Consider the following 60,948-nt stretch of genomic DNA (forward strand, 5'->3'; position numbering starts at 1 on the left):
AAAATATAAAAGCCAAGAGTGAAAGTAGCTGGCTACATTTTAAGATCCAAGACTCAGAATATGCCATCTGTTGTATGTTGATTTTTAATAAATTTCTGTACAGTTCAGTTCTTATCCCTCTTTGAAGATCTATAATTTACCTGGTAGAGTAAAAAAGCTCATTCAAGGCAGTTGTTTTCCATCAACAATTCATGGTCAAGAGTTGACCACATCCACTGAAGCTGCTCAGAGAGTGAGCCTATAACTGAGAAATGGCCAATTTTGTATGCTTGAGGGCCCACTTCATTTCTAGCCCCATATTCACTTGCCAGTTCACATAACCCAATCACCCCTGCCCAGCCCTGCAGCAGGCAATATTCTTAGGGGCCAAATTAAAATCCACAGCTTTTCTGTTTCAGATCTAGCTCCTTCTCCTAAACCATAACTACATGATTGATTAGAATGGGGGATTTTTTGTAATTGGGGTTGTGCACTGCAGACTCGGTCTAGGAGTGTGATGTAATCAGCCCACGATAAGCACAGCAGGCACAACTGCAGTGCCACTCCTGACAGTGCCTGGGTGGAGGTCATTTAATCAGTAAATGTTTTCAGCATAAAAGTGAACATTTTCAGCTTGACATTGAGGGATTCTAAATTGAATATGCAGCCCAGGTAATGCTGGCTGCCCTGTCCTGTTTTTTCTCTGTTATTTTTAATCCTTTGTTGCTATGGGAGGTCTTGCTGGGATGTTTCTGATTTGGAGAGCAGTGTTTTGCATCATTTCCCCTCTAAACCAGACTTGCTTTCTCTGTTGTGGTAAGCAGTGAGACATTATAGTAGTTCACATTTGTTTAGGTTTGTGGATTTTTTTTTTTTTTTTGATGGTAACTACTTACACATCCCCTTTTGGTAGCAGCTGTTTTTCTGTAACTTGCATCTGTGGCATATTTTTGAGGCCAGGAGATAACAGATTTGTTGCTGAATGCAGACATAATGTATGTTGTCAAGGCTCATGCACAGTGAAAATCTGCATTGCTTCAGAATGCACCAGGGTTTATTTGTTTTCTCAGTTCAAGCCTCCCTCAGTGATCACTTGCTGGCTGGAGTTTGGCATAAATTCTGTGGCAGGATTAAGGGAGATAATAGCTCAGGAAAATCTGAACCACTAACTCTGGGGTATTGAGTGTGGGGTTGGGGGCACTTATATTTCTACATCTGTGGGGTTTTAAGGCAATGAAGTACAGGATTGTAGTGGGATATTATTTGGTTTCTGATGACATTTAAAACATTCACAAGAGGACACAGGAGCAAACCTTGGTTTGTAGCTGCAGAGAAAGGGCTGTTTGGGCTGTGTGGGGCTGTGATTTGCTTTAGAGGATGTCCACAGTATTTAGAGGATGTCCACAGGATGTCCATGGAGAGCAGAATGCAAGAGACACAAAAGACATTCCCATGTCACTTTCAGCAGGCTGGCAAAATGGGCTGAGCTCTCCAAGTGCCACATTGAACCCAACATGGTTCCTGGGGCTTTGAATCTGAATCTCTCCCATCTCTTTGGCACAAGGCAGCTCTGAGCAGTGATGGGCAGATCACATCCCTTCCACCCCCAGAGGCTCATCAGACATGGGCAGAGGCTCCTGCTGCTTATTTTGCTGCTCTGAAGTGAGAGCATTCATGTTTTCCATTGCAGCAGTCCTCCTTGCTCTCCACCAGCTGGCACCAAACCCCTCAGCTTGGCAGTTCACTAGAGAGGAGAAGGAAATGTGACCAGAAAGTATGAGAAAGGCAGAAATAATGGAGTTTAGGAAAGGGTCTTCTTTCTGATCTACAGTTTCATACACCTTGTCAAGACTCACATGTCATGACATGTGTCATACTTCAAAAGAAAACCCAAAAGAAACATAGATTTTTATTTTTGCTTACAACCCAACAGAATGGAGGGTTTTCTTAAATTTAACAATGAAAGCATTTTCATTTTGCTCCAAACCTCATTTCCTGATGCTTTATCTTCCTTCTGAGAGATGCCCACATCTATCTCCTTCAAATTTCTCCCTTTAATGACCGCATTCTGTACATGGAATAACCATTATAGCACCTGAATGTGCTGGAAGTCTCATTTCACATTCAGATGAAGAAAAACAGGATAACTTCTATTGCAAGTTATCAAAGGAAACACCAATTACACTCTCAGCATCTTTCCTTGATATCTCATTTCCTAAAGAACAGGAATGTGGTAGATCTCACTAAGATTTCAGTAAAGGCTTCGGTTAGGTATCACCAGGAAAATCAAACTGGGGGAAAGGGGCATTAATAAGGAACTGTTGATAAAATAATTTCCCCAGCTAAAGAGAAAATATTTATTTTTCATGGAAAAGGGAAACACCAAATCAGCAGCAGAAAAAGGAGCTATTGACTGCCCATGTCACTTAGGGGGTTCCTCAAAGACAGATTTGGAGAACTGACATCCTCAGTCTACACAAGTGAGAATGGACATTGATTGCTTTCTATAAATACTTGGAAAGATAATGCCTGTGAGAGAGAAGAGCTATTTAAGAGCAATTTTTGCAGGGGAATAGATGAGGTTAAGTGACAACAGACCAGTCCAGGCTTGGAATCAGGCACCATCTGAGCTGTGGGGTTCTGGAACAGCCTCCAATGGGCGAAGAATCCAACTCCCTGCACCACAAATTGCGTCATTCCCCAGGAAGGGGCTTTATGAATTTTTTATTCTAAGGTTTATGCTAGTGCAAACCCCTTCAGGATGTGCCGCAGAGGTGGCAGGTCTTCTTTAGCCTTGCAGGTATCAAAGACTGAGCTGTAGCAGGTGATGCTCCAGCTCCTCTCCCAGTGTCCCGTTGTACACTCTGGCCTCTGGGTATTGCCACTGAATCCAGGCTCTGGCTCCTGCCTTCTGCAGCTTGGACATGTCAAGTTACAACCGCAGAGAAAAAATTCTCTCTAAAATAAACCAAGACTGAGCTCAGCAATGCCAAATAGGTAAAAATTCTCATTCTGGAGGCACAGGAGGGCTGGTATAGTCTCTGGGATAAACTGAGGGTCCCTGAGCCCTTCATGGGGATCAGCACAATGCAGCCCACACCCACCCCTTCTACCACTTTCCTCCCTCTGCTCTCCATCCTTCCCCCTGGTGTGCATTCCCCTTAGGGAACAAGAAGGCAGACAGCACAGGGATGATGCCTAGCACAGAGGTAAACATGAGATTCTAGAGAGGTCGTTTCCACCTCCTCTGTGGTCTGTTAACCTCCAAGTGAGTGGTGTAAATAGGTGAAATGAGGCTGGACATCCTTCCCAGGCAGTGTGGAGCTGTGGCCAGCGCTCTCCAAGACTGGCTTTTGTGGGAATGCTGCTCCTGGGAACTGTGGGTGCTGTTTGAGAGGGCAGGAGGAAGATTTCTCTGGCGAGGGTCACAATTTGACCCTTAAAACCAAAGAACGTGAAGTCAACTTGTGAGGATTAGAGATGCTGGGATTCAGATTTCTTTTGAGTTTTTCTCTGCGCTTTAAAAATCCCACAAGCACGGAGGAAAAATATGCGCCCATGCAGTCTGAAATTCTTCTGGCTTGCAGCTCAGCTCAGGATGACTGTGGCACAATGGATTCCAGATGCTGAATTTCCGGCAGTGGCTCTCACACACACACACACACACACACACACACACACACACACACACACACACACACAGCTCCTCAGCTCCACAGGCTCAGACATAATCCCAGACTCCTACAGACGGCAGAGGCTGGCAGCATGAGAAACAGACATTACAGACTCCCAGACTCATCCCCCCGGATCTGACTAGTGCACAGGCCAGTCAATACTTGGGATATTTTTGGGAATGTGTTGGTGGGATGACGTCCCGTGCCCGTGGCAGCCACGGAGGAGCCCAGCACAGAGCACCAGGAGCACCAGTTCACAGAGTTTGGAGCAGCATCATTTCCAGTCCCATGGGATTGCAAACAGCAGCAGGATCAGGAATCCAGAGGTGTAGCTCAGTAATACTGGTTAACCTGTTGGTGCTTGTAGGCAGAAAATTAACGAACTGATTCCAATTATAAATATTCCAGAGAAGGCTAATGATGATTAATCTGTTGTTACTGAGCTAGTCTTTTATGACTTGTTATTTATTGCTCATATGACTGTACTCACTCGTGACACCTGTTCCTCATGGAAAAATCTATCACCTATTAAATCTTTGTAAGTAATTTAGTAGGGTAACTATCATGTATAAATAATACTTATGTCACTTCTTAATATGGTGAATGACACTAGAGATAAATTGGAGATAAATGCATAACCTAAGTTTACAGGATCAAAACCACCAGATGATTTTGTGAGGCTGCTGCCCAGTATCAGTAACAAGAAGCACTTAAACTGCAGCATCTCTTGGTGTGATGATGGAGACCATCCCTACTTGTCCTGTGCAACACAAATCAGTCCTTGCTGCAGACAGGAGACTCCATGAATACCCACAGGCAAAGGCCCTTGCTGGGACTCAGCACAAGGTCAGAGGAAAGCTAATTTTATGAAGAACTTCTGCTATGAAGATATAAACTTGCAATAAAATGTTGGAAACAGCTTTAGACTGGAATTTTCCAGAAACTTAAGGGGCAATAAGTCCCCAAATCCCACCAAACTGGTACCCTACTCTTAGAAGTTTCCCTGAACAGCCCAGCCTTTGCTCTGACTCATTATCCACACCACTGCTATTATTTCTTCATAAGCTTTTGTTTAAGTTATTGTGCTCTTCATTTCCTGTTTCACAATCCTATACTGATGCCAGCAAAATATATTAATTCAGGTTTCTGGATTTGCATTTGAGCATTTAAAGGATTAAAATTAATCACAGCTTCTCATTGGCTCAAGGTGATCAAAGGTTCGGTACACATATTTCAGATTAATATTTCTCCTGACTGTGATTTGTCAAAGCTCAAGTGAAGAAAAAAAAAAAAAAAGCAAATGGATCTTTACCAGCCATGTAAACACTGGGGCAAACCCAAGTCTAGCAGGAGTAGGTGAACCTCCACTCATTGCAGTGCAGATATGCTGGCTCATATCCAGCTTGTTCAGTGAGGAAGGGATGGACAGAATCAGGCTGTGCTCACGGTGAGTAACCCACCCCCACAGCTCTCTGACTCAGGGCTGCTTCCCCAGCACCCTCATTATTTCATCACACCTTAATCTTCTTTTTTTTTTTCTTCAGCAAGAAGCCCTTTCTCCCTGTAGCTGGACAAAAACGGGTTAAATGAATGTAAAACTGGGCATCAGAAAAGATCTGTCAGCAGAAGTATCAGGTTTGTAGGAAAGGCTTGGAGACACCCCAACATCAGGATTTACTTCTGACTTGTGCCTCCAAGAGCCTCTGTTATGCAAGATTTCTCTGTGAAGTGCCCAGAAGTGTGAAGTGAAAAAAATCCAATAGCTGTGAAGCATCTGGACTGCCAGGAATATCTAACTGTGAAATCATTCAAGTGCCTCCAATAAGCCACACAAAACAAAGGCACTTGCCCAGATCATCCAGTGGGCTCATGGCCAAGCTGGAGTGAAGATCCCAAGCCCCAAATGGCTGAGCAGATCTCCAGCTAAAAGATTTTTGTGGACAAGATAAATTTACCTAGAGTTCTTCAAACAGATTTTTCCCCTGATATTTGGCCCAGTCCTCCCTCACCAGTTCAGCAATGGAATCTGGCCCTTCGAGTCTCATTTCCATTGCAGATTCACAAACATCTTAGTAAAGGATCTGGTGTCAAGATGTTTGTTGGTTTTGGTGGTCTGGTCAGATAGGAATAAGGGAAGTTAATTCTCTAGGGGGATCTGTGCACAGTCCTAATTCTTTCTTCTAGCCATGTGTCAGGCCAGACAAATCCACAAACATGTGAGTTGGTAACAACTGCAGCCAACTGCATTTTTCTAATTATTTTTCTGTGCACAAGATCTAGTGTGTCTGAAGCTCAGGTTCCATTCCAAGTGTGTTCCAGTTGCTGGAAAGACTTCTTTTGGCTGCAGTGGCCTCTGGGTCAGGGCCCTGGGACAAGAGGCAGAGCAGTGGCTGCATTTGCTTTAGAAATTCCAGCAGTGCAACACTTGTTGAGGGAGCACCATTCCCTCAGCATGAGACAGCTCTCAGTGCTCTGGCCTGTTGTTCCAGCCACTGCTCCAGCAAGTGACATTCTGGTTACATAAATAATTACCCTTTGCACTCAGGAGGCATCACTTTTCCTGCCAGGCATCTCCTGCCCCTTCCCTCATGTCTAGCACTGATCTACAGACCTTCTGTGAGCCTCAGGTGTGAAAAACAGGCCACTTCCAAGGCCTAAATGGAAACTAGAAAACAAACCAAACAAAATAAAATATCCAAGCCAGGCATTTTGTGCACATGTAGCAACATGTGCTGCTGTCCAGAAAGTCTGAAGGCTCTCCTAAATTTCAGGCAATTAGCATCTTTACTGAGGTAAGAGTCTTTGGGGCTATTTTCTCTTGCTGTACCCAGCACTGAAGAAGGGGTATCAAACACCAAGAACCACTCATTTTCCAACCTGATCAATATTTATAATTTCTGTTTTCTTAGTTACGGAACACGTCATTTTAGGCTATACCCTGGAAGGTGTTGATTGTTGAGTCCTGAACAGGGAAATTAACTGATTTTTTAAAAATTCTTTTAAATTTATATTTATTTTAGCAGATAAAGCCAGCATTGCTGGAAGCCATGCATAAATCCAAGAATAGTTAATATCCATCAAGGTTTTACTATGCAGCATCCAAGAAGCTCAGGGTGAGTCAGCTCTTGTATTGGAACCAGTTGGCTGCAGGGGAAAAGGATGGAAGGGATGGAGCAAGGGAAGGAGGGAAGGAGAGGTGGGGACCATAATTTTGCCTAAGTATGGGGGAACACATCCTGCACCAAGTACAGCTTGAAATCCTCCTGGATACCTCAGGAAATCGGTGGCTGTGTTACTGCCAAATTCCTGATTTATGGTGCTGAGACCAGAGTGCCATTGCTGATCTCTGCAGTGTGGCCTCGGACCTGGGACGTGCCTGCATTTAATCAGGCTGCATCCCAGGCAGGTGGCCTGGAGACAACTTTGGGTTCCACTTGCTTTCAGCAAAGTAGCAGGGAGGAAAGAGGGGGGTGGTGCAGGTTGGGTGAAGCTGATAAACCTGTGGGTGGAAAGGAAGGGGTGGCCTGGCCAGCCTGGCCTAAATCCATGTGGCAGCAAGGGACAGGTATTATCCCCATGCTTGGAGAAAGGAATGAAAGTGAACAGAAGGGAAAAGCTGACGCCAGCAAAATTAATGGCAAAGCTTCCAGTGGCTGCACTTCATTTCATAAAAATTTCACTGCATTTCATAAAGATTTCTCTTCCACGACTTACACCGATAGTTATTAAAAGTCAGGTGTACTGCTCATTTTTGTGGATGTTTAAATTGATACAATTTATTGCATTTATAGTATTAATAAAGGTAAAGCCTATAAAAAGGAGTTATTTGGGGAAAAAAAAAAAATCCTTAAAATTTAGCTAACACAGGACAGATGTTTCTTCTCCTACTGACAGTCAACACTTCATAATAATAGAATTTGCTCCCTTTTTAATTAAAAAGGCCAATGTTCACTGAAAGGTGAATAAGAATAGTTGTTTGGCAAAGGATCTTACAGTATATTTTGAAAGAGGTCTGTTTTATTTCCAAACTTGCTGCTGCTCATAAGTCTAAATCTCAGAACTGACTCTGTTGCTTTCCTAATTAAATGCGATATATCCCCTTATCTTCTCACTTTAAAAATCAGCCAGCATTAAACGCTCCATTGTGCAACTTCATCTGCTCCCGCATGGGTGGTTTGGGGTTGGATTCATTTCTCTTGCTGGAAAGCAACTGGAAACAATTTTGCATCAGAGTGCCACGATTTGTCATTGGACATGGGGCAGATCCAGGCGACTTTCCCCTGGATGCCTCCTGGCCCTGGGCTCACTTTGGTCTCTGCCTGCTCCCCTGGCAAATCCTCCTCCATGGGAAGGAGCCACGGCAACCTGGATTTCCACGTGTGGGCTCACGTTTCTCCTGCACTGCAGCAGAAGGAGCATCTCAGAGCTCTGACAAAGGAGAGGCCGAGCCAGGCTTGGTGAGTGCTGGGGAGAGGAGGGGAGGGGAGGAGGGAGAAGAGGAAGAGGAGAGGCCAGTGAGGAGAAATGCAGGAGAGGATAAAATTCCCAAGCTGGAGTGCAGAGGCCAGCTAACAACCAGGGGAGCCAGTTCCTTGACACTGAGGATGGGGCCACAGGACTTGTCAGAGGACAGACACTTGGCTGGGCACTGAGAGCCTGAGTTATTGGCTGGATAAAGGGAAGTGATCCAGGGCTGATGGGCTTCCCATCAAGATTTCCTGGAGAGAAAAAATCTCTCCAGAAATCCTGCCCTGACCTTTCTCCACGCTCCTGCGCCTGCCCAGAGCTCACTGGTCTCTTACCCAAGCCAGAAAGGATTTACCTTGGCACCCAAGACTGGACCATGTTAGTTATTGTTTGGGCTTTTTAGACTTAGGGTTGGCTAGAAAACAGCATTATATTTAAGAATAATAAAACAAAAATAAATGGAAGCTTCAATATTTATTTCCTTATTTCTTAGAAATGAAATTGAAACTTTCCAAGAAAATTAGCTTCCCCCAACTCACCCTCATAAATCTTCCAGTCAGCTTGACTTCAGGCGAGGTGTTTGCTTGCTTGTTTTTGTTTTTTTAGTAAAAAACATAATCAAAATTTCCCAGTCTTTTTGTCTACTATGGAAGTAGGCAGAGAAAGAGACTGAATGGGTGTTTTCAAACATTTTAAACCACCCCTAAATAATTTGGAAGTCTGGAAGTTACCACATTTCTTTGGTGAGGGTCAGCTTTCACCCCAGCTGGAACCAGCTGCAGCTGCAGTTAGAGACAACAGAGTGTGACAGAAAAGCCCATGACAGATGGCATATATATATATATATATATATACACATATATATTTGTGTATACATGCCAATCCATACAGTCATCCACCTTTGCAAAATGTTTTGTGACCCCCCCAAATGAACACTGGCCTTTTCAGAGCGAATTATTAATATTGCTTCATTGTGGCAGGAAAGCAGCTTTCCACCTCAAGAGCTTTATTAGCAAATGGGGAACAAAAAAATTTAACTGCTTGCTGGAAATGCAGAAATTAATTGCACACAATTTCATTGAATTCCTATGAAAAAAATATTTAGTATTTTAACAGCTTTTAAATAAATGGACTGCCAACTGCAAACAGCTGAGCTCCAGAGAGAGGGCTTGGCTCACAGTGGGAACCAGCCCAGGGCTAACTGCTAACGTGGCTTTTATTCAGTGCTTTTTTCCAGGTATGGCTGTCATCCAAGACAATGATAAACTACAACACCTTATAATTATTCCAGCAAAAACAACTTGGAACAATGCATTTGAAATTAAAGGGTGCCTTGAAGATAGAAATTGTGGTGAATATACTTTCAGTACCTCTTTGTATTATTCTTCAAGGACAAAATTCTGTCTTCTCTACAATTTATATGAAGTGAGAGAAAATCTGACAACTCAGAAAACTACTGGACACCCCATGTACCAGCAGTGACTTTGGCTGGGTTGTTCTCAACTATCTTCCCTCAGGCTTATCAGTGGAATATGGCTAGCCCAAAAATATTCTATTTGCACTTTAATCTTCCAGCACTTCGGAGAGCCTCTCAGCAGATCTGTGGTGCTCCAGCAACTGCAGTCCATCAAATGCATTGAAGAATGCAAAAAAATTGATAAGAAAAGCTGTGGATGAGATGCTGGGCTGGGAGTCAGGAGGGTTTGGTGCTGCTCCAGCACAGCCCCAGACCTGCCAGGCAGGGTGGGGAGCTCTCCCCACCACCCCACGCTCCCCTCCCACTCTGTGCTTCATCCATTTAGGGCATGAAGCCTTTAGGGAAAGCAGCAGGCGTGTGAGGCCAAAGGCAGCACAGAGCATGAGGCAGCTACGCTCTCATATTGGGCTTTTAGGCATCAGTGAAATATCAACAAGAATATATTGACTTAGACAGCAGCACTCCCTCCTCTCCATCGCCACTCATGCATAGCAAACACAACCCAAAACCTCAGCAGCACCTCCCCACACCCAAAAGTCCCCCCAGGCTGCCCTGACCCCCCCAGGAGCTGCCTCTGGAAAAAGGGCTCTGTATCTGTGCCAGGAAGGTCAACAGCTTCTGACACTTGTTCAAATAAAGGCTCAAATTCATTTGACTGCTGTGGTCTCTTAGGGCTTCCTGAAATTGTGTGGGGGGTGTTGTGTGTGTGTGCCCATGGAAACACGATGGGGAAAGGTAGCAGGCAGGAGGATGTTCATCAGGGTGTTCTCCCTGGAGGGGCTGCTGTGCTGCTGCAGCCTTTGGAGAGCAGGAGATTGAGCCCGAGGAATTTAGGAGATACCTCTATTCATTTCTGAAAGAGGAAATTAGGATATGAAATGAAAGCTGAAGAAAGGATTAGGGCAGAGGGAACTAAAGGGTAGACATGTTGAGTCAAGTGCCCTATTCCTAAAATTTTATCCAATATTTTTTAAACAAAGTTAATGAATTTTTTTCCAGCCATAATTCTTTGCAGAATTGTATTTTCTTCTCCCACGACCTTGTTATTTATGAGAAATGTGAAGGCAAAGGGATATATGTGCATTAGGAGCACTGAAACTCAGACCTTTACAGGACTTTTCTCAAAGAACCTCAGAACATCTGTTTATTTTATCACATCCAATTACCATGGAGATGTGAACACCCTGTGTTATTCACAGGAAGATGACATAGCTATTCTTCTGCAAAACAGAAATTGCTTTTTAAGTATTTCCAATCATAAATCAGGAAAACACCCAAAAATCCACGTTCCACCCATGGCCCAAAATACCACACCCTATTCTGTCAATTTAAAATAAATGAGTGTGATAACATTCAGCTCAATGTGATCATGAACTATTGATTTGTCCTTCTGGGAATAGACAAGGAAAATTGTCTAGAGAGTGCAAGCTTTCCTACAGGAACCTCATTTTTCTGGTTTTCTTGCAAACCCCACTTTCCATTACCTCAGAGTGAGTTATGTCCTATTTGCATTACCTAAATAAGGGATGTCCCATCTTTATTTAAAACTAAGAAAACCCAGCATCCCTCAGGATGCCACTGAGGTAAGGGATGATGCTGACTGACTGACCCGTGGTGGCTGCACATCCCCAGCATCTCAGGGAACCCCAGCAGTGCTTTGGGGTGGCTCTGGGAGATTTGTGGGGGATGTGCTGCTCCTGGTCCCTGGATCTATTTGGATAATTAGAACTCAACTGTATTGGGAATTAATTCAGTGCCTCCGGCTCTTCCAACATTACAAGGACAATTGCCAGGCACAAGGTTTTCCTTTATAAAATGCAGCTTTAGTCTCATAATCCCAGCCTGATATTTCACCCTCCAGCTATTTCCCACATTTTTTTAATGATTAAAGTAGGCTTTCAATTAACATGTCCTATGGATCAGATACCACCTGCAGATACAAATATCAACATTAAAAAAAATAAAGGTTTCTCAAAGGCTAGAGAAAAATCCCATACTTTGTCACTTCTTTAAATCCAACCAGCCTGAAAGAGATCAGATGCTCTTGCTGGTGCCTCTGGACGAGGTGAGGTTCAGTTTTCTGTTTGTTCACCATTCAGCACAACTTCCATAAACACCAGCACTGCTGAGTTCTGTGGTGCTGTGGGATACAAAAGGGATCATCCTATAGATTAGTGACTTGTTTAATGCAAAAAGAATACAAGCATGCATGATTATCCATTTAAAAATATTTTAATAAATAGTTTCACGTCTCAGGTTATTTTTCTGCAGGATTTTACACATTGCTGAGTGAGAAGGAATTCCACTCTCTTACACCTTTGCACCATTAGAAAAACAGCCCTCAAAATCTGAAATGACCAGCTAACATTATCAGAATAAAACTACACATTGCAGGAACTCCAGCTGATATGAAATGAAGATGACTTATCTGGCTGCAGTTTCCACTGGGGAAACCACAGGTTTGCACAGCTTTAGTTCTGGCAGCCCCGGCCAGGGGCACAGCCAGCTGAGCTCATCAGGGCCCTCAGCAGTGGTGCAAAACAAGACTTGTGTAAGTCTGTGAGATAACTTGTCTGCTCTCCTGGGACAGAGAGCAGCAAGGCTTCAGAGGGCTTCCAACCTGCAATGTAATATTTTCTTGTGGAGTTCAATCACAGGCTCACAATGTTTAACGTTATATAGGCTGTTAAGTGGTCTGGAATACACAATTGTAAATGTTTGTGTATCCTTTTGCAATCTTTTACGGATTAAAAAAATGTATAATGGGCTATGTTTACACTTGAAAAAGTGTAGGTGGTCACTAAGTTAAAAGAGCTTTGCTTGGCTTAGTCCTGAGTTTAGCTCACCAAAACTTTGCCTTCTCAGCTCTCAAAGTTTTATACCCACGTGGGCTTGGTGTCTGTGTGCCCCTGGCCTCCCTTGGCAGGAAAGTCAGGGTCTGGCAGGGCACGGGGCAGGGAGGGGACAGCTGGCACATAATCTGGTCACACATCTCAGGCTCCCAACACCCGCTGTGTGCACAGGGCAGTTTGCTGACTAACAGCCTATTCAGGCCCAGCAGTCACAATTAGGATCAAATCAGGATCCTGCTGTGCTGAGGAGTGTGTTCTTCTGGAGAGCTGCAAATTTATAAATGATGAGAGCCAGGAGGATGGAGAGCACAAAACATATTAATGTTTTTAAAACACGTAACATTAATAGAGTGTTCTTTTCCCAGATTAACACAAACTCTCCTTCTTTTGACTTTTTGCTATGTGAGTCATAGCTAGTCAGTTAGGTGATGCAGAAGCAAAAATAAAAATCAGAGGGAGATCTGAGGGTGAGGAGTCCTAGTCTTTGGAATGAAGTAGGGCAGGGTATCAAGACACTAAAGCCAGGAGAGAGGCAGTGGAAGGAGCTGCCACATCAAGGCGAAAGAGCCTTATCACTTTAGAAAATGACAGTGCAGGGCAGGAGCACAAGGGGATGGTGACAGAAGAGAGAGGAGCTGGTTTACAGAAACCCTGGTATATGGGTTCACAGGTGCATGAATCAAAACACTTCTAACGGTTTACTAAGAACCAAAGTAAAGACTGTTGGTTGAAAATAGGTATTTATCCCCAAATCATCTTACCTTCAAAATAAGAATTTAGGAATTAAGTAATAATATGCTTGTAACCTGGTCATAAAATCCACCCAGTTCCCTGCAAAGGCAGCTGTGATAACAGAGCTGATTTTCCTTCTCATTTCTTAGAAGCAAATGAACGACTGTGGAAAATCCAGTGATCTGTGTAAGCTCTGCTTTGTGGCTGGTCCAGCTGAGCTGGACTTTTTATGGAGCATAATGTCCTGTGCAGGGAAGCTCTGCAGTGCCTCACTGCAGGCACAGCCAAACCACAGGGCACACCAGCCTTGTTCCTGCTGCTGCTGGTTTTGGAATTGGGACCCCAGAGCCCCCAGGACCCTCCTAAAATAACCCAGTGGGCAACAATCCTGGGGCCCTTCACCAAAGGCAAAAGTGGCCTGGTTTGTAGAAAGCAAACTGCAAATATTTTATACCATTTCTTTTTAAATGTATTGTTCACCAGTTCAGCTTCTCTGCTGTTTTCCAGAGGTGAACATCCAGGATACTTCCTTTGAAATGCTTGGAAGTGAGTAACTGTCCCTTGGAGTTGTGATTAGTCCCTCTGGGAAGGATACCAAAGGGAAGCAGCACATCACAGCCCCCTTTCTAATATTGTTAAGTGCACATGGATCATCTGTAACACAGTCTGATGCTGTGAGGCCAGCTATTGATTAGAGAGAAGAAACAGATCTAAATGAGCAAAGGAAGAACTGTGAAGCCTTTGAGCAGGCATTCAGTGCTGGTCTTTCTTCAAACCAGACCTCTGCCACCCCAGGAAGCAACCAACCCTCCTCCTGCTTTCTGGGGCCAGTTACACCTACTGAAGCTCAAATATCTTTATCTCCCAGCTGATAGCTTGACCACACAACCTGAGTGGATACAGAAAACTCCTGACAATTCTGTAGTTTGGATTATAAAGCAGGAAAAAATGACAATTGCTCAGTCCCCTGTAACATTTTGAAACCTACGTTTTATATATTACTGAGCTATGTATGAGGCAATGATCACTTCTGACTGAGAAAAGCTGGAATTTGTGTGTTCAGCTGTTACTTGTGATATAGGAGGGAAAACATCTGCATCAATTCAGTCACCTCTGTGAGCAACAGTGTAGATCAGACACTACAGAGCAGACACAACTTGCATTAAAAAATCTGATTATTAGGACATAAATATGCAGCATTTTTAAACCTTTTAGTACATTTTAAAATATGACAACTCACAAACAAAAAGCAAGTATTTTACATCTGCCTACAGTGATAAACAGTTAGGGCTAAACCCAGAAATATCTGGGGTTTTTTTACAACTTGGTTATATAGAACATCACTTTTCCTGTACATAGCAGTGCAGAAGTTCAAAAACAAAGGTCTTTTATGGACAAGCTACAGGGCCTTCAAAATACTGCCCAACAGCTCTCCTGCCAAATGAGAAGGATTTTACACCATATAACATAGTGTAATACACCCAACACACCCTGTGACGAACCAAGTAACTCTGTGTCACTAACAAAGTTACTGGAAGTGATGCTAACAGAGGTAGTTTTCTTTAAAAAGTATTTTTTTTCACCCTGAATTATGTGGGTTGGCTTTTTTATCAGAGCTGAAGAGAAACCTCATTTGAATTCAGTCAGTCCAGCAGGAAGGAAAATTTTCTTTCTTAGAAGTGCTTGAATGTTTCCATTAAATTGCTTTTTTCTCTCCTAGAAACTTTATAACCATGCAAACCACTCCAACACAGGATTTACACACACCACCAGTCTCAATAAGAACAACAAAATTATCCACATTGATTGCATAAGCACTGAAATGCTCTGTAGGGCCATGATGAGCCCATGCACAGTAAGTGCCAGCCAGGTCCTTTGATCTGAACCTACACATCCCACACTTGGAAAAAGCAGGATTGAGGCTGCAGTCTGCTTTTCAGTGATAACTGACAGAATTCCAGAACTCTCCCATCCAAAAATCAAAGGGTATTTCTGCAGCTTGGCTTTGTCCCTGCTCTCCCTGCTGTCCCCTCTGCATTCCTGCTCGCTGATCTCCTCCACTCCCCTCTGACGTCTGCAGCCTGGGCTGCTGCTCCTCCTCCAGCTCTCCCATGGTGATGAGCCAGAAGGTGACTTCACCTGCTGCAATATATTATTATTTTCTTCATTCAGTGCTGTGCTGGAGAGATACAGTTTGTGACAGGACCAGTGTGTTCCTTAGGGCTGTACAAACCTACAGGATGTACACTAAAAAAATGTACATAATAAAACACCCTGAACAATCCTGACCTCCGCAAGCATCACCTCAGCAAATACTTGAATGAAAACTGTGTAAGCTGAGAAAAACACAGGCATGTTCTGAATCTCTCCAGGCAAAGCTCCAGCTGAGAAGCTTTTTTTTTTATCAAACAAGACTCACAGGATGCGCTCTGTAGGGATATTGGCTACAGAATCCTCTCACATAAAGGAAAACCTTTTCCCTCTGGCTGGACCCTACTAAACCCACACATCTATAGCAAAACCTCTAAATGCATTTTCAGCTTGCCCTTGTTCAGATCCACTTGGGCACCTCAGATTCACCATTTCCTTAAGTTAAATATTTAGCATCTGAAAGCTACAGACATCAAAGTTCAGTTGTGGATTCTTATCAGTTTTACCAGAGTTTTCCATGGGAATCTCCCATTAGGGTACTGTGTCTCCACCAAACAGGGTGGAGTTGCTCTGATTACTAATGCTCTCCTTAGCCCCTATATCTATCAGCAGGACACTGGGGAAGTTCCTGCCTGTCCTGGCCAGGAGCCAGAGAACTGAACCTCTGACATCCCACCAGGGCAGCAGAGCTGATGTACAGCTCTGCTAAACTAGGGAAGGACACAGCCTTTAACCTGTTCATCCATCAGTAACGACCAAAGAACTCTGTTCTGGGCCAAAATTAAGTGAAACCACTTTATTTTCTAGGCATGCACAAATTGTCACCTGGTCTAGAAAACAGCACCAAATGGCAGTCAAGGGACACGTTTAACACTACACCATGTGAACCACCACCAGGAGGGTCGAATGGCAGGGCTTCCCAAATCAGAGAAAAACCTGTATCACTTGGCCTTTCAGACTGAAGTGCTTCTGTTCCTGAATAAAGGTCTGTGACTTGTTTCTGAGAAATTCTATTTATTTTTTTTAAGCCAGGACTGAGAAACAAACCTAAAATCATTCACACCACTAAGCAAAACCAGATTATCCCAGTTCCACCTCCATGCTAGTGTTTATTCACAACTTGGGTTCTTTTGCTGGGAGGCACGAAAGACATCTCACAAATGAAGGACTTTTTCCTGGACCCTGGTGCAGCCCCTGATACCATCACCCCAGCTATGAGAAAATGGAAGTGAGGTTGAGGTTTTAGGTTTTGTTTACAGAGCTGGGCAGGAACCTGCACATCCACATCCTTTCTCCAATTAATAGCATGTTCCCTGCTGTACTGAAATTAAATTACAAAGAACTGACCAGCCTGCTGGGGACATCTCTAATAATGTGATCCATCTGCACTCCTACAATGGGTGGTTCCTCCCATGTCACCACTGTGAAGGTTACTGGCAGGACACCCAGTCAACTTCAGGACTTGTTCCCAGAGCTTTCCTATCATCCCATCCTGAAGGGAATTTTACTTACACACTGATATTTCTGCAAGCACCACCCTTCTGAAGAAGCATGTTGCAATCACACGTCAGAATTTGGCTAAGTTTGACCAGTAATTTCGTATCAGTTACTACTTCTACATTCACTCAAGAACAAATAAATCACTGCTAGCAAACCCCCTTATTCTTATTCTCTACTTCAAATGTGTCTTTCATAGGATGGTTTACTATAGTTTAGTTTTTTTAATGTAAGCTTTACAAAAAAAAATGCAATGTCATTCAGGAGCCATTTTTGCTATTAACAGTTACCATGTGATTTACCAACTACTGGGATACAAAATTAATATTCACTTCTCTGGAAAAGCTGGGGTTTGGCTCAGCTGCAACTCTGGAAAGTAGGAGGACTGCAGTGGTAATTCATCTTCTAGATTATCCAGATGAAAACGAATGAGGTTTTACTGGTAAAGGTTTAATGAAACTAAAGGTTATATTGCCACATAAGGTAATAAGCACCTGCCTGAGAAGGTTGCCACTGCAAAACAGATGACACAGTGACTAGAGTGTGTTGAGAACCAATTTAAACTACTCAGAAGTTATGGAAAATTTCAAATTCTGGCCAGTTCCTTGGAAAATTGTTACTTTTTCTAAATTTAAGTTGGGAACAGAATTCGAGCATGCTGCTACAGATAAAAAGTTCTGGGTTATCAAAATCTACACACAAAAGCTCAAACACAATTTAATTACAATAGGTTTGTAGTTCAATCCTGAGAAAACTTAATCAGCTCAAAACAAGTAGAGCCGAGTTGAATCACATATTCCTGTGACAGTATCCATTTCCTAGGGCATTTCTGCTCTCCCTGCTATAAATGGATATATACAGATATAAGAGATTAGGCATATAATATTTTTACACAAGCAGCTACACCTGGAAACACGGGCCACATAAGAGGGATCAGCCTCCTGGCACTCCTCAACTGGGCTCTGGCCCAGGTTGGACAAGGCAACAGCTCAGTGATTATCCCAGTGGCCAAACTGCAGGTGTTGCTGTCCACATGTGGGTGTTTGTAAGGGCAGCCTGAAAGCAATTATAAACCCAGTCAAACAAGAAACCTGAGGTTAGATTGTCTTGATTTCATTTACGACACATGATTGAAGCTCTGCTTTTTAGGCCATAGTAGACTGTCATAACATGTCAGTTAATTATATAAGCCCAGTTATTAAAAAACAAACAAGTTTTCACTTTTATTGGAGCTGAAATATTTCCAAAGCCAGCAGTAAACAAAGTGTCTGTATTAAGTAAATCTCAGGATGAATGTATTTTTGACACATGGATTAACTGGGCTGGGTATTTCAAAACCACGTCTGTGCCTTTGCCTGTGCAGATGCTCTCACCAGGCCAACAAAAAGTATTGTCTTATCACAAACCCTGCAGGAATATTTGTCTAAAAATGCTTCCATTGCTCCCGTTCCCACTCAGCTTGTAGGGGAGAGGAATCTGTATATTTTGTTTGCCAGCTGGAGGGTGGACTCAGGCCTGCCTGTCTGACACGCTGCCCTGGCTACCTTCACACCTCTCAGGAGGATTTTGGGCTGGAAGAGTGTGCTTCCCTTCAGCAGCCCTGGTGGCTGACGCAACCAGTTTAATTCAGCTTTAGTTCAGGTCCACAGAGTCTGCCTGAGCTCGCTGCTGTTCCCAGCCCCGGTGCTCTGCTGGCTCAGCATTACCTGTGCACTTCCACAGGGAAATGATCCAGGAAGGATTGCAGTCAAGCCAAGACAAGCTCTCTCAGTTACACGGCCAAAGAACTCATGGAAGGAAAGTGTCTGGAGAAACGTCAGGGGCTTGAGCTTTCGTGGAAAAACTGAAAAACTTGGAAGCAAGCCAGGTGCTCATCCTCTTCAGAAGCAGCCTTCCCACCCCTTTCCTTTCTAGAAAATCAGATGAAGCTTTGCAAAGCCTAATTCTTAAAAAAACTCCAAAAGTGATGAAATGAACATGTGCTACCACCTGCTGTCCATTATTTGGAAGAGCAGGGTCCCCAGCAGGGCCTGGCACCCACGGTCTCCCCACAGCCCCAGGTCCCACTCTGGCCCCAGGACACTGACAGTGGCTTCAGTCCATGTAGGGACAATCTTGGGGAGATCAGGGACACCAGTCACCCAGGAGAGAAGGCATTTTGTTGAATTCTCCTGAACAAACAGCAGCATCGAGGAGAGCATTAGGAAATGAGGTTAAAGAGAATGTCAGAAAAGTGCCCAGGCTGGTGCAGTTTCTTGTGGTGTCAGATCCATGGATGGAGGTACCAAGGTGGACAAACCAGCACTGGCAGCTCCAGACATGCACGTCCTGGGTGCTCTCCTGGGGCCCCTCACCACCCACTGGCACATCCCTGACAGGCAGCTGCTGTCACAAACAGCCATTAAGGCAAACAATTCACCAAATAAATATGGGTTTAAATAGACCAATTTCTGTACAGGTCACTTCACTTCCACACGTCCCCACCAGGGACTGGCAACTCAGATCTGAAGCAATAAATCACCTCGGGCTGGCAAGAATAACGGCCCAGAGCTCACGAACACAAAGAATGCATTTAATCCTTTTCTGTTGCTGTGGTGAGCAAACAGAGCGTGCCCGGTGCATTAGGCAGCTCTCTGTGTTAATGTATTACCTATAATTATTTGTAGAACAAAACGGAGACCAGCGGAGTCAGTCCAGGTACTCACCATTCACTGTAGCTAAAGGGCTCCCAGGAATCATCATATTCTCATACTCTTGACGAAGAAAGAATTAAGGGAGTAAAAGGGTGTGGTTCTAATTGTTGTAAAAAGAACAACATATGTCCTGAATCCATGGTAAGACATAAGATTTTACAGGAAAAAAAAGAAAAAAATTCAGGATACATCAAAAATCTTCCCTTATCCTTCTCAAGCTGTGCAGTGGTGTCTCTTTTTGCAAGGACCCTGGACATCAATATTACCAATCTCAAATTCTTTTTGCAACATGTCACTGGTCCATGTTATCTCCCATCCAAAACCCTCAAAACGCCTCTACAACAAATTAACCAAGCACATTGTTTTACAAAGATTAAATGAAGGAATCCCTCACATACAATGTTACATAGCTGAGCAGCAGATTTCAAGCAGCAGCTCAGTGCAGAAGACATTACAGACATGTCCTGAACAGCCAAAGTGCTCAGCTGTGCTGGCAGAGACCACCCGTCAACCAATTGTGAATAAGAAATTGGGAAAAAGTTGCCTTTTCCAAGAACATGTGTCAAAATAAAGTATGGTTAAATTTAATTAATAAATGACTCAGATATAATACTCTGATCAACTGCAGTAGAAGGTTGGATTGCAGCAGATATTTCATCAGTAATTCCCCTGGACTTCCCCAGCCTGTTGCAGTTTGCTCTGAAAGGGATGCTCACCAGGTTGGTTTGGAAGGAATCATTTCCATAAGCAAATGTACCCCAGTTTTATCTGAAATCATTTCTGTACAGCCAGTGTGCTGGAGCTATGGAATAAAAAGGCCAATACAGCATCAGTAAAAGCAGAAAGGCAAAAGGTAATGAGAAAAAAAAAAAAAAAAAAAAAAGGCAAATAAATTAATCCAGGCTTTACAAACATGTCAAGGTTTTTTCTCTTACTTTCCATCTGCCATGAAGACAAGAAAGAAACATTCTCTGCTGAGATAAAAATGAGCAAAGGAAGAAAACAACATGTGTGTTAAACCCATTTTTCCAAAGCCTCAATGGCATTTCTCTGCCACAGCACTCCACATCTCTCTGCAGGCTCGAGCCAGCGAGCGGATGCTGGGTTACTTCACTCTCATAGCATGAACTCGTACTCCTTGCTATTCTCAATCTGTCACATTCAACAATCACATGCGAAAATGACTCAGGCTGCCAGTTGTCTCCGTGTTGTGCTCGTTGAGCATTTGCCAGTTCCTCAGGAGTAGGCTTGATATTGAAAGCCACACTTTGGGAAACGTGATTTAGCCCGAGCCTGCTGCATTGGGCTCAAACATTTTGGTTTTTTTGTCTGACAAATTTTTGTCCTTTTTTTAATCTTGCAGATCAACAGCTCTGGACGCAGAGGAAACAACAGCAGGTCAGATCAGTGGCTTGTTCAACTTGGCATTTTGTCCCTCCCAGGGGCATTTATTCAAAGTGCCTAATATTTTGGAAGGAATGGAAAAAACCTTAGTGTACCACACCAATCATCAGCTGTAAACATTGGACAAATTTTCTTCCTGTCACTTGCAGTGATCACCTGGGAAGCAGACAGTGATTTTCACTCTTCTTTTTGAGCAGAAGCTGTTCCGTGGTGCAGCCTTTTAGCCTGCATGGCTGCAGACACTGAGTCACCTTCCACCCTGTGTTCCCTCAGCACTGCTTGGAAACAAAAATCTTCCAATTTCATCACCTCATCCCCAATGCCTGGCTTCAAAGCCTTAAAAAAAACCCAAAAGTAGAGCACCAAGGTGCTGCAGCCTCCTCTAAGCATCCTATGGTGAGCAGCTCACACACACACAGATGTGTCCACACTGCTTTGGGTGATCCTACTCCAGCGTGGCCCAAAGCAATGGATCTGGCCCTACAGGTGGGGAGCAACCTAATGTGTAGCTCCATGAGAGGCAGAAAAGTTTTCATATTTAATTATTTTGGCTGTTCTGGTGTTTGACCCAATACTATGTTGTCCCCTCTTTCTGCATATCTGATGTCCTAAGGAAAATATTTTGTCAATTCAAATAATACAGAAATAGCCACACTCAACTACCAGCTAAATTTATTCAGTAATTTTGTCATTTTTTTGCAACAACCAATGAAAAAAAAAAAAACAAGAATAGTAGGCCTATAATAGCCTCAAGATTAAAGTGTACTTTATAAATTCTCTGGAGGGTCTTTTCCCAGCCAGACTGCCCTTAGCCAGAATTCTTCTGATAAATAATAATAATAATCTCCTATACAAAACATTCAGCAATGAGGGCATTCAACATCTTGCAAATGCGAAAGACATTGCATACGGAAGACCATGTATCATTTAATTAGAAATGTTATGAAGTTGCTCACTGTTAAGTAAGCAAAAGTTGGGTCAAGGATTTGACACAGTAAATAATAATATTAAGAGATTGATTCCAAAATACTCGTGCAACCATTTTATTGTCATTCAAAGCAATTAATCTGACTTGCTCATTTACAAAAGGGAAGCAATAAATCACTCATTCTGTCCCTCAAATATCAAAAGTAAGATCATGGGGATAATAAAAGTTTGCTAAATTTCCTAATAATGCAGTAAATGGACCTTTTCTTCAGGAAGCCTCTCCAGCGTCCCCCAATTACACAGATAGCTGTCTGAAAGCATACGGTTTGTGTAAAGCCTGTGTGTACCATATGCACGTATCACTTCACTTGCCACCGAAACAGTTGTGTCATGGGTGGAATGTGGCAACTCTACCCACACACAGTAATGTGATACAACAGATGAAGATAGTGGAAAGCCGTGAAACTGTATGGAGAAATTTAAGTAGATTGAGTCCACCTCTACTTCAATGGGAATTAGATCAGGCCCCAAATGAGAATTTATGCATGACAGCTGGATTAACATATATATTTCCTGAAAGACAGTACCTTTATAAACTGAAGAGTTCTATAGTGTCACACTGGAGCATTAGTTCATTTTTTATTAAGAGAGAAACCATCATTTTGTAATTCACGGTAATTTCCTCCAGGACATAGGTCTCTTTAGTTATCTCTTTTGATTCCTGATCTACTTAATTTGCAAGGGATGAGACTGCAGCAGGGACAGCTTAGTATATATTTGAGTTATAGTCCTCATATATTCTGGTTCATGAGCAGAAAGAAGTGCAAGCATGAGAGACCCAATTAAATTAAAAGTTCAGCGCTCTTCCATTTCAGCGAACGGTCAGGTGACAAATGATTACAGTATTATTGCATTTTCTTACACAAGAAAAACTGCCTGCCCTCTTTTTTAAAAAAACACCATGCCCAGTGGGCAGTGCCCTGCCTGCCTGATCCACGGTGTGAAATCCTGGCACTCCGGAAAGCTGGAGCTTCCCACCCGTCGCATGAAACTCCATCAGACATGCAGTGCCACGGCAGGGGGAAGCTTTACAATGCAGGAGCACAGATGGGATCAGCTTGCAAGTAAATATGTTTCTGTTGCTAGAGAAAAAGCATAGAAAGCGACGATGAATAAAGATGAAAAATAAGATGCTGACAGAGGAAGAGGAAAAAGCTGCCAAAATGGGTACAAAGGGAAGAGGATATGGTCGAAAACACCAAAGATCTGGATGGGTAGTTTGAACACTGGCTTTCCTTCCACTAAAGAGAATCCTTCCATCTTACATCAATAACACCATTATTTGGCATTTAACCTCTCAGTTATGACTCCATAACTGGGCATTCAGGTATTTCATAGCAATTTGCTCTATTCACTCACATACATAAAAGCTTTTGCCGTGAAAGAAAAAGCCTTGTGCTCTTTTTGCAGAGCTTTGAATGCAACCAGGAACTCTGCCCATGTAAAGAATGCAGGCAGCCATTAACATTTTCTTTCATATTATTAACTTAGTTCTAATGTGAAAAGGTAGATATCGTCTCAGAGAAAGGTGACCAAGAGTTGGAGAGGTGATTCTAGGAATAAAAACATGCAAGAATCAGCCTGTGTCTAAAAAATGACAATGAGGTAAACAACATCATGCTTCTCAACAGCCTTCAGATTTTAATATTTGATTAGGACAAGTAAGAATTATAGCATTCTTAGATCTGTTACGTCACTGCTACAGTATAGCACAAATGTACACACTAGGAAGTATTAATGACTCAATGCTCCACAGACCTGCATGCTTGAGCTAGAGAACAAGATTCAATATACATTTTAAACTGCTGCAATCCTGACAGTTTATCAAATATCTAAATAATTCTGAGAGTCATCTAAACACAGTACACAAGTATCTCAGGTGGTGGCAGAGATGTATAATAGTATCCATAACTGACAAAAAGGAGTTAGAAACTCTTCTCTCACTGTGGAAGTCTTCCTACTAAAACACAGATATTTCTAGAAGGAAAGCTTTTGATCATATTCAGTTTCTTTCAAACTACTTATTCCACTTTTGTCTAACAATGCATAATAAAGTAATTCTAAGGCTGCAAAGCCTTACCTACAAATTGTGCCATCCCAGGATTAAAATTCCTGAATTCATCTCTGTTGTGGATATGCATAAGGGGAGATTTCAATTACCTTTTTACATACAGGTCTTCTGGAAACCACTGAACTCCATTCCATGCAGAGAAAAGCAGGAATATTAATTGCCTCAATGCTTTTTGTATAGAGCTTTCACTGTAGTTCTAATGCTCAATAAACATCAAAGATTTATCTTTACTATCCAGCTGTGAAAGAAGATGCTCTTATATTCACTCGGTAGATGGAGAACAGGCCATAAAACTTAAGGCTGAAATCATTAAAAATGCAATGATTTCAGAAGCACAATATGAGTGCTCTAAGTCCTCATTTTTCAGATTACCTGTCATTTTAGGCATATGCCATGTTCAGAGCAGCTATCCCATTGATCTCAACAGCCATGGAAGCCATCCTGCAGTTCAGATTCCTGTATTTATACCCACACACACTGAAAATGCAGACCATTATTAGGCTCTGCCCTCCTATTTGGGATCCCATTCCATCTCCCAGTTACACCTTTCCTCCTCATTATCTCCCCTGCTTTACCAAAACTGTGCTCTCCTCCCCGATTCCTTTCCTGCCTCCAGTTACGTTGCTTTTGTCACATTTCCTGGGCACAGAAAGTGAGGGAGTGGGTAGGACCTTTCCTTGGTCACCCCTTCTGTAACCCCAGACACAAGAGATCCCACAAGCCACAACCCCTCTGTGCCTGCTCTCCCACAGGATGGGCTGATGCGTGAGCCATGCAGGATGAAGGACATCCTTTACTACAAAGAACTTAGAAGTCAAACAAGCCTCTACTGTGCAACTGGATACAGATACTTCAAGAGTACATCTTCACCAAATTTAGCAATGTAAATAAAGCAAAAATGTACCATTGCTCCGCCACAGAGACAACTCTCCACCACAAGTTTCACATCCCTCTGTCAGTGCACAGAGGCACCAGGACCTCGAACCAGCTGTAAGCCTTGGTCAAATGGACCCAGTGGCCTCCCTGAGGCCTCCCAGGCACACTCCCAGCTCCAGCCTCGGACACGTGCATTCAGACAGGAGATTGGGGGCGTTACTGAGATTTTTTTAAACCACTCATAGCAAATACTTCTAAGCATAAGGTGAGAAATGTTGTGGGACATTCACCTTCATAGTGTGGTACAGGCAATTGTGTGGGATGGGAGATTTAGGCCAGCTGAAGGCTTATTTCACAGCACAAAAAGGCATTTTTGGTTTAGAGTTAATGAGTGAAAATTTACTCTCAGAGTACAGTACATCTAACATTGTGTTTTAAACAGTGGGCAATTTCTGCTTAACCTGGCTCTCTTTTGCAGCACTACTGTCCCAAACTCAGGACAACAGCACTCAGTGTGACTTGGCAGCTCCTGAGATGTATGGAACTGTCATGGGCAGGTAAAAGATTAATTTAGGGAAGGGATCTCTCTTGATTGATGAATCTGTGACCTTGAGCAACCAGAGCACTTGCACCAAGTATATCTGCCATGTGAGACAGACAAAATGAAAGAGGCTCATGTTACACTCTCAGATCTCATTAAGCACCCAGACCAGAAACACCGATACTGGCACTGGCCATCTGCTCTGCTGTTTGCCTGGTTACAGGTCTGATAACACTTTCAGGGAGCAAAAGTTAATCAGACGCACAGATGAGCAATAGCACTGCTGACAGGAAATTCAGTGGAACATAACAGTTTCTAAAAAAAACCCCACATACCTGTTTTTACTTCATTCTGCTCTTTCAAACCACACAAGCTGGCGGTTAAAAAACATTGTTGACATAAAAGGCTGTAATTTTAGGCTTTTCAAATATTGCTGATTTTTTTATAAATAACCTGTAAAATCATAATAAAGCTCACTAACTTGAAATCTGCCAAATTGCTGTGATCTCCTGTTAATCTATACAGAATAATTTTTAATTGCTTTTAAATTATTCTCTCCGATGTTCTCATTTGCTTATCTCAGGTATTTGAGAATTACAGTATTTTCTGCCATTGGTTCTCCACTTGCAGTGTTGCAGGCCTTTGTCAGTAGACCTTTCCATGTTTAATGTACTTTTACCCCAGCACCCATCCCTGAGGAATGAAGGTTCCCTGCAAGCATTTTTTGAGAGACTTATGATCAACTGAATTTTCTTTGCTGAGTAGCAATTCCTGGAAAATCCTGCAACGTATTCAAAGACATTCCTACTGCTTTTGGAGAATTTGCTCTGGGCAAAATGATATAGTCTATTGAGGCCATATCTGACCCAGAAAGTATTAACTGAAGAATGTGCAGGACAGCTGCTTATCAGAAAGAAAAGACATGCAGTGCAGGAGAATGACATGTAGAGCTGCTCGAGTCAGTTCTGAATGACTGTCAGCTCTCCAGAGCCAGCCAACACGGGGAAGCAGATAGGGCATTCTGCCAGAGCCCGTGCGCATCCGTAATGGAGCAGGCTCGGGTATCTTAGCACAGGACTGCACCATGTGGAGAGGAGATAGTTTATCATCCAAGAGCATTTCAGATATATGATATGATAAGGCTGAACAGAAATCTGAAGTCTAGCAGGATTGTTTCCAACCAAGTGTCAACCTTTCTGTGGAGGACTTTCTGTGAGCAGGTTTGGTCAGCAGCATGCCACAGTCATGTTTTCCAAAGCACTGGCCTCCACGGATGGGGGTGGTGTTCCTCAGAAGCTGGACCTGGTACCATCCTCTTTCACATTGAGTTAAAAGAGAATGCCTTGCTGCACAACAGTGTGAGTGTGAGTGCCATTTATTTTCAGCTACATATCTAGTTATACCTAAATAGAGGCCTCAATTCCTATTCAGCTTTCCTAGATCATAAACAGGGTTCTGGGACAGTTATGGGTGTCTGGGAGTGTCTTTGTCTTCACTATTCCTTTGGATGAAGGGGTGTGTACCAAGTGCTCATTTGCTGCAGCATCATCAATGTTTCAGCATTTTAACTCTCTGAGAAACTGATGAAATCCTTAATTTGGAAGTCATTATTTAGGTGTTTTGCTACTATTACACCAGGGATGGCACTTCCCCACCATCACTTCACTTGGCATCCCTCATCATAAAATCCTGTTGTGCAGGGACAGTAATAATAACACTTAATGAGAATGTACTTTATTTTTCTAAATATCTTGGTTTGCATCTAATAATCAGTTCATGGAGAAAAATAACGTGAGCCGCAACCCGAGTTTCAAAAAGGTGCTGCTGGCGATTTTGGGGGACATTTCACCGTAAACATTGTTCCTGAGTGTGTCACAGCGAAGGATCCGAGGTACTGGTTTCCCATTAAACACGCAAACATAGAAGACATGTTGTCTTTCCTGAAAAGCGTTTGGCCTATCACCTGCACCGTGTCTGAGCTCATCCACCTCAAGGCTGAGTTCCCCACTTGGGCTTTTGCAGGAGAATTTAAAAGTTCTTTCCCAAACAAATGATTACTCCAATTCGCCTTCCTTGGGCTGCTGCTAGGAGCCCCTTCCCTGCCATGCACCACTTGCTCGGCTTTCGAGCCTTCCTCCGCAGCCCAGTCGTTACTTTCACCCACTTTTCCCCCCGCCGCGTTCGTGCGGCCGTACCCCGAACGCGCTCCCAACTCCTCCCTCGCATCCCCCCGCGGCCCCCGGCCCCGCCGCGCGGAGCGTGCGCGCAGCGCGGGCGGCTGGGCAGGTGGGGCGGAGAGCGGAGCGGAGCGGAGCGGAGGAGGAGGAGAGGAAGGAGGAGGAGGAGGCGGAGGAGGGGGGCCGGCCCGCCCGCAGCCGCCGCCGCCGCCAGCGCCGCCATGATGCTTGTTTGCTTTCAATGAGTGTGAGGAGGAGGCGGGGGGGAGCCGCTCTCCCGTCCGGCCCGCGGCAGGAAACAAAGAGCCAGGCAGGCGGCGGAGCGAGGGCGGCGGGGGGACGGGGATGCTGCAGCCACAGGTAGGGGCGGCCCCGGCGCCCGGCCCGGAGCGGGGGGCTCTGCCCGGGGGGGGCAGCGCTGCGGGAGGAGTGCGCTGGGGGGGGACCGGCGGCAGCACGGCGAGGGGGGACCCCCGGGCTCGGCGGGGAGAAGCCCCCGCGCCGCGTCGTTCGGGGGTGTCGGGGAGCCCCTCTGGGCGTGGGGGGGGCCGGGGGGTGTGCTGGGCCTGGGCAGCCGCTGCTGCGAGGACGCCCGGAGGAGGCTCCGCGGCCGGGGAGGCGGCGAGGAACGGCGGCTCTCGAAGCGGGGGCGGCGCGGAGAGGGCTCCGCAGCCCCGGGCCGAGCCCCCGAGCGCCCACCGCCGAGCGGGAGGCAGCGACGGAGCCCGGGAGGGAGCCGGGCCGGGCCGGGCGGCGCCGCGCAGGAGCCCGGCTCTGTTTGCATCGGAGAGGCAATTAAGAGAAATTAGTATAATGGCATCTGGAAGCCTGAAGTTGTTTTTTTTTTTGTTGTTGTTGTTATTATTGGTGCTGGTAGGTTTTGTTGGTTTTTTGGGTTTTTTTGTTTTTTTCCCTCACCGTGCAATTGAGTTTAAAATAATTAAACAAAAGGCCGAGGGAAATGACACCAATCGGGGGAACTGCCCGTCCACCCTCCACGCACGGCGCCCCGCGCCGCTGCCTCCCCGGAGGCCGATCCGCCTGGCTGGGCGCGCAGCGAGGGGCGGCAGCGCTGCCTGTCAGCGGAGCGCTTCGCCTGCTCCGGAAGGAGCCGCGGCGGCCGCCCGCCCTCCCTCGCGTCCCTCCCCGCCCCGCCGGCAGCGGGAGCCGCGGCCGCGCTGGCGCCGGGGCCGGAGCGCCGCTCGCTCGTTCCGGCGGAGGGAGCGGCGGGGCGGGCGGGGGCCCTGAGTGGCAGCGGCGGCGGCCAATGCGGGGCCGCGGGGGGCGTGAGTGACAGCGGCGGCGGCCAATGGGGAGGCGCGGGGGGCGGGCGCGCGCGGCCGCGGGACGGGCGCGTGCAGGGATAAACAGAGGGAATTGGGGCGGGGGCGGCGGCGCCCGGGCCGGGATCGGGATCAGGATCAGGATCGCGGCGGCCCGGCCGGTGTTCCGTAACCGGGCGGGGCCCCAGCGGAGTCACTGCCTCTGCTAGGCCGTGGGGAATGAGCGCCTGGGCCGCCTGCGAACCGCATCGAGCGGGCGGTGGGCAGCTCCTGCACCCCCCGGTCCGTCTTGGGGCTCACAGGACAGCCTTTCCTCCTCCAGAATTTTATGGAGAGCGATAAGCCTGGGATCAGACAAGGCTTTAGAAAAGGAGATATCAAATGCACCTGTCTGTGTCTTAGTCTCTATGGTGAACACATATTTTATCAGCATTTTTTCCACAAACATTAAAAATTCATATGAAACCTACTAGGTTATAGTCCTAGGTTGGACTCGATGATCTTAGAAGTCTTCTCCAACCTGATTCTGTGCTGCTTTGCTTTGTGTCATGTAAGAACTATATTCAAAACAAATGCAGTATGCTAAAGATTTTTGTTGGTGTTTTTTTTCTTTTTGTTTTGTTTTTTTGTTTGTTTGTATTTTAATACAGCCATCTGTATTTCCACAAACGCATAGAAAATTGCATCACTGAAAATAGGACTTCATGGATGGGTATTTCCTTTGTAACTAGAGTTGCAGATTGCCTGTTTTTTCATTTGATTTCTGGGGCTTATTTTCATAATCTAGATTTCGGCACAGTGGGTAACTAATTCAAAATCCAAGGGATTAAGAAATACCTGTGGTATTTGTCTGGCTTAAACACAAAGATGTGCAAGTGTTGACTGGTAATTGTATTGTATCTCTCATTTCTTTTCATTCTAGAGCAGGTCTCATAATTGGGAATTTATCAACATTTCCACTGGGGTAATTTTACAGGATTATCTGCCCTCTGTTCTTCCTGCTGGTTCATCTGGACTCTGTGGAGTTTGCTGCTAGCAATGAAGCCTTCTGTGGGGGTTTATTCGTGCTATTACTGAAATGGAGCCCTTCGCATTTGGATTAACTCTTTGTTCACTTTTCACCTGAATCGTTTGGATCAGCCCATGTTTAAAAAGGATCCTACCATGCATCTCTTTTCTGTTTGCATTCTGAAGTTGAACTCTGAATGCAGTCTCATGTTCAGGCTGTTTACTGTGCTTGAATTTTAGAGGAAGAATTGAAATATAAAGATAGATGAAACTGTAGTACTGCAGGGGCAGGTAAATGCATTTGACATTTTATACATGAAGACTTGAAAACATGTTATGAAGGGTCACAAATTGAATGAGCATGGTACCTTTTCAAGATAGGGCTGTACTAGATATTAGGAAGACATTCTTTTAACCAAGTGCAATGTTTGTGGTAGAAACCACTGTCTTCAAAATGGTTCCAAGACTGAGCAAACTAAAAATTCTTTCCCAACATATGAACAAAAGAATCCATATTTGAAAATGTGGCTGTATAAACAAAAAGGGTTCTGTTACTCTGTTACCAAAAATCTTAAATATGAGTGTCCCTAGCACACTGTGCCATGCTGTTTGGCTCACCACTGTGCCAGGAGTCCATGTGGTGAACCAGAATTCTTCCATCCACTTGTGCAGTCCGTGTTGCAGAGGCCCTGGTTCTGTTTGCTAACAGACTGTTGAATTTTAAATTATTATCTGTTTTTGTCACATCCTTTTGGCTGTACACTTGTGTATGTGCAGTCTGAGCATTATATCCCAGTCTCAAACAGGGCCACATTAGGCAAAGATGCTAGACAGAAATCTTTAGGAATGAAGATGCCTTTCAGTCTTCAGAATTGAAGGGATGTATGAGATTTGACACTTATTTTTATAGAGGCTTTATTTTAGGAAATATGTGTAGTATTGAAAGATTAAAGTTGTGTACACTGGGCTTTAAAAAGCTGCCAGTGACCTTAAAACAACACAAGAATATTCTCCACAGACCCAACCAGACCCAACCACCAGATTTTAGTTCTAGTTGCATGAGGCAGAGGTTGAGCCATGCCCAGTTGCATACAAAGTGTCTGGGGTTTTCAATCCATATATTGAGGTTTTACACTACTTCCCATGTCAAAACACTGACATTACTGATTCCAGTCTAAATTTAGCCTTCTCCATGGTGTAATTTTGAAAGCTTTATGCATAAATTGCTCAAGCTGAGTCACTGCAGGGTTTCATCTGTTTTGTTCCTTCTAAAGTGTTGGTGCTTCACACTTGGAAGTGTGATTATTTTACAATAGCCTGCAAGATTATTAACATTGTGTTAAGTGACATAATTTATGTTCTTACATTGAAATTGGGCTGTACAAGTCCACTCAGCAAGGGAGTCTTGGCATAAGCTTGGGGACCTGCACTCTGTTTCTACATGGAGCAATTTCTGCAGCTGACATCTTTAAGAGTTTACAAATGCTTAGGCAGGTCCCAAAGAAAAAGCTGTTTAAATGCTTAACATGTACTTTTAGCTGCTAATTGCACTTCCAAGATGGTGCTTGTTTAAAAAAAAAAAAAAAGATTGGCAACAACTCAGTTTTTCCTTTTGTAAGACTGCAACATTAATCCTTTCGTTAATGCCTTGGAGGCCTTTTTTCTAGTATATGAATCAAGGAGGGACTAGGAGCAGTAAATGTGTACAGTTGTTTATTTTAGAGCTAAAATACTTGCTGTTAGGATTCCAATTTATGCTGCATTGGAGATCTGCAGGAAGAGATTGATTTGACTTTAGATTTTTTTAGACTGGGAATGCTGTTAGCTGTTGTATGGAGGCTGCCAACTCGATATTGTGATCACAGCCTGGATACTTGGATGGCTCTCTTGTGCATCTTAGTTCATGTTCCTGGTATGCAGCCTTTATTCTGCAAGTGAAGGGGCTCCCTACCTGAAGACCTTCCTAAAGTTTTTGCTCCATTTTATCATACCAGTATCTCCAAAGCATCCTTTGAGCTTCCCCTTTCCTTAGCAAGGCAGCAGTTTCAGTTAGAAGACTGGTATTTTCCAGAACATGCTGAAGCATTTTAAGTGATGGATCCTGTCATGAAGGTGCAGCAACTTGGTTAGGAGACCAGGAATATACAACACCATATCCTGCATGTTACAAATGATATGCAGCTTTACTGCTTGAGCTATTTTGGAGTGTATTGATGAGTGAGATGTGGATCCTGCACATTGATCTGACTTAAATGCCTCTCCACAAAAGTATCTCCCTGCATAAATCAGTTTGCAAAGTCAGGGATCAGAAAAAAACTTGCTTCAGAGACAGATTTTTCATGTGATTTTTGCAACAAAGGGCACATTTAGCCAACCTACAAAACCTGAAGGCTTGAACCTAAGCTAAAACACCACCAGGGTTGGTCATGCACCATCTGATGTGTATCACCTGTCAGAGCAAGGAAATGGCATCATAATGGCTAAATATAAGACGTATTGGGGAATTTTATGCCACACTGACCATTAATACTTCTAAATATTGTTTTAAAGAAGTTTTAACAGTTGCTCACCCAACAGAGGAGCTTTGTCCAACAAAGCAAACGTCCTATGGGTTAAGAGGAATTTCAGTGCAGCATTAATCACAATTCATCTACAGAGTACTTTCAGGAGTGAGAGCTTTTAGGATCAAGTAATAAGGGTGAAGAATAATTAAAACTAGTAAGGAATCCTGTTTTGATAAGGAGCATGATGAAAGATCCACCTCTGGAGATTTGCAATGGTCAGTCATGGCATAGGGAGCAGTAGACTAGATCACCTCATGGTTTCTTCTGGTTTAGTAGGTCAGGACTTCTCTCTAGTGGCAGAATTTGGAAAGCTGCTACTTTGGTTGCTCATCATTCATGTCAGTACAGCTGTTGCCAGAGTAATGCTCAAAACCAGCCAGTGATGTGGCTGAGCAATGATACTGCATTATTAAAAACAACCCAACCCCCATAACCTCTAAACCCCGTTTTCTTAGCTGAGTGTCATTCTTGGTTTTCAGTATTGTCTTGCAAACAGCTGCATCAACACAACTGAGAGGTGATGCAGTGGAACATGGGGGCAGGAAAGAAGTCTTGAGTTGGCTTTACTGCACAAGAGTATGGTTGTGGAAAAACATTTTTAGGCTTGTTGGTTAAATTTGAAGTAAAACCAATCTGTGAATAATTTGCATGCTGTCAGGATGTGGCTAGATGGGTAGAGCATCCACTGTGCAATGACTTCTGTAACATCCTGACCTTCAGTTAGTTTAGCAACACTAATGCTTACAAGCATTTAGGTATCTTGAAATTGTGTTCTAGGAAGGCAGAGATTTTTGGATTTAGATACTGACATCTCTTGTTAAGTTCTAGTTCAGTTCTATAGCGGGAATGCTGAGAATGAGCTCATGTTCAAACTTAATTTAAAGTAGCTGAGTTCTCTCTTACACCTTAGTTCTGTTGTAAGACTAAGAAGTAGTATTTTGTGTGTTGACTTTTGGTTTTCCCCCATGGAGCAATAGAAATGTGGTAAGCATTCTGCAGGCACATAAAGGAAAATGTGGTAAGGAGCATGTTGGTGCATGTGCCAGTATTTGGAATAGCTTACTGAGTTGGACCAAGATGAGAAATTTTGCACTAGGTCCCATAAACAAGAATCAGTGTTCCATGTAGGGTGAAGATAAATTGTCAAATATGATTGGATACAGCCAGTGGAGTGGGAGTTGGTATTATCTTAATGTTTTAGAGTGTAAGATTATTCTCAGCTTTCTAGAGGCATTTGTAGGTGAAGCTTTTAAGCCTTGGTCTTTCTGCCTACATTTATAAAACCCGAAGCTAAATGTTTTACAACACAGCTTTTCGTTTTTAAAGCTGGTCTTTTAGGTTCCATCTGACTTGTACAGTATACAGTTCTGTGATGCAATGCAATTTATTTAAATTCTTAAAGTAATTAGTGAACCTGACATCTCTTTAATATATTGGCATTTCAGAATACACTAACAGAATGTGCAAAAATCTGAATGCTGTGCAGTACTCATTAACTAGCCAATGTGGTTCCAGGAGTACCAGTTAAGGTCAGGCTTTGCTTTGCAATTTGGTTTTGTGTTAGTGTTTGTTTTGTATACAGCAGCCTTTTACTATAGTCATAATTAGATACAATTTCTGATAATTAAGAACTATTCTAATCATCTGGACTATGTTTGCAACACAGAACATTTGGATATCGTATTTCTAATGATTATATGTTGTGCAGAGTAAGGGGTGGGAATTGGAGAGTTTTTTATCATGGGTCTGATAGAACAGGTCTGTCTTGGAGCTCTGTCTAGAAGATGGAGGAGTCAAGGACCTCTGTCCTCAATTGTGCCTTTTTTACTCTGACCATTTTAGACTTCTGAACCTTAACTAGTTTTTGTAGCAGCTGAACATGGAAGTGGCAGTTGCTTCTTTGCATTAGTGAAATGATGGTAAACAAGTTTTTCACACTGTGCAAGGTTTAGAGGATTACAGGTACACCATTAAAACATGGGGCTGCACATTGCTTATCTGTGGAAATTGTAATAGGCAAGGGTTGGGTAGAAAAAGTAGAATTTGGGAAAATGACATCCTCCCTATGCCTCCCACTGCCGGCTGGAGTCAGCCAGTTTGCATTTCCATAAACAAGTAATTATGAAGGACAAAGAAACATTAATTAAATTTGAAATACCTGCAGGTTATAATTTAATATGCTCTCCTTAAAAATATGAAATGACTGAGTTTTGAACTTAACAAAATTTAAAGCCTGTTCTAGTCAGTGCTCTCTAGTCTAATGGAGTCTTCCTGTTTTGAAGACAGCAAGTAAATCCTTTGACATTTATGGCCCAGTTTATCTGAACCAGGATGCTTGCTTGAGTTTCAGGAGGGTTATGGTTCATTTTAGTCAGCTTTGGCTAGATTAAGGGGTCTGCTGAACTTTAGCAGTTTCATAGATTTTTAAAAGAATATTAAAGTATTTTGTCAGCTTCTAAGTTTTCTCTAGTAGAATTTATATATGCAAATTCAAATAACTCAGCTGATTAATAATATTCCAGATACACTTATATGAATGAATGGATATTGACTTAATCAGTATCTTGTATTGATTATTACACATGTTCACATCCACAGCATTATCTTAAGTCTGAAAAAGAGGAAGGATAACTCATGAGTTTGTATTGGCAGTCATGTAAAATTACAGTTTTCTAAGTCCTCAGAATAGGATGGAGAAGCATTACATCCCTGATGAAGCCATTAAATCTTAATATGCTAACAGCCACTAAAATGTCATCTTAGGGAGTGAAAAAGTACTTGGAATGAATCAATTGACTTCATGTTGACTCAACAGCTTTTTTTATAATTTCAATTTAGATTATTCCAACATTAAGCTATAAATTGGGTTAAAGGGATCTTGACACCTTCCCACATGTTATAGTTGAATCTTTTGGCGGGGTGGGGGGAAGTGTTTCAGGAGTTGTCCTTGTGCTGCTGCAGTTCTGCCTATGCCCACAGCTGGTACGTGCCATCCCTCCCCACACTAGGCACAAGGAAATTTTTAACTTGCAGCATGTGTTCTGAAAAATTCAGGTGTTGGCCTTTAGCTGATTTCCCAATCGGATTTTTCCTAGCCTTATTTTTTCAATACCAAATACTTACTGTAAAAAAAAAAAAAAAAAAAAGGCTTGAACAGCTTTTTTTAAATAAAATGCCAAGAGTGTTTGTAGTAGTCCACAAATAATAGGTGTTTACACAACAGACTTGATATTTGCCTTGAAGTAGCATACTAGTAGGGAAAAATCTAAATATGTGGTTTCTTGCAACACTGGTGTTTTCTTTGGATATATTTCAATAGAGGGATATGGTTCATGCCTACAAAGTTAAATGTAAGGTTTTATTTCAATAGGTATGCAAGTCCTTAAATTTCTGTTTATTCAGCCTCAGAATATTTGTGATTTTAGTTCTAATGTACTGTAGTATGGATTTCTCAATTCTGAGGCAGATTTAATTCTTTCAGATTTTTTTTTCTTTTGGGTGATGGCTCACACCTGCTTTCCTGAATTGTGGTTTATCTGCTTCTGTATTGTAGCAAAATATGTTTTGCAGATATGTTGCAATACATTGTAGTAAAATATATTTTGTATAAAAAACGTGTTAAATGTGTGTTACATAAATAGATATTACATACTATAATGCAACAAAGTATGCATTATGTAGCAAATTATGTTTCTTAGCAGAATGCAATATATTTCCATATTATGGTGTATACATGCTAGTAGTTGGGAAATACAAAACTACAGGCATATGTTAAGATTTATTTTTAAAAAACCCAAAGTTTCTATTTAGTATGTTTTGAATAAGACATTTATAAAAATAAGATAACATGAAATTTAGAGGCTTTGCAGGAACAGTATCAGGATACAGGAAAAACATACAATTCTCTAGTTTTATGTCTTAGGTGGGTGGGTTGATGGCAAATAATTTAAAATACATTAAATATACTTCACAGGGCACTTGAGGTTTAGCTGGGCTGCATTGTGTATTTGTTTCCTTTCCTCGTGAATATTTTTCCATCAGTTTTCAGTATTGACATCACTCTCAAATTTGTTGCCCAGGCATGGAACAGGCTGAGGATAAATTCAGTCATTGACTCAATTCATCAAGTCAAGTGTGTAAATTCTGCAGGGACTGACCTTTATCATAAACCCTGTCCAAGCTGCTGTGGCTTTTCTGTGAGGACGTGCCAGATGTTGCACCTTGTCATCCTGGCCAGGGACAGTGTTGTTGCTTATTTGCCTGTACTTCAAGCAGAAATGTAATTAAGTTCTCATAGAAATTCAGAACTTGCTGAGTAAAGCACCACCAGTGACAGGACAGGGAAAGCAGCAAGCTTGATTCATGTTAGAAAAGCACTTTTTAAACAAGGGGTAGTGAGTCTTTGAGTAGGAGAGGGCAAATCTGTAGTTTTACAGTAGGACTGAAATACAGCACTGTGAAATTATCTTAAAGATTTTTTTTCCAAAATACAGTAGTTATCTTTTAGAGGTACTTCTGTTCCATTTGAAGAGGGTCACTGTTTGGAGTTGAAAGCAGATATTCCTGTTAATTCTAGTAAAGCTCAACAGTAGAAATTAACCCTTTCAATACAGCTTAACACGTCTGATCAGCCTATACATTGCTAGACCTGCTACAGCCTTAAGTTATCTAAAATGCAATGTACTTTGCCTTCAGTTAGGATTTTAGACTTTGTTCAGTGTTACTGTTTAACTGGGTGAGGGTAGCTGGAAGCAAGAGTTTGCTTCCTGCTGTGGAAGAAGAGATTTTGTGTCAGTGTGGCCAGAAGTGCCATTATGGTGGTGTCCCAATTTCAACAGCTGCAAATGCACACATGCATTCCTGCTATACAGGAATAATAACACGGGAATCTAGTCTCCCTCAAATATATGTATTTTATTCTCTTCCCCCCTTTAACCAGCTTAATTCTGTTCACCAGCTCCTTTGTTATCAGACAAAACTCTGTGCTGATGCAAGAGTGATGTAGAAAGACAGGGTCCTGGGGAGGAGGAACTCAGCAGGACCAGCTTAGTTCTGCTTCATGCAAGTGGTAGAGGGTGTGGAAGAGCCTAAATTAACTTTGAATTCGAAACAGACCAGTCATTCTAAGAAACATTTATATTTGTGGGGAAGGTCGTTGAAACTCATTTTTAAGTGAAACTTTGGATTGCATGGAAAAGAGCTTCAGGGTTAAAGGCACAAGGTTACAAAAGAATGGTCTGGGGTGAGCTTCCAGTTGAGGGTTTGGAGAGAGAAAGGGGAAAGAAAAGCCTCTCATATGTGCTATTGTTTTCTTATGAAATCTTTGAGCAACTTAATAGATTGTTTTCTATCCTGCTACTTTTCAGCAGCTGAGAAGTAATTTATTTGGCAAGTGATACTGCACTGCATCAACAAATGGAAAATATTGTCCAATTGTCTTGTTACTTCTTACTTTATTAGATCTAGATTTGCATTGTTTATTCAATGTTTTTAATTAAAGTAGCAAGAAGTTTGAGTAATTCTGCACTTGATCAGGTGTGTTGCTACTTTATTTACTTCCCCTCCTGGCTATCTCCTGATAAGCATTAGTGTGTCAGTGACAAGTAAAATCAAGTAAAGGGGAATGAGGGAAAGTCAAAAAGAAGTCACTGTCATGTGTTAGGAAGTTTCAGAAGCAGAGCTGTAGTGCTTCAGCATTGTGATTGAAGTATTTCTAAAGGTACTCCCAAGTTTGCAAATGGATTTTATAGAAAGTTCATCATAAGTATGGGAATAGTTATTTCGGAATAGTTGTTTGGATCAGTTGAAATAACATCTGAACACTGTGTTGCTCTTACTTGTTCATAATTTTCTACACAGTTTTAGAATTCAAATTTTCCTAATTTAAAGATGATATTTTAGGAGCACACTTGATATCTACATCCATTGTAATAGTATAAAAAAATTGTATTTGGCCTACAGGAGTTGTCCAATACGTTTAGTTTTGAAAGTGAGTTAATTTGTCATGGTACTGTAGAAAGCATTTCAGGAAATTAAGAATTCCTGTAGTATTGGGGTGCTTAAAAAAAAAACCCAAAACCTTAATCTCAAAGTATCTGCTCACCTACTTATTTTGTTTAAATCTTCCTTCTTGCTATCTTCCAATTTCATAAAAATGGCAGAAGAGTAGAACAAAGTTGAAAAAAGTTGTCATCTTTCCTGCCCTGTCCCTCAGAGCAGACTCATTTCTCCATTTTGGAGACATTATTTATTGGTAGTTTCCATAGTCACCTGGAGCATGAACTACCTCATAGTCCAGCTTCCACTTTGCACATGTCCATAGCCAAGGACACTTACCCATTCCAAAGAGGGCTGAACTCCCTTTGTTCTACAGCGAGCAGTGTATGTAAAGCAGCTGGGCCTCCAGGAAGTCCTTTCCTAGGCCACCAGCTCCTGCTGCTCCTCCATGGCCCTGGTGCTGTGGCTGGGGGGCACCTCATGAGCTCATGGTGCTGGTGGTGGCACTGCCATCGTCCAGGGCAGCCCCAGCACCCAGCCTGGCTGTGCATGGCCTGGCTGCAGCCATGGCTGTCATCTGGAGAGACAGGCAGAATGGGGCAGGTGCAGCTCGACCTGGGAACATTTGGGATCTCTCCAGTGGTCTGTTCTGAGGGAAGCCTGAGCCAGAGCTCCACACCCATCTGCTGCAGTAGCCAGCTTTGTCAACTCTCTTCCAGCAGGTTGCCCTCCCTTGAGATAACAACGTTCAGGTTTTTCCGTCTCCTCCTGGTCCCTGTCACCCTTCCCTGAAGGGGCTGTTGGTCCCTGCTGCCCCTCACCCTGTGCCAGTGCCAGTTCTCAGCACCCCTAGAAACAAGGGCTTAAGGCAGTGTCTGCACTGGAGGCTTGAGCTCCAGTTCCCTGTGTCAGACCTGTGCACTGTTGATCTCGTTGGCTTTGGTTGGCTCAGTTTCTTTGGGGTGTTAATTCTGTGCAGGGACTGAGTGACCCACGGTGGGAGTGGGCAGCCACACTCCGTACAGCTCTCAAGCTCTTCTGTTTTTACAGCTATTAAAACGACAATTAAGAACCTAGTACAAGACAGCAAACAATTTAATTTGCATTCAAACATACTTAAAATATCCTTTTCATTAAATTTATGTAGTCTGGAGCATGTTCCAGGAATCCATGTCATATCTTTGTTATAAAGATTTTTTTCTTTTACAAACTGATTTACTGCATGCAGTAAGAACCTAACATTATTGGTGTTTCACCATCTGTATTGGTGTAAGTGAAAATTACAGGTAGTATAAGCTCTTTGAAAATTACCATAATGATTGTTAAGAGCTGCAGTTACCAATGGTTCTAAGGATGTTCAACACTATATTATGGGTCTTACTAAAAATTACTTTAGTCTGACAAAACTCTATCACTTAATCTGATGTTTACCTCAGCTTTTATGTTTTACTGTAGCAGTTCAGCAGGAGCTAAATTTGGATTTGGGGAGGTGGAGAAAGGAGACAGTAAAAGAGACTATTTTTCTTGAGCTACTCCATGCTGTGAAGTTTTGAAATGCAATTGAAGGTGTTGTGCTTGTATTTTATGCTGTACTGTGAGATACAACCCAAATTTAGCCTTCGTGTGAGTTCCTGAGAAATTTTGAGTTCTGGATGATAGATAAAGATGTGCTAATGCCTGGTGTGAAGGTATCCTGGATGTGGCTGGTGGCAGTGATGCTCTGGGGCAGCAGCAGCTCCTTCAGCCAGGAGGATCTCAAGCATTTGCTGGTTTTTTGGGACCTGTCAAATCTAAACAGCAGGGACTCGTCCTCTGAGAAATGCAGCAGTGAGAGAGGAGAAACCATGAAGAGCAGGAACTTTGTTGAGAGGGAGGGTGGTGCCATGGAGTGACTAGGAGTGCAGGATCACCAAGATCCAGTGTTAAACCCTCAAATTCTTAAATCTCTAATTGTTTTAGTGTACATTAACAAACCCACTGGAAAAGTATGTCATCCTCTTCTAGCAGTGAGCAGTGATACACTGCTGGTACCAGCAAAGCTGTTAATTAGTGCATGTGATTGAATGTGCTCTGGGGAGCATTCGTGTTTCTGTACTGAAGGAGATTTCTGTCTTTGCTATACCTGCTTCTCAAAAAATTGGAACATATTTATTAATTCAGGGAGCAGCAGGAAGAGAAAGCAGTAAATGTCTGACGAAGGGAAATGTTTCCTGACAAGCTGGGGCGCTGCTACTTGGTCTTTGTGAATTATATACAATTATACATAGAAATTTCAGAAGATAGGCTCTATACATTACTCTGATACATATTTTTGCATCAGTTGCATAGTTACTGCAGGAAGAAGTTTGGTTTTTACCTTTCTGGAGATCATAATCCACTCTCATTTAATTAGTGAAGTTTGATGAAAACAGTGTTACACTTTGTGATTCCCACACGCCGGGTAGTCAAATGCCTTCACTCTGGAAGGAGCCTCACCCAGCTGCTATTTATAATCTGATCCTTTTACCCACAATTCACTTCTTAAAGGGGAATTTCTTTTCACTGTAGAAATCTGGTTTTGACCAGTAGTGGGAGTGGGAAAGGGAAGGAGGAGGGTGACTTAGTAAAAGAGCTGTTATAGTAAAGTAAGCATGTGATACCTAAAAGCTTTATTTTAATTAAGATGCATAATTATCAGAAAGTTTTTGGTGAATTTCTGTTGTTTTGTTTAACATGCAGAGTAAACATTTTTCAGTAAAATCAGTAAACAGATTATGAGTCTGGTTGATAGTCTTATTTACTAGGAGTTATTCTTTGATTATTTTATATAATGACAACATTTTTCAGTTTGCCCCAGGAAATGAAAAAATGAGAAAGCCTTAAAAGACTTGGTAGGAAGATGTCCTTAGAAATTTGACCAGTATAGCTGCTTGCTTATTGAGTGAGTTTGAGTAGTACTATAACATTGCTGTAATCTATTTTGCTGAATAATTGCATAATATTGTTTGTAATGCGTTTTTAAGTGTGATTTGAGCCAGCATTGTTTAATTTCTCTATTTCATATAAATAGATTTATAGCTTGTGGTTTGTTGGAGAGGAATGATTGCTTCTCTGTCATGGTGCATGATTGAGTATGGTAAGAAGAACCTAGAAAAATTATTCTTATAAAGTTACCAGGAATGATGTGAAAAAGAATGAAGTTAAATTTCACTATTAAATACCTGGCTGAAGAAAGTGATAGAAATATCTGCCTTGGGTGCAATATTTTCGGATTGCAGAGAGTAGGGTGAAGGTTGGATTAAAACCTATCACTTTGCAGATTTAAAGAACTCAGGATCTTTTTGAAACCTTAATTCTGTTCTTGATGCTGATTTGTGTAAAAAGTTGAGAATTGGAGTAAACCTGGAACTGATAGGTAATCAGAGTTATTAGTAAACGTGTCTTCCAGGAGTATGAGTGGTAGTGGTCATCCCTTTTTGAAGTTCCATTGTTGAAGAAACAAGAGACTGCAGTGGGATGTTGTTGGTTTTGAGGGGGACACAACATAACCATGGAAGGTGGTGGGACACAATTTTTAAACTGCTTTGCAAATTTTTGGAGGGGGCTAGGCTGTTGTCTGCCATTCTAGGAGCAATAGGAATCTGTTTTTCTATTTTAAAGCAGTGTTTCCTATTAAGCAACATTTATAAATGGGCACATTATCCCTAGCTTTGGGAAGTATTTAGTACAAAAGCCTAGCATGAAATTTCACTGAAATGGGAATTACCTTCTAAAGAATTCTCTGTATATAATATCTCAGTTAATCACTTGCCTTTTGGTTTCAACAGGAATGCCCAAGGAAAAGTACGATCCACCTGATCCACGGAGGATGTACACAATTATGTCCTCAGAGGAAGCAGCCAATGGAAAGAAATCACACTGGGCAGAGTTGGAAATAAGTGGTAAGGAACTGAGGCATGGTCCTGAGTTAAGAACTCACTGCAAGTAGCGTGGGCTTGGGAAGTCTGGGGTGAAGTTGCCTACCTTGAAGTGAGCCAGCAGAGCACAGGGATAGCAGGGGTGTGTGGAGGGAAGAGCTTGGGCTGGGATAACACAGGGAGCTGTGGGAGGGGTAGGGTAGGGCAAGTGGGAAATCCCCGTGTATAGGAAAGTTTTCAAGGTGAGGATATGGATGTGAGCTCTTTGTGTTCTAAGATGATGAAGTAAGTGAGAGCATGAATTTAAAATCTAATTTGTCAAAGAGAAGATGGTGAAGTTGGAGTTGATCTGTAGTGGTATATTCTTACTGTAGGTAATGTAACAACGAGGTATTAGTCCATGAAGCAAAAGTTTTCTGTTTAAAAGCAGTTGTAAATTTTACTTTGTTCTTAAGATTGAAGACAACCACCAAAACCTCCACAATCTGTGCAAGCTTTGAGATACTGTTGGACTCTTGAATCTTTCCTGAAAAATAACATAATAGTCAGAATTCATAAGCATGTATTTCAACTGGTCAACCAGTCTCTTGATTTGTAGAGTAAATCCTGAGTTTGATACACAAACTGTTTACAAGGAAATTCAAGCAAATATTTTAAGAATTAAAAAATTATTTTGTGGCATTTTAAACTTAGGCTGTAATTTTGTGTAGATATGGAGGTTTTTTAAACAACTGCAAAAATTCCCATGTGAGATTTATAAATGACTGTTCAGTAGAGAAATTTATGGAAGAAGGACTGAACAGACAGTTCTTCAATTTGTAAGAATCTTTCCATCCAGTTCACTGAATCTATGCCTTGCTTCCAGTACCACATGCCTCCCCATGTGAATAGCATTCTTTACTGAAGGTTACAGATGCAGAAACCCAGTTAAATGCTGCTTCAGGAATCAGCATTATATATCAGCATTAGGCTTGGAATCCTCTTGGACATCTGCTGCTCTGCACAGGAAGTGCATTAGGGGATGGCTCTTTCCTTTCATGCCTGGTAATCTCACTACAGACTGATTCCAGCCAGGGGAGGTGCTGGAGTGGAGAGCCTGGATCGGGGATGTTGATTGGAAATCCTTTCAGCTGCAAGGCTTTCTGTGATCACAGTCACCTGTTTGCATTGGGGGTGGGGAAGAGGTGCTAATGCAGTTTTAAAATGCAAAGAACTATCCATTTGTGTTTAAAACCTTTCACAATAGTTCTTAAGAGCATTAGAGGAGCATCAATCCCTTCAGAACTGCATGCATTTGCCTTGCAAAATAAAATGTGTGGTTTTTTTTGTTTTGTTAAGGTTCACACTGTCTTTTCCTTGCAAAGTCACATAATAGAGAAAGCCACAAATGTTTTAACTGATCTCATTTAAATAATGTTTTTTCACTACAGGCTTTTTTTTTTATCCTCTTTGTTTTGTTACAGCTCACTGCAAATTATGCCAGTATTAAACATTTTGCTGCCAGGGACTGAGTCCCAGATGCACATGTCTCAGTGTAAGCTTCCCTGGGCAGTAAAGATGAATTCTTATTTTGGAGAAAATCATTTAAGGAAAGGAATTACAGTGTGTGTTGGTATAGTATTAACCAGGCTGTTGTTAACCTTGAGGAGTCACAGTGGGCATTTTAAAGTTGTTCCAGATAACTTTTTGCCTTGGAGAAACTGATGTTGGTACTCCTGATGCTTTTGGTACAGTGAGACGATTTATGCAAATGAGAAAGGATTTACCCCTGGAGGAAAAAAATCTTGGAGACAAGAAATATTTTGAGACCTTCTGATGATATCTCACATTCCTTGCATCCAACAGTATAAAAATCTTGATTCTGTCACACAAATCAGTGTTTCCACACTTCAGTTTATACAAAAAATCATACCTTTTTTTAAATATCTGGCAATAGTTGATACAGCTTTTAGTTGAATGCCAGATGGAAATCCATGTTCTCAACTAAGCATCTTAGTCACCCTAAATATAGTGTTTCTATCTGTTCTTGGCTGGATTAATGCCATAGAGTTAAGATTTTTGGTTTCAAAGATGTGCAGAAATAAGGCATGAACCAAAGCAGTGTCTTTCATCTCGGACATAAACTATAATTGAAAAAAACCTGTTTCCTACACCTCTGTTAATGATAAATTCATGGTCAGCTAGTTAATATGTTTTGTCTTGTATGGAACTAGATAAAGACAGATGTTTAAGCCTTAGGTATGGATTGGGAAAAACAACCTCAAGCATTCTTGGCAATATCTTGCATTTTCTCACACAAAGACAAGATTTTCATTGATAGAATCAGCGATTAATGGAATTCACATTGAATAAAATAATAATAATAAAACCCGCAAGAAACCCACAACTAAAACTCCCCCTCAAATTCCCCTGCCCCGTACATACTTGAAAAATGTGCTATTATTACCAAATCAATGTATTTTAAATGTCCTATTTTCTCCTGTACCTTTCTTCCACAGGGAAAGTGAGAAGCTTAAGTTCATCATTGTGGACACTGACCCATTTGACAGCTTTGCATCTCAGTGACAATTCCTTATCCCGTATTCCTTCAGACATTGCCAAGCTTCACAATCTGGTATATCTGGACTTGTCCTCTAATAAAATCCGCAGTTTACCAGCAGAGCTCGGAAACATGGTGTCACTCAGGTATGTAAATCCTAACAGGAGTTAAAATTGTTCTTTTATTGTCTTTGTAGCAGCAGTTCAAATTTCAGCATTAGTAATTCTCCCTTCTTATCTTCCTCCCTGAATACTAGCTGTGGGCTGTGCAGCTCTAGCAGTACTGACTTTTCTGTGATCTCCTGTTCTGATGTATGACAGCACAGAATGAGCCTCAGAAGTGTTTGGTTTGATGACAATCACCCATTTTATATTTTTCCAAGTCAGGTTTCCTCTCAGGCATCTCTTTCTAGATTCTTTTACTAATCTTTATGTGGTGTTTGTCTCAAAGAGTAAGTGAAGCACCAAAAAAAAAAACAAATTGCTTTTAACTCATAGTAAGATAGAAAAAAGATCAGATTAAACATTTATAATCATGTTAACTACATTTTCGTCTTTGGTCATATTTAGTAATTATAGTTAACAATAATTCCTGTTCTGTTTATTGTATAACAATTGCAACATCTAGTATCATCTAGTATGTCTACTATTATCTCCTCCTTACCTTTGCTGTGATGTAACTGCATTCCTGTGCAAACTGGGAAGGAGAAAAATAATGTTCTAATCACAGCTTTTCAAGTTTTTTTTCCCTTCAGTTTTGCAATGCCAAGGTGTACAAAGTTAGCCTGGAAGTGAAATATGAAAAATTATGCCTATTTAGGTTATACTTAAGGCTGCAGCATTTTACTTTGTATAAACACTATTACATAAATATATAAATTATTTATGTAAGAGTAAATATTTACAGGCAACAATCTTTTGCCCTTTTCTTGGGTTGATTAGACAATAGCCAGTAATTGTCTTCATTGCTATTAATTTTGAAGATACTTCTGAACAGCTTTCTTAAATCCGGAAAATACAGTCTGAAAGTAACAAGAATGTTATTAGAAGTAAAGGCAGTGACAGAGCAATAGGCTGCCAGCACAGCTTTCATGAAATTGGAAGCAAAGCAAGTTTGCAGATAGAAATACCTGTCATTGCATTTTCCTCCCCTTTAGAAAAGTCCGCTCTGTTGGAGAGGATTAAACTAGCTGATTAAATTGGTGCTAAAAGCTCAAATTCCAGAGCAGTTCAAGCTTCAGCCTTGGAGGCTGAGCAAAGGGACCTTGCTTTTTGAAGTGTAATTGGCAGCTCTGTTTTGTAGCATGTTGTATAGTTGCTTTCAACTGGAGAGGAGTCTGTTCTAAGCTCTAGCTCTTTGCGTTACTATTTCAATTAAAAGTAGTTATTAGTAACAGGTTTCTTCTCTTGTTTATCCAACTCCTCGGATATTGTGAGCTAGCAGCCCTAAATTTACTGGAATAGTCTCAAATTCATCTTTGTACTTCATTAGCCTTCTTTCAGTCTTTTTAAAACATTTTTGTAAATGTAACACTTGTGACATGGAGATAGCTTAGCAGTGCAGAGTCATCAGTAATGTCAAGTCATTATGCCTTCTTCCCAACACTTTTTCTCATTTATTCTGGCCGATTCTAGGAAGCTTCAGCTCTTGAATGTCCTAAGTTTCTTCTGAGCAGAGAAGGGTAAATAAATCTTGTAAATGTGAAATGCGTAGCTAAGGTCTAGGATCACATAAGCTTTCTATTTATGACTAAAATCCAGCAGTTGAGCCCAGATCTCTAGATGTGAAAAGCTGTGTGTGAACCCATTGTGCTCCTCAGTAATTGCAGCTGTTCCATGTATTTTTTTTTTCACTGTAGTGTAAATGAAGAGAAGCCCATAAGCACATCCTATGTGAGAGCACATTGCAGGTCCCATCTGGGCCAGGGTTTTGTATTCCAGGCTGGTGTTGCTGCAGACTCTTCCCCTGAATTCTGGGAAGTTGTTCAAACTAACGGTAATTCAACCTGGGCATTGCTGATATCCCAAGCCACAGAAATCATTTGTGCTCTCAACACTGAGAAGTGATAACAGCCCTCCCAGCTCCCACATCTGGAGCTCTGGGTTTGGTTTGTACTGTACAGCTCTCCCAAGACTCCTTTCATCTCCCTTTTTACTGTAAGTAGTTGAAAAACGAGATGTCAGAGCAGTAGGATTTCTGATCTTTGCAGAAAAAGGAGAGAAAAATAAACAGTGTAACATGTTATCTTGGAAAGCTCAGCTGTAAAACACATCCTCTTGATGTGCTTGAAAGAAATTGAGTGGACCCCCAGTACATTTGCAGATGACACAGAGCTGGGTGGAAGGGTTGATCTGCTGGAGGGCAGGAAGGCTCTGCAGAGGGATCAGGACAGGCTGGATCCATGGGCCAAGGCCAGTGCTGTGAGGTTCAGTCAGGGGAGGTGCTGGGGTCACAAACCCTCCAGTTTGGGGGAACAGTGTCTGGGAAGCTGCCTGGTGGGAAAGGACCTGGTGGTGGTGGGTCAGCAGCTGCTGAATATGAGCCGGGTGTGCCCAGGTGGCTGAGAAAGCTGATGGCACCTGGCCCAGATCAGCAACAGTGTGGCAGCAGGACCAGGGCAGTGACTGTCCCCCTGTGCTGACACTACACCTCAAATCCTGGGGTCAATTCTGGGCTGCTTATGACAACAAAGACACTGAAACCCTCAGATGCTGTTCTGTAGAGATCAACAAGAGTTAAATTAACTCTTGCCCTCCAGGTTTCCATTTTTTTTTTCTTTTTTGTTGCCCAGAAATACTAGTCAAGTCTCTAGGTACTAAGTTCTAAATACATTTGAGCAGCAGCTTTATATTGATTGGTTCTATGAAAGTCTTCACTGCTTAGTGGGAATACATTTAGGAAAGTGAAAAGTCTATTTTTAATGCCCAATTTGTTGGGATATCAGAATTCAGGACATGAGTTCTGTTCCTGTCTGTATATTGGTTTTGTGAGTTTCAAAGCACATATTTTGTCTTACTACTGAATTTATGAAAAGAAAACCACCCCAGCCAACAGAACATTACTGCTGTAAATGACTACTCCCTGGTAATGCCATAGCTGTAATCATACTGCCATGATCCTGTATTTTTAAATTTTATTTCAGGGATAAAATTTCTCTTTATTTCTTAATCACAGCTGACCTTTTTCATGGTCTGGTTTGTCTGAGCTGTTACTGCATCATCACTTGTAGATACTAAAGTGTTTAATTATTGCTAATGTTCACAAAATGTCTGACTGTTTAAGATAAACTCTCCAAACAGCTCCTTTCTTCTCTACTTCAACATAACATTTTTTGTCTGGGTGTGTGTGTTTGAGTACAGCAGGATTTCCCTAACCATTGCTGTTTAGTCTCTGAATTTTTCAATATTGTGGTTTGCTACTATATTGATTCTCTTTTAGTTCAGTTCTTTTACTGCTGCAGATAAACATTACTCTGTTTTCAGACCCATATGATTCTTGCTTTGTCTACAGGGAACTACATTTAAATAACAACCTGTTACGAGTTTTACCTTTTGAGCTGGGAAAACTGTTCCAGTTACAGACTTTGGGTCTGAAAGGTACTGCTGTTTTTTTCTTGGTGTCTGTGCTTGTTTAGTGATACTGCTGCCGAGTTGTAATGGCTGTAGTCTGCTGGTTCATAAAATGTTACTGATTAGCAATCCAGATGTAGCTGCTCACTCCACATTTATAAATACTGTTACTTAGGGATTATTTAGAAAAATAACAGGTTTGGCAGAGTAGTGCCCATAGAAAGAGGTTTCCTTTCCTTTTTGCAGACTCTGCAGAAGCTTTCTGTTGCTTGCATGGGGTTGAATGCATTTCTGCTTTAACTAAGAAATAGTCTATGGTTAACTGTGGTACATCTACATCCAGAAACGGAACATCCTTTGTACAGCTGCAGGGTTCTGTGCTGTTCATGCAAGCAGCAATTTAAGTATTTTCCTTTTTTTTTCCCTCTGAACTTTATGGATTCTAGCTATAAAATTGCTGACCTTGGAGAATTTTGAGTCACAAAATCAGAAGCACTGAGAGATATACCCTCTGTATACACTGTTAAGTCTCTAAACCTCTATACACAGTTAAGTCTCAAAAGTCTGTTTATCTCCCCCTTAAAACTGGGCACTTGCAGTGTGTGTTGTCCATGACAACTTCTGCAATCTGCTTATATTTGGCAGATGGCAGAGTCTCTGCTGAGATGTGACTGTCAGATCAACTGCTGGTGGATGTTTCACACTGAGCAGAGGTGACTCCTGTGTTTGTGCTCATCAGCTCTGCCTGTTGTACCACACAAGTTCTTCACTGCCCTTAGTGCAAGCACTACCTTTGGGATGCTCAGTCCCACAGCAGAATCAGCAGGGAATGTTGTTCAGCTTCACTAGGGCTGTCCAGACACCCAGAGTTTTGTGGGACTGAAGACCTGAGATCTGAAATTCCAAAGTAGTTCGTAGTAGATCTTGTCTCCAAGATGTCAGCTTTCAACACTGATATAAAAGTCTGCAATAGTTCTGTGTATTTTATTCAATATTCCTGTGAATTGGTTTGTAGGAAACCCACTTACACAGGATATTCTGAACCTGTATCAGGAACCAGATGGGACACGACGGCTACTGAACTATTTGCTTGATAATTTGGCAGGTACTGCAAAAAGAAGTAAGTGATCATTCTTCAAACATTTCTTTCTGCTGTGTTAAATAAATGTGATTATCACTTGTTGTATCTCTATTTTAAAATGTTCCCATAGTTTCGACAGAACAGCCACCTCCAAGATCCTGGATTATGTTGCAAGAACCAGACCGTACAAGACCAACAGGTACAGTAACATTTCAAGGATGTCTCATTTCTTCTATTTGCCTTTTAATAAAAGCTGTTGATCTTTACTGGAAAAGAAGTTAATGCTTAAATTAACCAATCATCTCTGCAGTGCTGACCAGCCAGCTGAAGTCATTCTATCCCAACTGGAACACCTGTTCCAGATTTACCCATCTTTCACTCTAAAGTAATTTATTTTTAATTAACATCCCCCTCACAGGAATTGAAACTGTTGTCCACAATTAGTTAAATGGTGGAATTATAACAGGCTTAATTTAACATTTGTTGAAGAATTAAAAAATAGAAGCATTTGAGCATGATTTCCAAAAAATGTAGAATTGTTTTAAGTAACCAGGGTATCATCCTTGATTCAGCAGTTTTCTTACTGCTGGGATTCAGGTCATGTTTAATTCTTTACTAATTTTTTTCCTGCATAAATTGTTTAAAATACAGTCTTTTCTATTTACCTGCACACCAAAAATCTTAGTGTATTTCTCAATTATTGCAGTGTCTTCTCTTTCAGGACTGATAATCCTCCCATTATTAAGACAATTGCTTCAAAGATCATGATGTTAATGTAGTTTCTGTTTTGCTGTCATCTATTTATTTGTTTTCAAAATGTTGGACTTTGACCCCAGTCAACCCAAGATTCTTTTCCTCAATTCTCTGCATCTTCAAACAATGGTCTTGTTCCTTTTTTCTGCATTTGAGAGGAGCTTCCAAATATCTCATTGTTGTACTACAAATTCTTTAAGTGCTTTTTAAAAACAAACCCAAAAACTCAGCAAACAAACCCCCCCAAATCCATGCTGCTGGATTACCTGTCACATTGCCCCAGCCTGTCTCATTATTACCCCTGTTTCAATACGGAGAGGAGATATTTCTTGTCCTATGCCTGAATGGCTTTTTGAGGTGGAAATATTTGAGGGGTTAATTTGCCTACACTTTTTCTAGTTGTGAAAGGATCCTCACCCTGCCTATGGATCTGTTACAGTTTGTGGTGGCAATAATAAAGGTAGATTTTAAAGAATCTAATGTAGACTTGCAGATGTATGTGTAGCTGGCAAATACAAGTGTTCAAATATATTTACTCTGTTTTGGGTTTTTCACAGTACAGCACCACTTAGCATAAAACACATTTTTCTGCTTTTCACTGTGTTAACCATATAAAGGAGGGTGTTTGTTTCCTAATTAAATGCTAGAAGACAGCTGCCATAAGTCCAAACATGTAATTTGTCTCCCTAGAAGAACTCACAATTTTTTTAGCAGAGATACACATGCTGTGTTTTGGTTGAAACAAATCAAGCGTGAATTGATAAATTTGCAGAAGACAAAAGTCAAGAACATAATTGTATTTTTTTTTTAATCTATCATTGTGTAAATAAAATTCTTGTTCTGCAGCCTTGTTCTCTGTCATGTGTTACAATGTCCTGTGTGACAAATATGCCACCCGGCAGCTGTATGGCTATTGTCCATCCTGGGCCTTGAACTGGGAATACAGAAAAAAAGCCATTATGCAGGAGATACTGAGCTGCAATGCTGACATCATAAGTCTGCAGGTAAAAAAAATACATGGTTCATTCTTTTCCTTTTCTATTCCTGTGTGCTGGTTTCTTCACATTAAGTGTATTTTTAGTAAATGGTTTGTTTCCAAACCCTCCTGCAAACAAAAGAAAAAGAAGTGATGTTTAGAACATTATTTGTTGCTTGACATCAAAAGAAGGCTCTCAGCCCCTGCAGCTGGAATGGGAACCAGCAGCCCCTGATCAAAGCAATGTTCGTGGGGGTGTCTTTATGCCTGTGTGTGTATGTAGGGCTGTAATTGACACATTTTCAAATAAGAGGCTAGAGATAATCATAACTCCGGGGATTACAGAAATTCATTTATATTTTCTTAAAATAGGGATATTGCTCTTGAATTTGCATTCTCTGATGTACTTAATTCTTAGATTTTTTTTTCCCCTTAAATCTAATTTGAAAATTATTTACACTTCTGAAGAGTCTAAATAATATCTTTCTTCTAGATTTTGCTAATAGTACATTCATGCTGTGCTGCCTTAACTTTACAGGAGGTTGAAACGGAGCAGTACTACAGTTTTTTCCTGGTAGAATTGAAAGAACGTGGCTATAATGGATTCTTCAGTCCAAAATCTAGAGCTAGGACAATGTCAGAACAGGAAAGAAAACATGTTGATGGTTGTGCAATATTTTTCAAAACAGAAAAGTAAGTGCTGTGGTTTGCTAAGCCTTCTCTTGTGACTTGCTGTCTTTTACATAATTTCTCAGGGGGATCTTATAATTCACACAATTGGGCTTTAACTGTCCTTTTGTAGCCAGGCAGGGTTTTGATAAGAGCATTCCTACCCATGGAAAGACTGGTTTATATGACAGAGATCATTCTGTGTGGAACTAGCAATAAAAATTCAACCTTGAAATACTGAGTTGAATGAGATTTCATTCTCTTTGAGCAGTGCTGGTTGGGAGTTCACTGAATCATCCTTCACTTGTTGAGTGTAATAATAGAAAATGAAGGAAATAATGAAAAATGAAGCAGATTTTCTTGCCTTTTGTATTTTTTTTTAAGTAAAGGGATTTATAATCCCCCAAATTGCAGAAATAAAGCCTCAGATGACATTGACTTTTGGATACATTAGCCTTTGGTAAAGCAAGCAGCAATCAGATCACTGCACACTTCTGTAAAAAACCTGAATCATTCAAGAGCTGCAGCACTTACTGGTTGTGTCATATTGCACTTGTACAACTTTGGATGTGATGGTAATAATGTCCCTTCCTGCTTCCATTCCTGTGTATCTATAAGTAAATGTAGGTGCCAGGTCTGCAGCCTAGTGGCTTGGAAAATTAGGTACTTCCTCTCTGTTAAATTTGCATATTTGAACTAGGAACTGATGCAAAGTTAGAAATAAGCATGACTCCTCTAAAATATATCTCTCTCTCTCTCTCTCTCCCTCCCTCTCTCTCTCTCTCTCTCTCTCTCTCTCTCTCTCTCTCTCTCTCTCTCTCTCAACAAAATATTGTAATTGTTACTGAGGTACTATAAACTACATAAAAGTGCTATGAAAACTGTATCTGTTTTATACTTCAGTTTAGGATTTTATGAAATTATGTGACTGGCTGAGATTTTCACGTCACAAATATGTTTGAGCTTTAATTAACAGGAGAATTACTGATAACATTTCCATCTGTATCTGGCTGCTGAAAATTACATATTACGTTTTTCTTTCAGATTCACTTTGGTCCAAAAGCATACTGTTGAGTTCAATCAACTAGCAATGGCAAACTCAGAAGGTTCAGAGGCTATGCTGAACAGAGTTATGACAAAAGATAACATTGGAGTTGCTGTTCTGTTAGAACTGCGAAAGGAATTGATAGAAATGTCATGTAAGTCCCATTTCATTTATTTTTTAAATAAATGGTATTTTTAAATTAAAAAAAACTACTCTTGTTATAATAAACAAGAGAAACTAGGTTCTGCAATTGAATTTGGCTTTACAGATCTTATGTTCAGACAAATTTATTTCCAAAGAGGATTTTGGGGAAAATTCATACTGCTTAAATGATGATTTTTTCCCCCCCGCCCCACTTGTATTTTTAGGGAAAAAAAGATAAAAAAACTTGAGTGATTTTGTTGTTTGGTTTTGGGATTTTTTTCTTAAAACTATGTACAAGTATCAAAGAATCAGGTGGTGTTACATGATCCAGAAACACACAACTAACTCCATCATTTTAACTTACTTTCTTTGCTGTCATGCCTAAAAAACCTCTTTGTTTTGCCGTCATTCTTAATTTAGGAAATGTAAATTAACTTTATAAGTATCACAGTGGGAACCTACTCAACCTGTATTATATTTATCCAAATGATAATTTATTAATCCAGATGGTAGCAAACAAGCCTTTTAAGAAGCACTTCCAGCAAGAGAGATAACATAGAACTTGCTGTCTAATAAGATATGAACAGAGCCTGTTTACTATCATAGCCTGAGGAAAGCTGCTGTAATTTTTTAGAAAAACATTATTTGCCTGTAATTAGGATTATCCATTACTTATGTTAATTTTCAGTGAATACAAAAGCATTACATGTAACAAAAAAGTCTGTTATGGTCTTGAATGTGAAATACCATTCCTAATGCTTTCTATCAACTAAAACCCATGTTAAATAGGAGTTATCTGACCCTCTTCATTCAAATGGTTTTAACCCTCTTGAAGTCATACTGCTATTTTATTTTTTTGTCCCCTTAAACATTTTGTTTAAATTTTCCTAATAGTATTTTCTGTTGCTGACTGATTTTAAATAAATAACTGATTTCAAATTTTAGCTGGAAAGCCACATCTTGGGATGGAAAAGCAGCTAGTTCTTGTAGCTAATGCACATATGCATTGGGACCCAGATTATTCTGATGTGAAGCTGGTTCAGACTATGATGTTCCTGTCCGAGGTAAAGAACATTATTGATAAAGCTTCTCGTAGTCTCAAACCTGGTGTTTCGGGAGAACTTGGAACCATTCCACTTGTACTGTGTGCAGATCTCAATTCTCTACCAGACTCTGGTAAGAGTTCTATTTATTATTCTTTAGACTGTTTCAAGTGTGCAACAATTGTAAGTTTCTGTTCATAGAATGCATTGTTTGATAATACAAACTCTATAGGTGCTGAGGAGAGAGAACTGTTTCATTTGTGAGTGACCTTATTGCTTGTGTTGTAGTAGAACTGTGTCTGGTCTTTAAAAAGCATTTCCACTGTGATTTTGTTCCCTGTTTGTTCGTGTATTTTAAAATATCTTCCAAAACTAACTGGAAACATCCGTATGTTGCTGATAATTCGGTTTTCTTAAGTGTGAAAAGAATTTGCTTTAAATTTGCTACCATGCAATCATTTTCTTCATGTTTTAGAACTTCTAAAATTCAATATATCCCCTTCAGAAGGGGACTTTCCAGAACTCTTTACCAGAATGGGACTTTGTTTCTTGGCTTGGTGGCAACTTTATAAAGTGCAGGGAAAGAACATATTTAGTGACTGCCACTTTGCTTGCCCAGGTGCCTGGCTGACAAGAGCCATCCTTCACCTCCATTCCTGGTCCCCTTCCTTTTGGCTTCATCTTGGCAACTCTCAACATTGTTAAGATTTTAAGGAGCAGTTATTGCTCATCAGTAATGAAAATGGCATTCTTTTTGATCCCAGGAAGGCCAGTATCACTAGTGATGATTGCAATGACCAGTTCACATGTCTCATTGTGTCTTTGGAACAGTTTGACTGCTTCTTTTACCTTCCAGAACTTTAACACAGCTATTCTGAAATTGAAGCACAATCAGTTTTATGTGACACAAATCTAATCAATTTGGCTTTGCAGCCTTTTTAAAGGTAACATCTTTTGAAGTAGTGTTTCAGAAGTTGGCTTTTTTGCAGCACTTTAGCTGAAGAACATTAAATGGCAAGACCTGAGCATAAAAGCAAGAAGAGGCAGCCAATAATTAGCATTGATAGAATTTTACTTCTGATTTTTTTCATCTTCCCCTTCCCAATCTATGCCTTGTTAATCTTCTATTTTTTTTCTAATCAAGGTGTGTCTCTTTGTTCTAGGTGACTTTTGCTCTTGATACACATTGTCCTGCAGTATTTTAAAAGAACTGCTGTTGATTTGTACTGTGTATTGTTAAGGTTTTGGTTATATAAAGCCCAAAGTTGCATGTCTGACTTCAAGTACTTACACTTATTTGCTGAATGTTTGTTAATACCTTCTTGTTCGTAATGTGTCTCCTCATAGGTGTTGTTGAGTACTTGAGCACTGGTGGAGTGGAAACAAACCACAAAGATTTTAAGGAACTGAGATACAATGAAAGTCTTACTAACTTCAGCTGTAATGGAAAAAATGGGACAACAAATGGAAGAATTACACATGGTTTCAAGTTGAAGAGTGCCTATGAGAATGGTCTAATGCCTTATACAAATTACACATTTGACTTCAAGGTAAGGACTTGCTTGTATTTCAGAAATGTTTTCCATTTTCAAGTGTAACTAGTGTGATTTGCTCTATGAAGTTGTTATATAAGTTAATCTGTGTAGCTAAGTTCACCAAGTTTATACTTAAAACATAGCAAACTAGAATGCCCAACACTTCAGTCTCCTAGAAACCATCTTCTTCTTTTTAATAACTTGAAAGAGCTTTACAAGAGTTGGGGTGCTTTTAACCTTCCCTGTAAACAGTTTTGATACTATGCTAAATGACAGGGGCACTTGACAGTTTAAGTGCAAGGAAATAATCCATGTTGCTTCTGGAAAAGTCTGAGGTCTCTGTTGCCCAGGGAAAACAAAGATTGTTTTTTAACTCTTCAAAATCAGTGAAATGTGTGATTTGAAGCTCTCTAGGAGATTGGACCTCCCACAAAAGCATAGCAGAAGTGATAAAGGGTGGCCTTTTCTTTTGTTTTCCTAATCTATATTGAGCATCCCACTGGATATAGGAAGAAGAAATCTCCTGAATTGTGGTGTTCTATAGAGAAGGAATGGGATCTTTCATTACTTGTAACACTGAGCTATCCTCTTGCTTGGAATAATAACTTGAGACAAGAATAAATGCTAACAATAATATTTTTTTTTTCCTCCTGTTTTAGGGTATTATTGATTACATCTTCTACTCTAAACCTCAGCTAAACATTCTTGGCATTCTTGGACCTTTGGATCATCATTGGTTAATAGAGAACAATATAAGTGGTTGTCCACATCCACTCATCCCTTCTGACCACTTCTCACTTTTTGCACAACTGGAGCTTTTGCTGCCTTTCCTGCCTCCTGTAAATGGAATCCATCTCTCTGGCAGGAGGTAGTCAAATACATTTTAGAGGGCAACCTCAATCTAACTTGTACAATTGTAAAATCTGAATATAGAGGAGTGAGGTATGGCCAACAGGGATTTTTTTTTTCTTAATAATCTTAATCTTAAATCTAATTATTTGCTAAAGACATAGTAAAAGCCAGGTGCTATCAACAGACACAATTCTGAGCCCAATATACTTTGTATACTGTTCCACAGCGATTGGTGCATTTGCACCTTTCTTTAATACATTACAATTAACCTTTGTGTTTCTTTTCTCCAACGTGACATTTTCATGCCTTGAAATAGGGAATTGTTATACAGTGTATTCTCTTTGCACAGTTATCTGTAGCACTACTTTTTTGAGGCCAGTAGGAACATCCACAGAACATTCTCCGTACTTCACTCCCTCCTTTTTCAGACTTGTTTGTAAAATATAGAATTTGAATTTAGCCTTTATTGATTGTATATGAACAACAGAAAACCTGATTTATGAGATTTTGTACTTTAAAAAAAAAAAAAGAAAAATCAGATTTGGAAAATGATTGTATTGTAAACTAAGGCTAAATTTTTATCTGTTTTCATGTGTTATAAAGGCCAGCGTGTAAAAGAGGTTGTCACAGGTTTTCTCTGCTAATGATTTGCACTGTTAGGGTTTCGTTAGCCCTTTTATACTACTTTTTATGTTCAATTGAGAACGTTGCTTTCAAAATCCAAACCTATAAAAGACTAGTATCTTACAGAGATAACAAAATACATTCTATTTCTGATAAAAAAAGAAAGAGGCATGGAGTTCTCACAGAACAGATAAGCTGAGCAGTGAATATAAGTAGACCTGTATGGATTGAAAGTTATTGCTGATGTGTACACACTCAGACATTTTTCTCATCTCTAACTTTGAAGTAAAATCTAGCGATACTTGTGTACAGCTTCTTCATTTCTGTTTTAAATATTTGTCCTATCTCCACTGTGCCTGCTTAAATTTGTTCTCAACTAGCACTGCCTGTGCATGCAGAGAGATCCTGTGCATCCTCTTTTATTTTTTTAAATAATGTTAACACTTGTGAAAATTTTATGAAGATACTTTTGTATAAGCTGTGGCATCTTTTTTCCTTTGTGAAGCATTGAATATCACACTTTGGAACATGTTCAGGTTATGGGTACACAGTTTCTAGCTTTTAATGCCCATGCACTGCTTCTTTGAGTGTCATTGCACAGTGCCGTTTTTCCCACTAAGAATTACTATCATGTGGATTCTCTTTCGTTTGTGTGTTCCTCAGTTTCTGCAAGTATAATTCCTTGAAGATAAAAACCTAGCCCTACATTTTCTATTAATGAAGCAGTGTAAAATAAATGCATCTTCAGTACAGGTCCCAAAGACAATTCTTCAGATCATATTTTAAAGTGACCAAGTCTTATTTTAAAGTGTCAAGCAAGACCGAAGTTATAGTGTACCCTCAGTGCCATTTGTGTCATGAAGCCAAGTATATAACAGCTTAAAAATTTAACTTGTCTATTTGTATCCTGAAAGGGAGAATTCATCATCTCCTTAAGCTAATACAACTTGAATAATAAATGTAAAAAAATAAAAAAAATTAATAATGGAGATAGAGCTTGGTCTTAAACAGCTTTTGTTTCAGCTGCGGGCAGGGAAGCAAAAGGACACTGAGCATTAAGAGAAAACTTTCTAAATATTGTGAATTTTTTATATATAAGAGAATGGATTGGTAATAATGATTCAAAATTTTATTGAAAAGTAGTCGGCACATAAGTGTGCTCAAACCGTTCTGTTTTAAGCTCAAAGAAAAAATTGCAAACAGTTCGGATGTGTAAAATATACATTTTAAAATTTCAATACGAGAATTTTTGATCTTGAATCCTTGTCTGGGACCTGATCTCTTGGGGTTATCTTGTTTTGGTTTTAGTTGTAAAAACACCAAACATGTCCAGTTTATAATCAGTACATTGAAATGCTGGTAGTATTGCTGTAGTAGATTTAATGCGTAGTGTTATTTTTTTCTGTTTGTTTTTTGGGGTTTTTTTGTAAAGTGTGAATAAAAGGTGTTTTACTCATGTTTCCTTAATGATGTCTTGGTAATGTACATCATGACAATTTCCAGTAATGATGAGCCAATTTAGCTTGTCAGACTAAGCAAACTATTTTTCTTTTCTGATATCTGGATTGTGTAAGGAGTCCAGAAAGCTTTACAGAAGGGGAAGGGAAGCACTTACTCATTTTGTATTTTTTTAGAGGGGGATAATTTACTTTAATAGATGCTGGAGCTTGAGTGCACTTGTTAGATTCTAAAGGTTTGAGCTTTATCCAGTATGTGTTCTCCTCTATTGCTTAGTCTTAAAAAATATTTGAATTTATGACGGCATGTGAAAATATGGCCCCTTGTGCTTTTGGAGACACAACTGTTCCTGCTTAGTCACCTTATGGTCTAAGGGTCCATTTGAATAACTATTTCCTCCAGCTTTTTTAGTAGTCCATCAGGTCCTGATTGAAAACCCTCTGAATCCATTGAAGACACTCTTTTGACTTCACTGGGTTTTAACTGGACAGCAGCTGTGACTCGGGGGCTGAAGGAAGGAAGGAGAAATGTTTTGAAAATAGGGAAAGACCAGATGGCACCAAAACAGAGCTGAGATATTTGTCAAACAATCTCTCAAAGAAAATACATTCTTGTGTCAAACAAATCTAACTCAAAAGTCTCAATTTCCAGCTATAACATAGAATAAGGCAATAAACCGTGTCTTCACAAAATCAAAATGTTTGCTTCATAGTTTTTAACATGAAATGGTTATTTGCAATATTTTTATTCGAGGTGGTTTTGGGTGTTACCATAATGTACCTTCAGTGTTCTTGTTCTAAAAGCACATACAGCAAAAGTCACAGGACATCCTTGGGGTTGAAAGGATTTATTTAGGTAAGACCAGGCTTTTTTCCCCTTAAAGTACACTCTGCCATATCTTGTCTAGTTTTATTTACATTTACCAAGAGTTCTGGGTGTCAAAGTGTAAATTGAATTACACCCTTAAATAAAACAATTGTTTTAGAGTACAAGACTAATACCACAAGTTACTGCTTTTAACATAACACAAGTAGGGGGCAAAAGAGCATATATATTGGTGTGTGTTGTAATTATTTTGTGCTTTTAGCAGCTTTAAATTAAAGGTAAATTTGGATAGCATTTGACTGAACTGATTTTAAGAACATTGTATGCATCTTTGATGTAACTTCAGCAAATCTTTCAAGGTTGTGTTGTTTTTTTTCTTTAATAGCAGGTTTAGAAAATAGCTTATGCTTTGCTTTTTCAACCATGCAAAACCTGTATGAAAGACAAAATAATTGCAACACCATTGTGGGGGAGGAGGAAAAGAAAACTAATTACACTGTAAAACTTTGAAAAGTTCAGTTAACCGCTTCAGTAGCAAAGCCTTTCTCATCCAGCCGGACACAGTATTTTTTAGTATGTTAACTGCTATTCTTTTCTTTTGGTTGCATAAATTTGTAACACTTAAGTGTCTTGGTATGTTTAAGTAGTGTCTAAAATAGAATATCTTAGTCTTTATTCACAGTACTTCTGTATAATGTGTAATGCACTGGACTAACTCTTGTTTACCATTCATGTAACAAAAACCAGCACATTATCTGCACTAAGCTCAAAGAATGTTGCATTTGTCTATAGGCAGCTCTTCAATAAGATAAATGGGAAACTGAATATGGTCTGATGGTAAACAAGGGCTTTTACTGTTCTCTTCAGTGGAACTTTCTTCTTGGTCAAATTTTAACTAGTTAGTATTATATTTATATACAGGGTCTTCTTTTTCTTTACCAATGTATTTTCCTACTCATAGCTGACCAATAAATCCAGTATCTGTTTCAAACCTTCTTGAAGTCTAATTCATATTTTAACTTGATTTGTAAATACCTTCCTCAAGAGTTACATCTCTGTGCTTCCTGCTGCTTTTGAGATCTGCACACCAAAACTCCACTCTGCAAAGTGAAGGCATGATCAGAAGTGCCTCCAGAGCTTGTGGAGAACCCTGTCCAAACCTACTCTGAGCTCAACTCCTTGTTTTCATAGCTGGCCATCCTCTGACCTTCCAGGTCAGTCTGTAAGGTCAGTTGTGCAGTGGAGGTTTTGTCTCAGTCCTGTGGACCCTGCTCCTTCCTTCCTCTTACTGCTCCAGAAGCACAAAGTAAACTTGGGGTCTGACAGCAGGAAGGGATTCAAATATTCAGTTTACTAGGGGAGGGAAACAAAGTGAAGACTTTTTCAGCTTTTTCAGGAATGAGATTCAGCAAACTCTTGTCCTTGGTGTATTTTCATGCCCGTTCTTTCTCTGCAGGTGACACTGTCTCGGTGTCTGTAACAGAGCAGCCTCACCACATTTGTTCCCAT

At 41.0% G+C, this 60,948-nt stretch overlaps 1 protein-coding gene across 3 annotated transcripts; it reads left to right on the forward strand.

Moving 5' to 3' along the window:
• The first annotated feature begins 27,812 nt into the window (after nucleotides 1–27,812).
• On the forward strand, nucleotides 27,813–60,430 carry CNOT6 (CCR4-NOT transcription complex subunit 6). 3 transcript variants are annotated; one of them, XM_021552269.4, is made up of 12 exons: nucleotides 27,813–27,938; nucleotides 42,237–42,350; nucleotides 44,825–45,011; nucleotides 48,376–48,461; nucleotides 49,450–49,554; nucleotides 49,646–49,714; nucleotides 51,115–51,272; nucleotides 51,783–51,937; nucleotides 52,958–53,112; nucleotides 54,048–54,278; nucleotides 55,493–55,695; nucleotides 56,340–60,430. In XM_021552269.4, the coding sequence occupies exons 2-12, from the start codon at nucleotides 42,239–42,241 to the stop codon at nucleotides 56,550–56,552; spliced, it is 1,674 nt and encodes a 557-aa protein (XP_021407944.1). In that variant the 5' UTR covers nucleotides 27,813–27,938; nucleotides 42,237–42,238; the 3' UTR covers nucleotides 56,553–60,430. The 3 variants fall into 3 exon arrangements, with proteins under 3 accessions (XP_021407944.1, XP_021407946.1, XP_021407945.1); XM_021552271.4 differs by having other exon boundaries at nucleotides 49,450–49,539; XM_021552270.4 differs by lacking the exon at nucleotides 27,813–27,938 and adding an exon at nucleotides 29,784–30,160.
• Nucleotides 60,431–60,948: the final 518 nt, after the last annotated feature.

The sequence above is a fragment of the Lonchura striata genome, chromosome 13 (assembly GCF_050655825.1).
Source record: "Lonchura striata isolate lonStrDom1 chromosome 13, ASM5065582v1, whole genome shotgun sequence".
NCBI classification, from domain to species: domain Eukaryota; kingdom Metazoa; phylum Chordata; class Aves; order Passeriformes; family Estrildidae; genus Lonchura; species Lonchura striata.

What these genes read in the sequence shown, in the direction of transcription:
- CNOT6 (XM_021552269.4), top strand. Translation starts at nt 42,239, where the DNA reads ATGCCCAAGGAAAAGTACGATCCACCTGATCCACGGAGGATGTACACA. An exon ending in GGCAGAGTTGGAAATAAGTG is followed by an intron (nt 42,351 to 44,824) that starts GTAAGGAACTGA and finishes TTTCTTCCACAG; the next exon opens with GGAAAGTGAGAAGCTTAAGT. An exon ending in CTGACATCATAAGTCTGCAG is followed by an intron (nt 51,273 to 51,782) that starts GTAAAAAAAATA and finishes TTAACTTTACAG; the next exon opens with GAGGTTGAAACGGAGCAGTA.